This window comes from Ceratotherium simum, chromosome 17, assembly GCF_057802395.1.
Source record: "Ceratotherium simum simum isolate JZ-2026a chromosome 17, ASM5780239v1, whole genome shotgun sequence".
Classification (NCBI taxonomy): Eukaryota; Metazoa; Chordata; class Mammalia; order Perissodactyla; family Rhinocerotidae; genus Ceratotherium; species Ceratotherium simum.
This window is the reverse complement of record NC_141916.1, coordinates 47330259-47402347: the sequence shown is the minus strand read 5'-3', so window position 1 is coordinate 47402347 and position 72089 is coordinate 47330259. Positions and strand designations below refer to the sequence as shown.

Here is a 72089-nt window from a genome sequence, read left to right as displayed (position 1 = left end):
GCATTTATGCTGTAGCAATAAGGAAAGCCTTGCAGCTCTCCGAATGTGTCTTGGCTTTCCTCGCAGCTGCACCTTTACACGGGCATTTTTTCTGTCCTGCAAATATGTGTCACTCAGTTGTACAGTTTTGTGGTTGTTCTTGTTTTTGCACTATAAAGACACCTGGCTGAGACTGTTAGTGGAGTTGGAACCCAGCCTCACTCCACTTGCCACGCCTTGTGCTCTGGCATGAGGCTGCATCCTTGCGGGGGCTGAGAAGGTATTTTCTAATTCCTCCACCTAGAGGGGGCACATTTTTCTACCTTGCACAGACTCCCTATTAGTGGCTGCTCTGAGGATCCTTCCCGGCATCCTCTGCCCCATGGGTTCCTACCTACCATGTAAGACAGAGCTTAAGCTTTGAACTCCACTGTGAAGTCTTTCTTGCCCTTGGTCTCCAGCCATGGTGACTCTGTTCTAGGTTACCACTTCACCTTCTGCATGCTTTTATGATGGCAGCTATCTCAGTGAAGTGTAATTATGTGAGCAGCCATGGAGCCGCATGGCTGGCAGATCAGTCTGGCATATATCAGTCAAGGACAGGGGGGTTCGTCTTTAATCTAAGGGTGTCTTTGAAGAACACTAGAATAACAAGTGGTCAAGTCAAATATTCAGAAAAGTATCACCTTGTTTTACTTCAGGAGACCAACAGCTGGTTCAGTGGCTATGTCAGTCAGGAAAGGCTGGGTTAGCCGAGGTAACAAACAACCCCAAGTCTTGGTGGCTCAAAATAACAAAGTTTTATTTCTTGCTCATGTGGCGTGTTCATCATAGGACCCAGAAGGATGGAGCAGCCACCATTGGAAACCTTGCTTGCCACCATGGTGGAAAGAACAAAAGCTCTCGATGGTCTTGCACCAACAACTGATTGCTTCTGCCTGGAATTGCCCTTGGAAGTGACATCATTTCTGCTCCAACTTATCAGCCAGAATTAGTGTCATGGTTCCACCCAGCCTCAAAAGTGCAATCCTACCATGCGCCTGGAAGGCAGGAGCATTTGGAAACATTTGGCAGACAGCTCTTATGACTACCAGAGTTGACACTTGCCATAAAATGGACTGATTTTCTTTATTTCTTGAATAACCACTGTTACCAGTTGTTCTGGTGTTTAGAAAAATTAGTTAACAGCAGCAGGACATGGCAATAACAACTATAGCCTAAACCCCACAGCACAGTCTTTTTTGGGAATCTTTCAGTGACATCTCTGCCCACAAATAAGAATTCTCGTGGGTCTGTGTCTGTTTTATTTTACAGATGTAGTTCAGATTATACTGTAAAAAACAGCAGAGTCATAGTTGCCCAAGTGCAGTTTTAGATAAGATTCGTAGTATCCTAGATAATATATGTATATTCCACAATTGAAATAAATTGCCTAATCCATCCAATAGATCAAATGAGATAATGGATGTAAAAGCCATTTGTAAATTGTAAAGTGCTAAAATGTAAAATGCTATTTAAAAACAAATTATTATTATCCTGAAGGACCGGTTATCTCAAAGATCCTTACATTCTAAGATCTTATCCTGCTATAGGTATGTTCTCATTTCTTTTCTGGAGATTTTCATCGCTTTTAAAACAAACCCCTAATAATAACAGAGATACAGAAAACATTCTTTTAATCTGAATCAGATATATATTCAAGACAAAAATTGACATGCTCAGTTTTTCCAGAAATAAATTGCCCTGGGAATAACGCCACTGAATTAGACATTAAGGAATTTAAACATGAATTGCAGATGAAGTCTACACAAGTTTCTTCTACATACAAATAAAGTCCAGGTGGGAACTACAACAAAATGTTCCCTTTGTAGCATATGCTTGAAAAAGCTCAGCCCCCTCAGTGTATGCAGATGGAGCCTGTTTTAGGAAGACGTGCAAATCCTTAAACTCTTAAAAACAGAATAATTAAAAAGTGAATTTCACATTAAAAAGGAATTTTAAAAGCACAATGTGCTCCCTTAATGCATTTATATCATATAAAGAACATGTTGGCGAGTTACAAAATGTCAGTTCATAAATTGAAAGATATATGCAACGCTATAATTTATATCTTTTCTTTATCTGTGTTTTACATCTTTATTATGGGTAGCTTCCTCTGTATCTGCTTTACAGCAAATACTCCATCATCCTACATTTAGTGGGCAATAACAGATGCAACTGAAATTCCTACCAGTTTAGTTTATCTTGAATGCTACGATGACACAGTTATCTCAAGAACTTGTGACTGTAATTATGTGAAAGTCCTGTTAAAATGAAAAATTACGTTTGACTCCCAAATTAAAGAATTTATGTGTAAAATAAAGTGTGACTAAATCTCAAATCAAATGAAAAATTATGTTTGACTCCCAAATTAAAGAATTTATGTGTAAAATAAAGTGTGACTAAATCTCAAATCAAATGTCAAACTTTTACATGTGAATGGTTTTCTCCTAGAACATATAAAAGTCAATAAAATGCTCTTGATTTTCACGTTAAAAAAAGTCTTCCCGGAGGATTCAACACGCTGGCAGTCCTGTGTATCTTTTCTGAACCCAGACTTGATTTAATCACATACTAAATATGGTTCAAGTTCTAACAGTTCCACTATCTTTAGAAAAATCCAGAAAGATATCCAATGGTATTTCCAAAGTGCACTGGTAGTTCTTTGAGTGATGGATGAGATCAATATTAGAAATTCGTTGTTGAACTCTTCTCTCTGTGTCGACAGTTTGACCATCACAGTAATCCAATCACACTGATTTTCCTGAGATGTTCTTGAAGGCAGTTCCAGGAAAGGCATTCGAATAATGTTTTAAGCAATGGCGCATCTTTGTGTCTCCTAAGGTAACCACTTTGAAGTCCTTTGAATAAATAAGTTCTGATATATATTAAAATGCAAACCTAATTCTAACTAATCTATCTTTGAAGAGCAGCAAACATGATCTCGCACGGGAGACCAGCAGCTTAAAACTGGCCTGAGTCATTAAGACTTTTTAACAACTCCAAGAAAAAGCCTTTTTTTACTCAGACGTCAAGTATGTCTTCTTGGACGTCAAGGTCTTCATGATCACTCCCATGTAATGTTAATTGTGAAGCACCTCCCTCAAGTGCAAAATACAGAGGCTTTTGTACCAAGGAAGCAAAAATAGATTTTCCAGTTTATTTTTCATTAATTGCGGGCTTTTAAAATAGATGATTAGGCTTATTCTGAGAAAGATGCTACAGAAGTATCTTGTGTACTATCTGAGTTTGAAGAGAAAAAGAGAATCTCATTTTGCCATAAGTTTAGTTGGGCTTGGTGTGTGACAACCCTGTGTCCTGTGTCATTAGAGAAAGGGTCTGGGAAAAGGTAGATTTGGAACTAATTGTGGAAGGAGGAAAAGAATAATAAGAAGGCATGATTCTGGCTGATATGAAGTAGATATAATCTTAGGAAAAGGGAGCATTTGTTTAAAAGAAGAAAGAAGAAGGCATAATCAGTAGAAAGAATGAGGAAACTTGAGCCTGAGCAGACCACAGGTTGACATAAGGCAAGATAAGTAGAAGGCCCTTTAAGCTTATGGGGAGATCATTTTAATGTGAGAAATTTAATGTGGAGGGAAATAAATCTTATGATCTTTGAATCAGGAAAAACATCATCAGATGAAGGATATATTAAGTCTCCCTGGGCAGGTATATTACTAGCACCATGCTCTACTGGAGTGAACCAGCCATGTTACACCAGGAAGTTATTTTATAACGAAGGTTTTCATCAATACCCTTTCTTCTGGATAAATAAAATCATAAGAGTCCCATCTAAAATACTTAAGACAATAAGTGCCTTTTAAATTATGTAACCCATTATATATAAGTAAATGAGTTTAGATCTTCAAATAATACTTGTTGAATTGAGTAATTAAGCAATATACTAATCATAAATAGTTTTATTTATTCTTTTAAGCAGTTTCTCATGGATCTCAACTTATAAGACTATTGGGGTTTATAGCTTTATGTGAATTGCTGCACAAAGTCGAAAGAAATGAAATTGTATTTTCATGAAAATATTCTATAATTTCATAAAATTATATTTTCCTGGATTCATCTCTCCTGAGTTGGTCACTCATGGTGCATGCTGTGCCTTCCCCCGCTGCCCAGAAGATAATTCCCTGCCCACAGCTTCTCACTGAGGGAGCAGACGAGTGACCAAGTTGTACCATATGATCAAGCCAGGCACAGCTGAATGGACCAGTGGTGGGTACTGGACCCAAAGAATAGTCAATCCACAGGCTGATTGAAAATTAAGAGGAAGGCCAATGTAAAAGAGCTCCCAATCAGAGAAAATGATGCTCAGCTGGACCAACCAGACTCCCTCTCAGGAATCTGAATTATGACATATAAGGAGAGAAACAGTCAGCTGGTAGTGGGTAGATGTGTGAAAATAACACAAAAGGAAACAGAGACAGTGAGGAAAGTGTCAAAGTGGCTGAGGGGGATTTTGGGGCCTGGGCAGGGGACAACAAGCTCCTCTCAGCGCCTGACAGCATTCATCTCCATGAATCTGGCTGAGCGGCTGTATTGGGTTCCTGAAGAGAGGTTTGTCTCCCTGCTGCCATATGTAACCTTACAATACAGCTCCATTCCTGAGACAGCCTGAATGAGACACTTGCAACCTCCCAAGTCTAACTAATACATAGTTCAAAATTTGGAAAAATTGTGCTATAAACTTCAGAAGCAATTTGGTACAAAGAAGTTCTTTACCTTTACTAATTTTAGGAAACACATTTTTGGAAACAATATTAGCCATTGCATATGGCTTCAATGGGTTTATTAAAATTTGTAAGCTGTTTCAACAGAAACACCTCCTGCCTGCAAAACAAAACAACACAACACAAAACGAAATTATGTTGAAGGTGTCATTGTCATCATTTTTGGAATTAAAACTAGGAGGATTAGTGATGACGGTTTTCTTCCAGGGCCGAGGTAAGTTTGCATGGCTTGTTGTTCCTTCTTGTTGATGCAAATAATCGATAACTAATCTATAGATAAGAAAGATAGAGTGATATTGATTGAGCCTAATGTGAGGGCTAGCCCAGAAGCACTCTCTTCCCTAGGGAAGAAAGTCGTCCAAGGAAGTGTGGTTTACAGCATGGTTATATACCATTTCAGAACAAAGAACATACATCAATCATGACAGGAATACAGTTTCTTTTCCCCCAAAGTCACAAGGAGATGTTTTGCTGCAGTTTAGCACTCACACAGCAGGTCAACTTGACCTTAGTTCTATGGGGAGAAAAGCTTATCTTCAAAGAAGTACTGGTGTCAGTGTCAGAGAGAGGGAGACGTTCATCCCTGTCTTTAAAGAGTGCGCTCTTTGCTTTGGGAAAATGTTTGGGGCAGATGTACAATGCATGTTTGGTGGGCCGTAAATCAGGCTGCTCTGGGGAAAACAAGTTTTAGGCCAAATCAGATTTAAACCAGAATGGCTTCTCCATATACCTCAATATGTGAAAACTTATTATTATTCTTATTATTTTCATCACTTCTAAATTACATACTTTATGTGGTTTGTTAAATAGTATGCCATCTAACTGATAAGTTTGAGTCCTAATGTTTAAACATTTTCTCTTAATTTTTTTTATTACCAATAAGGGCAGAAGGTGAAACTCTTTGGTCATTTACTTAGGTACTGGTTTGTACTGAGAACATCGCTTAGAGCACAGATTTCAAAAAGGAGCAGATAATTTGAGTGTAGCAGAAAACTATATGAAAATGTCGGAACATTGTGTAGAGGGTGAGCACTTGGGGACCTGGATTCTACTTGGTTCTGCTACTAACAAACCATATTATCCTGGGCAAGTCCCTTTCCTCGTCTGTAAAAGGGAGCTGTGTGTCTGAAATTCTCTCCATTGGGTTATCTCCCCAAGAAAAACATAAGCTGCACCAAAGCGGCACCGTCTGCCTTGTCTGCCCAGGGCTGAGTCTGAGAATGGTTCCTGGTACCTCGCAGGTGCTCAGGAAATATTCATTGCTATTGAACAATCCATGCTGTACACTGGTCATTAAAAAGGCTCTCTTCCATTTGGAGGGCCTTAGCTATTTTTTAAAGTGCTTTCACTTAGCAGGAGCTCAACACTCAATGGCCTGAAATATCACATTTGGTTCTCAGGGGGTGCACACTCCACTTGTTAATTCAGAAAGACAGGCATGGAGAAGCCTCAAAGAGCGGGAAGAGGAGTGGGTGACAAGTTGGAAGACCTGGCCCCCTACTAACTGCTGTGTGACTTGGGGCAAGTCATCCCATGTCCCCAATGTTCTGTTTTCTCATCTGCAAGGTGAGAATGTTGAATTAAACCCTAAGAATGCTTCTGGTGGCACACCTCTGACTCTGGTCCTGTTATATATGACAAATGGATATTAAGGACAGATGAATCCATTGGGAAGGATGTGGGGCTGCATGAAGAATGAGGGCAAGGTGATTAGCGCAGAGGCATCAGTTCATTAGAAACATCAAGACAGGCAGACTCTGCTTTTTGTGTGCACCAGGTAAAATCCTTTATGAGCATCAACTGTGGTGGCTCCTCCTTTGCTGTTATTGGCTCATGGAAGCAGGTCACTGACGTCAGCCATGTCTGCTGCCATACCCGCTGTCATGGGGTGCTAACCATGACATGGGAGAGAGCCTGCCAGCTTGCAAGTCCATGAAATGTCCGTGTTATTTAAGTTGCTCAATTGTGGGGATCCTGATGATTCTGCTATAACTTTTATCGCAAATTCTGGGTCAATCATATTCAGGGTTCCTTTGAAAAAAAACGACTAGGGGATTCATCCAGTAGTAAGTTGCCACTGACCTCTATAATTTGTCACATTAGCATGACCCTAATTTCTTCAGACCAAGCTCTTTTGGTCCCATTAGTAAGAGGCACCAATACGTTCTAGCATTGCTAAGGAAGGGAATCTTTCAGTTACATGAATGAACAAAGAGACACACAGTCAAGGCAGGGTGGCCAGCAAGATTGTAATTATGCTTGAAAGGCGAGTCTTCTGTTAAAGGGTCCAGATGGATGGAAAGGAGTAGGAAGCAGGGAAGGAAAGATGAGCCGATACTTGGTTGGCAGCGTGACTCTGTGGCTCCTTAGTGGCCCATCAGGGCTTCATTAGGATGGTCTTCTGGGTTTTCACTGCTCGTGCTTCCTGTGGATTTTACAATCCTGCGTCTTGTCGGGGGCTTAGCTTAGCCCGTGGGATGAAATACGCTTGTGCGGTATCAATAGTCTGGAAAGGAAGAGATGCCATCATCAACTTTCTGAACCAACACAGGGGATGATACTCTCCAGAACTATGTTTGAAATATTATCATTTCACCATCATTTAATCCTTTGTTAATAAAAAAATATTGAGCCTACTCATATCACAACTTCATTACCTTCTTCCCTCTTAGCCATTAATAAGAATCTTTTTTCCATACTCTTGAACAGCTGACCACTGGAAATTGAAAGTAATCCAAGAAGTTCTTGGAGGGGATAATAAAGATTTTCTCGTTGTGTAAATGCCCTCCAGAGGGTTAATTACAGCAAATGATACAGCTATGTCCTGGTCTGTGTGTCATTCCAGGAAAAGGCCAAGTCTCAGAGAACAGACCAGAGGGATTAGCCTGGTTAGAGTTGCCAGTACAGTTCATTGAACAAACAGTATGCCTTTCTCTCTCGGATTTTGGTTACTTCTGACCCTCATAATACAAGACTTGTGTCCTAATGTGGTATTTTTGGCTGTCCGGATTTGTGTGCCTTCAAGCCATCATGGCACAAATGCAAGTTACCTCCAATTCTACTCTGTTTTTGCCTGAAAGGATTAAAATTGGTACACCCATCTGGGCATCCAGATGATGGTGACAGACCTAGTCCAGTTCTCAGGGCAGCCTGGACTGCTGGAGCTAGATGGTGACTCAGAGAGGCAGCCAGTGTGGCTCAGGGGATGGATTTAGACAACTGATACTAAAAATGGATCTGACACTCATACATATTTACAATCCTCCGTTGTCCCCAAGGCAAAAAGTGGCCCTTCAAGCTGCCTTTTCTTTCCAGGGACATTCACCTGCATCAGAATATATTATTGATGGCAGTGGCAGTGGGGATTGGCAGGGGCTTGAGTGGAGGCAAAAGGCATGACTTGCCTCTATTGCACTGCCCTGGCATGGTTTAAATCTGGATGCTTGAGCTCCACAAGCCTGTAGGGATGACCCTGCCCTGCCTCTCCTCTCTCAGGTCAGTAAAGCCATCGGAAACGAAGCCTGACAGCTCTCCTTAGGAAGAAGTGCTTGCTATGTCCCTCCTTGGTGAACGTAGACCAGCACATTTACCTGCAGCTGAATGGGGGTACCATATGAAGTTAATGCTACATCCTCCTCAGCTCCATCACTGTCTCGGGCTGAAAGCCAAAGGAGGGAAGGGCTGGGTTAGTGTCAGAGATTCACCTGGAAACAGCACATGAGGACTATGGGAAAACTCAATGGCTTGAAAGGAGGCTCCTGACCCTTTAAAAAGGAATTCTCTGCTGAGGCTGTTTTTTAAAAAACTCTATGATTTAAAAAAGAGTGTTTTTAAACCTTATGAAGAAGGTTGCTGTAAATGGACAGCGTTTGGTGTGTTCAGGAGAAGCACATCTGTGTTAAGTAACTGAAGAGACTGAAGATTCATCAGGACTTTCTAGAGAAAGAGTGCCGGTGCTGGGTCAGGGTCTTCACTCTCCTAGCATGACCTGCGTGACCTTACGCATCTCACTGTCTTCAACAAAAAAATAATGGCCTTAACTAGATCACCTCTCGAGTCTCTTTAGGCTTGATACTCTACAAGCTTTGATCCAATTTAAAAACTGGACATAATAAAAAAGATCCCCAATTTTATACTGTCGTAGAATAATCACACACATGGTTATTGCGCTAATGTCTATCTCCTCAGCAAGACTGTAAGCTCTCTGAAGACAGGAGCTGTGTCTGGCCCTAAGGCCAGGCCCTTGTTTGATGGTCACAGACATAGTTGTGTCTTTTTTTGTTCACACTTAGCGGCTGTAGTGTTGGGTACGCAGACGCTGGAGCAGGACAGCTCATCTCTCTCACTTGTTAGCTGTGTGACCTAGGACCAAGTTCCTTAATCTTTTGTTGCCTTTGTTTCCTGATGGGGGTAAAAGAGGGATTGTGATGATCATAAGAGTAAATCAATTTCATATGGATGTTTTGAAGGTTAAATCAATTAATATACAGTATAGAAGGCTCTTGGAATGAGGCATGATATATAGAAAAAACTAGTGCTATCCTTTGGATATTATTATTGGTGGTGGTGCTGATGGTGTAGTTATAGTTGATGCTCTGACATCCTCCTTTACTGGCATTTTTTAGAGAAGTTGGATCCTGTGAAACATGAAATGCTCTTCTTTCCTTCACAGCAGAATGAACGGAATCCTTGGTTTAACTTTGTTCCTTGTGGCATAACAGGACTTCAGCCCCTTGGTAACCATGTTCATCCAACATTCTCATCAGACCAGATCATAAATTAGAGAAGCCTAATTCCCCAGCTCTAGTTATTGTTCATGAATTTACCAAAAGGCTGAGTGTTTCTTTCTCTATATAAATCCTGCAAGCACCTCATGGTATGAAGTCGGAGTTGAGTAGGTAAGACCTTACATTTATACGTGGAGGAGGCAGGGACATTATAATCACCATTTAAAGACAAGGAGCCTGAGCTCCTAGACATTGAAGAGCTTAGTTTGGTCTCAAAGTTTGTTAAGAAGCAGAGCTGAGCCTCAAAGCTAGGGCACGTGAGGCCCCAACCTGCCCTCTTTCTGCTGTCCCATGCTGCCCAATTGTCTCATGCTCCCTGAATCTTTCTGAATGTCATTGCCCTTGCCTAGTCTGTCCTCAGACCAAATGAATCCTGCCCAGACTCACTGTCTTCTTCCTTACTTCATGCCAGTTCTCTCTCTGTGACCTGTAGCTCTTAAGGGTAAAAAAGAGTGGTTTTGTGGTTTGTTCCCACAAAAGAACAAACAAAAATTATACCGCCTGGGACTAGTTAATTGGGTTGCTCCTTGTAAGGTGGGTGCCTTGAAGAAAAAAATGTTGAGAATTGTCAAAAAGGGCTATGTTCAGCAAAAGCTGGTATTCGCTATAAGGAGAACAACTCGAAGGGGTTATGTTTTCAGGAACATTTTTCTCTTGGTTCACATCACATTCATCATCATTATAGTCATTGACTGATTTTTACGTTGCATAGACTCATTATTTTTGTCTTAATACCTTCAAAAAGAATCCTGGTAGGTTTGTCTGTACACATTCAATCACTGGATGGGAAAATGTCCACAATAATGTCACATTTTCAAATATACATGGGTGTTGCTTTTAGCAAACTTGAGATAATAGTATTCTAATTAATCTAAAACAGATAAAGTAGACAATAATTAGAACAGGAGTTTTCCCTTCATAAAAAAAGATTCATGGATGGTATTCTATGTTTAAGATCTCTGCAAATTATATCATATTTAAAATTCTTAGTTAAAAGAGCAACTGATTTTAAAACTTCAATCAATATACCGCTTTTTAGGAACAGATTTATAACATAGGGCAAAGAATACTTATATCCATTTGTTTGGTGTCCTGTAGTAACATGCCTGAATGCACTTTCATTCTGCATCCAGATGTTTTTAATATCTTGGAATTAAGTCCATAAGCCACTTCAGAGAGATAAAGTCTAATCTTCTTTTGAAAGACTTCCAGGGAAATGGAGTCCTTAATCCCCTTTGCTGATCTATTTCAGTATTTACCAACTCTTGTTTTCATATTTTACCTAAATCCTTCATACTTTGGTTTGACTCCATTTCTACCCACTGTCTTTTGTTGGAGACAGAAAGCAACAGGAGAACAGCCTCTTGGAGAGGTCTTCATACTTGTGAAATTCCCTGCTAATCTCCTCTTGTCTCACTCTTTTTTCAGCTGAATAATTCTGGTCCCACAACCCAGTGGTAAATCAAACAATTATGTGCCTGGAGTCACAGCTACAAACAGTATTAATCAGAAGAGTCACATGAAAAATGCATGCCTCGTGGACTCGCACAAAATGTCATGTTTTAGTACAGAATTTAGAGAGAGAGTCTTAAATAGTCTATGAGAAAGGCACATTAAGAACTACCATCTCAGTTTCATTGTCTTAACTTTTCCACAAAGGTCGGATGTTATAGCCCTTTAATCATCTTTGTGGTTTTCCACTGAGCCTCTCCAAGTTCCCCACACTTCTCATGAGTGGCTCCCAGAACTGGAATGGGTATTCTTGTGAGAGACTGACTGACGCTGAGTACAACGGCCTGATTGTTCTTGCTGGCCACACGTCTGTTTATACAGCACTGGGATTGTTTCTTGAGCAAACAAAACAAAGATAGTGGTGAGCTGCTTTCCCACTGTCAGCTCACGACCTACAATAACACTTAGGATTTTTAAACTTATTTTTATTACACAATACTTGTCTGGCTTTAATCTATTTTGTGTCTATTTGTATGTTTTTTCTAGCTAGGTGTAATCCTGTACTTTCTATTGAGTTTTAATCCTTATTCTAATTTTTGATATTTGTACTTTTTCCAGGTGACCTAAATTCTGATTCTGCTCTCCAAGCTTAAGTTTCTTGTTATTCTGCCGAATTTTGGAGAGCAATCTATATGTTCTTTACTACACTATGAATTTCTTCTCACAACGTCAAACTACATTGACAATGATTATCACTGGCAGACCACTTCCTGCTCAGAAAGGGATTTTCTAACCATCCTCGAGTAATGAGGAGAGGACCAGGAAACATTGTACTTTGCAAGCCCTTGCACTTCCACTAAGACACTTAGAACAATTTAAACATTTGCCTAATCTTTTTGGGGTATGAAATATTGATCATTACAAGTCCCAGTGTGTTTTGGATTATTATGAAACTCTAAGAACTTCTCTGTCTCTTTCTCTCTCTCTGACTTTCGTTTCCTGAAAACATACAACAGCAATAAAACAGACACGAGAAGTTTTCGCCTGTCTTCTGGTGAGAACTATGACAAGTAGTTTCAAGAAAGATTGACTCTGCAATTCTGCCACAAACCTAGCAATCTGATGATGCATCATCAACAAACAATGAAAAATTGTTATAGGAGGAATGTATGGTGTCAATTTCCGACTCTCAGTCAACTGAGCTGAAAAGAATTAATGATGGATCTATCTGAACAGGATTTAATTTGAATGTGTAATTAGTCATAGATTACAGCTCAAAAAAAGTGTATGCACTTAAAAGGAAAGCTTCTATTAATTTTTGAGCCTGGTGAACATTATGTGTGCTATACTATATATAAAATAACATCATCTTTGCACATTAAAAATAAATTGTGAGGGCCGGCCCGGTGGCTTAGCGGTTAAGTGCGCGCGCTCCGCTACTGGTGGCCCGGGTTCGGATCCCGGGCGCGCACCGACGCACCGCTTCTCCGGCCATGCTGAGGCCGCGTCCCACATACAGCAACTAGAAGGATGTGCAACTATGACATACAACTATCTACCGGGGCTTTGGCAGAAAAAAAAAAAGGAGGAGGATTGGCGATAGATGTTAGCTCAGAGCTGGTCTTCCTCAGCAAAAAAAAAAGAGGAGGATTAGTGTGGATGTTAGCTCAGGGCTGATCTTCCTCACAGAAACAGAAACAAAAACCAAAACCAAAAAAAAAAAAAAAAAGAAAGAAATTGTGAGAAATCAAATGCCTATTAAGACACAAAAATTGATGTAAAACTATGAATAGTGTTTCAGAAAAGAATTAATGAGTTTTGACATATTTCCAGGTAACTGAAATAAGCCACTATTTCCCTGTGTTGTTGGGGTCCAAGCCTCCTTGTTGTCATGGATAACATATTTTATTCTTTAACAATGTATAGGCAGGTGGCTTAGTCTTATATAAAGATAAAAATCTGACCTAGAAATTATTATGAAAATGTCACATAGGCAAGTTGCTTTATTTCTACTAATGATTATGCATCTGAGCTTTTACTCAGAATTCTGATTTAATGGCTCTTCCTGTCACTTTTTGTAAACCTTGAAGGCTTTCAAGTAGTGAATGATTTGAAAAGTAGGAATCCAGAAGTTATTGAGCTTTGTGACTTTAATGAGGTGATGAGTCCTACGAATCAGTTTATCATGATGTTTGGACAAATTAGCTTTGAGATAAATTTAAAAAATGTCAATCACTGTTGCCAGGATTGACTTTTGCACTTGACAAGCAAAACATCTGGACCGAGCATTATATGCCCCGCCATTGCGTGGTCCAAGCTTAATTGGGGGCTGGTTAACTCATTTTCTAGTGAGTGCCTTTCTTTACCCAGCATGAGCACTCAGAGCCACACCCTCTTTATTTAGGGCCTTTGATTTATTTCTGCCTTGGCCTCTCCCCATAAATCTCTATATTTCAGAAGAACTGATTTTGCATAAGAGTTTAACCTTGATTCTGGGTCTCTTTATCCCCACGCTTGAACTATTATGTCACCCACCTAAATTCTGACCATTCCCACATGGTTCATCCTATTGCCCTTTTTCTCTCCTGTTTCTCCCATAGGAGAGCTTCCCTTCTCCCTGAATCACTGGGGAAAGTACCTCTTGAGAGCTCCTGGTTCTCCACTCGGAAGCTGCGTTGGTAGGCTGGGACTGGGCCGGCATTGCCTTGTACAGGGCAATCCTGCTTACACGACCTGTAGAGAATGCAGAGCTCAGGTATGATGTACAGCAGCAGGAAGACCCAGGCATTGGTGACCAGGGCAATGCAGATGACAGCGTCGTCCCACTGGGGCTGCCGCTGGAGCTGTGGGTTGCCTCTCATGAGCATGGAGATCCACACCACCCAGATAACGATGGAGATGAGCACAGTGACGAAGATGAACCTTCCATGCTGCTTCCAGTTCTCACATGGGCCACAGAAAGTGGCTTTGGAGACAAAGAACGTGAGGGCCATCAGGAAGAGGACATAGATCAGGAGTACAACAAAGTCCACGTTGAGCTGATAGGGTGTCATACACACCCACATCGTACCTCTGGTCATCATGAGGGTCACGTACTCAATGGCAATGATCATCTGCAACAGGCTGACACCAATAGCAATGAACAGAATTGTTGTCCAAGAGAAGGAGACTCTACCTCGGACTAGCTTCACCAGGTTGGAGGCATGAGCCAAAAGGCATGAGAAACAGAGAGCAAAGAGAACCCCAAAGAGAAAGTAGCGTACGGCGGCAGTTTGCTGATTGAGTTGGATGATGAAGGCAAAAGCAAGGCTAAAGAGCCCCAGCACACCCAGGAGGAAGAGGAACTGGGTGGGGAGGACATTCCACTGGCTGCAGTCTTGAACCTTTCGCATGAGAAAGAGAAATGCCAAGAGTAGCATAATTGTAACCACTATGCCTGTTGCCGCCAGGGACTCTAGAACAATGCCCCATGTCCCCTTGGTGTCACAGAGGAGATAATAGTCCCCAGTGGACTCAACGCAGTCTTCATACATGGTAACTTGTAGGTAGACCTCCCAAGAATGGTCTTCTGTTCCCCTGTGGAAAAAAGATGAGACAAACTTATGACTTTGCATCCACCTAAGAGAACGCCTCTTGGTTAGTCCTATGCAGGCACTATAATGTTTCTCATTCCCAAATGAAGACACCGGGACATAAAGAATGAAATAGCTCAAAACTATCAAATCCTCAAAACTATCTTAGCTCCATCCTGCTGGGAAAAGCAGAACAGTCTTCACTTGGGGGCTTCAGATAATTCGTCCATCTTCATGTCACAATTTCCACCCAGGCTTTTTGAAGCCTAAGGCAGAATCTTTTTCATAAAATGGAGTGGGTGATAATGTTTGTATGACTGATGGGATTCCAGTTATATCAGGCTCCAGAACAAAAGTTGTCAACATTAATGGATCATTTGATCATTCAAGACACTGATACGCTGCTTGAAGGAGACAGGCAGAGGATTTTTCCTAGTAATTCTAATAACTGTTCCTTCTTTTCATTCAAGTCAATCCAATGCAACATGTTATTGTTAAGTACCTATTATTTGTTCATTGAAGAATTATACAAAATGGTCCCCCAAATAACTTTTTGGACAGTTTAGCATCAAAACCTATATATTAACTGAGATTACCTAGGAAAAAATTTCACATATTCATTTGGAAAAAAGTGCCTTGCAGTTGAATACCCCTAACTCCACTCCCCTTCAGTTATTCCCAAGCCAGATGGCCTGAGTGATCCAGGTTTATAGCTGAGGGCATGGTCCTTTCATTCTGACTTACCTTCTCTGTGTCCACGCTGGAGGCTGAGGCTGTAGTGGCTGCGAGGTTGTGACTGCCAGTGAGTAAGAAGGAGACAACCTCAGCTTCTTTAATCGCTCCCCAAATGGGCGGAAGGACTGGAGGCCCTTACTCAGGTTCCTGCAGCGCCTATAAAAAGAACCGGAAGGTCAGAAAGACACACCTATTCCAGTTTCTCAGCAACTTTTCTATAGAGATCTCTTTGGTGAGAATAATTATTTTTCATTCTACTGCGAACTAGGGGCACCTGGGCCTTAAGGAGATCCTGAAGAGGGTGTGAATTTAGGAAAGACTGCTTCAGCCCCATATACTCCACTGACTTCAGGGAGCGGCCAGAGGCCCTCAGTTGGCCTTCCATGAGGATGCTTCATTCTTCTGACCTACTCCCTAAAAAGCCATCTCCAGAGTCTTTCTCACATCTTGATTTTGACCATAAGCTCCCAAAAAGCATCCATTCAACAAAGGAATAGGAGTTTTACTGGGCCGTAAAAGTGACAGTGGTTGGCAAAACTGTGAATTAGGGGAAATTTGTCTTCTCTACTCTACTGCTCTCTTTTCCTCTCCTTTGGAAGTCCTCAGGCCTTGGCTGTCCATCAGATCTGGGCCTCTACTTGGACTAGTTCTTCCTGGTATTGCCGAAGGCTTTGGTATTATTTCCTTCTCTCCTTCCTCTCCTCACCCCCATCAGGATGCACTTGTTCTGGGTCTGGGCCCACTAGGGCATTCCCAGGGCCCAAGACAGAAGAACTCACAATTAAACGTTACCAGCTGATATTGGTATAACATATTCCTTTTCTCCTATGGTGACATACAATCGAGCACCCATTGCAGTGTGCAGCCTGTACTGACTGCGGGCCCCCTCCCCACCCCCTGTCCCCAATTTACTCCTTGGCTCTTTTCCTGGATATTTGCATTTTGACAGAGGACTTCTGAAGACCCCAAATCAAGCCCTGTTAGTCTGATTTCAAGTCACTCTGTGATTGTACCTTTCTCGTCCAACCATATTTCTTTCAGGTCCCCTGGCCCCGTGGTTTAGCCAGGTTGGTTTTTCCACTGCCTCACAAAGAACCAAGCTCCCTGCTCACCTTCGCTTAGATGTTGTCGCTGACCTGAATCGCCTTTAGCTCTATTCCCATTGATTCTGTTTCCTACCCAAACACTTTCCCTCCCTCTAAGATCTAGCTCATCTTACCTCCTCTATGAGCTTTCCTGCCTTTCCTGATCTCTCTAGCCCTCATGGATCATCTCCCACCACGAACTCTACAACACATAGGGTCTTTGCTGTTCAAAATTATGGAAACCATATTTTCTGCCTATTTAATGTGCATTAATTTATTAATAAATATAATAATAAATTTATTACTTTATTTTATTTTATTTGTATTAGTCTCATCCCCTTGATTAGATTTATAGCTGCTTAGGGGTCAGGTTCCACAGTTTACGCCCCCAAAGCACCTGGCCTCGAGGAGAGCACCTCCTAGATGATGCATGGATCTTTGAATTGAAGGATTCCAACAATAGAATTCCAGGACTTGTGAAGGTATTTTTTAGCACTGTGGTTTTCCAACAGATGATTTTTAAAGGAAACCACCTACAAATAAGTCAGGACCTTAACAAACCCCAGACAAATTCTTTTTGAAGTGGTATTTTATCTTGAGAGGCTCCTTAACTGTAAAACACTATTTTTTTTTTTTCTTTGAGAGAAGAATATTCTAGGGAAGAGAGTCCTCCCCTTTACTTGCTTTAGGCATAATTGTGGTCTGAAGCTGTCGAAGCTAAGGGTAAAGGGATTTTCCAGATGATGAAATGTGACATCCGTGAGAATTCACTCAGAGAGCCTAGTGAGTGGTTAAATTGGTGCCGTAGAACAACAAAGGGTTTCCCACTTAATTCTTCCAAGGGGGCTGTTTTGGTGACCCCATCCCTCGTCCCACCCCCTTCCAGCTAGTTAGTCACGGTCATTCCTCACTATTGTGAAATTGAGGTTTCTGGAGTGCTTGTCTTCTAAGGAGATTCCTCCTGACCTTCTGATGGCTTGGGGCAGGTGAATTAATGGGTTAATGACCACAAAGCCCTTTGAGCACCTTAGATAAAAGAACTTGTTTCAGGTACTAATTATTGTTATTTTAAAATCTGGGGTTATAGAATTAACCCATCTACTGCTAGGCCCTAAGGAAATGAGGGCCCTCTTTGCCTACACACATCTGCATTACTCACACCTCATTTCTCTGGGCTTTTATGTGGCAACATCACGCCAAAGAGCTCAGATATGGCTTTGATGAATCAAAGTGTATTGGTTACAAGTCCATTAAAAATGGAGCTGAAACAGTCAAGAGGCCAAATGCCTTTTGCCCAACACCTGCTTGCATTGTTTTCTTCTCCCAGAAACAGAGCTGGAGGGAATATTAGAGGACACATGGTCTAACCCTTTCATTAATAATTAATATTAAGGAAGCCAGCATTATCACATGAGGAATTTAATAATGAGGAAGCAGAGGCCCAAAGACATGAAGGGGTGTACCCAAGGGGTGGAATTTTAGAGGAGACTGCCAGGTTGTCTGAGCCCTGGTCATTCTTGCTGCCATCCCAGGCTGCCTTTCCTGACACTTCCCACCTCAGGAGAACAGGCCTGAAAGAGACAAGCCCTTAGACATGACATGTGGGTCATAACCAGAAAGAAAAAGAAGATAGATTATGACAGTGCATCAGACATTCTTCATCCTGCAACTAATCCTGCAGCTGTCACGACTGGCTGTGTGAGGCCTGGCTGTGTGGGGGGGATGTGTCGGCCACCGATGAATCATTTGCACTTTTTGCTCACTGGCGTCTCCAGCGCTGGTTTCATAGGGGTGTAACCAGTGCGGTTGTTCAGGGCACTCCACTCAGAAGGGTCCTGTGCTTGGAGTTTAATGCTCTGTGGTTACCATCTTGAAATTCTTAATAATTTTATCTTTGAATATGCGTTTTGTGAGTGAAGTCAGATGGGACAATGGGGCATGTGCCTTGGCTCATGTGCCATTCTGCCTTTCATTGCCTCCCTGCCTCCCTGAGACAGGTTCTCAGCTGCCCATTTCATGCCACTCCTTGGTGCCCTGGGTTGCCTGGCTTCCCCATTTCTGCTTCTGGCCCGTGACTGCTGTCACACTTTACTTGGGGTCACCTGTCCACCATGGGTTGGGGTGGTCGGCCCTTGGAAGGGGGGGATTGAGTTAACCACGTCCACATTTTCATTTTGCACCAGGCCCTGCAAATTATCTCGCTGGCCCTGGTCATCTCATTGATTTTCTTGTATGTGATGGTTAATTTGTCAGTATTATATCAGGATGTTAACACTGTACAGTTTAACTGTATATTAATATAATGTGCAGTTAGTTGTGAAGAATCGCAGTGTTTAATCTGGGTCAGCATGTTGTCAACACTCTCAACCGAGTATTATTAAGGAATGTTCAGGGTATTTTTTGGAAAGGAAGTTATCTGACATTTTTTTCCATTTTGTGGCTATTATAACATTTTAATTGAACTAGTATATATTGCTCTTATTTTGGGTTGCTTTATTATTATTATAAGAGAGCAGAGGATGTGAAAAATATAGAGGTATGTCCTGGTTCAACTGCTGGATCTGGAAGTATAAATATGATACTATTGAGAAAAATGTTGACTAATAAAAATTTTGATTTTATTTGAACTGCATTATAGAAAGGAAAAAGTAGATGCAGGATCTTATAATGAAGATTATTTAAATGTGATTTAATAAAATATACAAGCTTAACAAAAATGATAGACTTGACGTATAATTGGTAATAAATTTTTTTGTGTGTGTGAGGAAGATCAGCCCTGAGCTAACATCCATGCTAATCCTCCTCTTTTTTTTGTTGCTGAGCTAACATCTATTGCCAATCCTCCTCCTTTTTTTTTTGCCCCAAAGACCCAGTAGATAGTTGTACGTCATAGTTGCACATCCTTCTAGTTGCTGTATGTGGGACGCCGCCTCAGCATGGCCGGAGAAGCGGTGCGTCAGTGCGTGCCCGGGATCCGAACCCGGGCTGCCAGTAGCGGAGCGCGGGCACTTAACCGCCAAGCCACGGGGCCGGCCCTGTAATAAAGTTTTTATAGATGAAAACTTAAAATCTTTAAAATTAAAAATGCACCTGGGAAAACAACATGATATCCTGTCAATAAATCTCTCAGATATTTCCAAAGAAGAATACATAAATTTACCAATAATTTCTAAGTTGTCAGCTACTACTATTAATGAAAGAGCCTTTCAATCATCTGTTTAGTAATATATCAGGTGGCAAAAAAGAAAATGGATCACAAAGCTACTAAAAATTACTTTTTCCGGATGTATGGAATGGTACATATTATTTTTGATGATACATATTATTTAAAATGATAAATCAGCTTATAAATTTAAAATTATACCTCTTAGTATACCATAATATCTCATCAAATCTGTACTATTTCAGAACAGAGAGAAGTAATGTTTTAACAGAATTATAGTCTGATATATATTTTGTGATTCAACTTGATAAAAGCACTGATATTGGAAGTTGCCAACACTTTTAGTTAGATCAGATATGAGTGACAAGACAATTTTTATAGAGGATTTTTTGTGTTGTTTAAATTTAATTTCACTCATAACTGGATTAAATATAATCTCTGAGTTGGAGATTTAATAGAGCTGTAGTTTGTTGGAGATTGTTGTCTCCAATTCTGAGTTGGAGATTGTTGATTCAATGTTATTTAAACTGGAAAAATCATAAAGGAATTACAAGCTTGAACAACAAATATGACCAGAAAATATGGCAGAGTTATTGGAAATTGTTCAAAATGACTAGCAACCATTGTTTATTCATCATAAAGCTTTGGCACCTAAAGAAATTTTTCTTGAATCTCATGGATTCTTTTGAAATCAAATGAGATTCCAGTGAGCAAAACATTTAGAAATATTTTGCTCAAATGTTGGAGCTGACCATATCCGCCTACTATACATGGTGGGATTTCTGGTTGCTAAAGGTAAAATACTAAGCTAAGTACGATATATAAACTCAGAAATAAGATTTAGATTTCTTGAACTGAGAAACTATCTCATTTGGCAAATGTTTTTGGACATGATATTTGGATAGTAAAAGTGCATATTTCACTGATTTTGGGGCATTCCTAACTATAATTTTGGGAGAAAATTATGATATGTGTTAACATGTCAAACACTTGAATCTCGGCTGGCCGTAGTGACTCTGCTGTAACCAATGAGACGTGGTGGAAGCGATCCGTGTGAATCCTGAGGCGAGGTCAAAATAAGCCTTGCAGCTTCTGCTGTGGTCCCTTGGGATACTTGGTTTCCAGATGCTTTCTCCTGAGACACGGCTGCTGTGCTCTGAGAATTCCAAGCTACAAAAGAGGCCACATATAGGTTCTCTGGTCAACAGCACCAACTGAGCCCAGCCTTCCAGCCATTCTTGCTAAAGCACCAGACATGGGAACGGAAAAGCCATCTGGGAAATGGATCCTCCTGTTCCAGCTGTTCAACTGAATCTTCACTGAACAGAATTTATGTACATGTCTATATGCAAGAATTATTTGCATTGCTACGAGTTTTCTAGAAGTTAGTTTATTTCTACAGAGTTCTAAAATAGCCTAGTGAAAGCCAAATGCGCACATTCCTATAGATCAGGTAACCCCAGAGGCACTGGCATTTCGTTGAAAGGATGTTTATTCCAAAGGCTTTACATTTTCCTTATAAATGAAATAACTCTAGCTGCTGTATGTTCCCAACATTATTGCAACACATAGAAGAGAACATCATAAAATCAGTTTGAATGAAATAAAATTAGAGGTATTGTTACATATCACTTTTCTCTCAAAGTCACAATCATTACTTTTTAGAGGAAAATCTTAAGCTGGAAAGAAAAACATTTGAATAAAAGATCTATTTGCTTTTCAAAATTCTGAACCGATAATCGAATTAAACTTGGTGAACAAAGAAGAGAATAAGTGATTCCATTTAATTCTCACGCTGAAGAATGATTACAGGACATGATGTTTGTTCTTTGCATTAAGATTAAAGAAAAATTTCCAGTGCTAAATAGAGAGTATTACTATATTACCAACCACAACAACCTATTTGGGTGAACTTTTAGGGTTTTCAAGTTTGATTGGATTTAGAAAGGGAAAGACCAGGTTCAGCAGAGCACCAGAGGTGCATGTTGCTCTGTCCTCATGTCACGTCCACTGGAACGAATTTACCAACAGGTAAGCACATCTGTTCATTAAATAAAAATCATGGGTAAATTTTTGTTTCTGTATTTTTTATTTTGGATTTTTATATTCTATATAAATATCAATAAAATAATATGCAATGTTAACTCTGCTTTGCTTTCACTTTATCTTTGGAAGTAATGGGAAATATCATTTCATAAAACATTTGTCTAAAGTATGTATGTGTGTGGTTGATACGTAAAATGTATTTCTGACCGTGGGTTGGGGTAAAAAAAAAAGTTTGAAAACTACTAGTCTCGTCAGTTGGGCACTGGACTCCACTCTGACTTGCGTCTGGATATCAGCTATGAACCAGCTCTCTGACCTTGGGCAAGTTTCTTGATCTCTCTGAGCTTAAATAAATGTTTCCTCTTCCCTGTGGGTGTATTTACATAAAGGAAAAACATCAATAATTTTTGTGATAATTTGGTCTGGGCTGAATTAAAGAGTTTTGAAAGCAAAGTGATGATATAAACCATATCAAAGGTTAAAGAAGACTGTTTAACCTAGGAATACCACTAATTTTAAAGGGCTTTTATACCCCAATTATCAACATGCAAACTATTATGTCAAAATCAAATGTTAGGTCTACGTATCAAAGTAGTCCATTTGTTTACTTCTAGAACTTCTCTCTAGAAATATATATTGGCATTAATTCATTCATTTGCTTGTTTATTCTTCTCATGACTTTTTTTTGAGCATCTATTTTGTGCCACTACTGTGCTTGTGCTTGAGGTGTCACAGCTAAGGAGACTTAGGGCCCGTTACCTGTGTTCAAGTTGCTTACAGACCAGCGTGGGTGGAGGGGAAACAGGAAATGAAAACACCAGGAGGTATTCAGTAGATGATCTGTGGGTACACCAGAGACGGGGTCAGAGAAGACCCGTCAGAGGAAGAGATGTCTAAGCTGAGTTAAGCTTTGTGGAACGAGGGGTAAGAGTGGCCCAGACAGAGGAAAGGGCCCGCACAACGGCCGAGGTGAGGAATGGCAAGTAGGTGGGTGTGGCGGGGGCACGAATGGGTGAGAGAGGAGGAGGAGGGTCCCAGGCTCTTGCGTTTTAAGGAGTATGGATGTCATTTTATTTATTGTATTTAACCTTTATACTGCATCGCATTTAATATAATTCATTTATTCACTTATCCAGCACTTCGTTATGGAGCATCTATAGCTGTTTCTTGTACCAAATGCTAGGGATATAGTGGCAAACAAAACAGACATGTTTCTCGCCCTCCATGAGCTTACAGTTTAGTGTGAGAGCAGCCATTACAACAGCAAATAAAAAATATATATTTTTACTGATTGTGGACGGTACTATAAAAGATGCTGTGATAAAGAATAAAGGAGTGAGTTTGCCTCTGTTAGGGTGGGTTAGGAGGGATGCTCCGAGAAGACAACATTTAAGCAGAGCCCCAGAGGGTGGGAAAGAGCGAGCCACACCGGTGCAGCTCGGGAGGAAGAGCATTCCAGGCAGAAAGGTCAAAATGAGCAGGAGCCTGAAAGTGCCAGCGAGTGTGGTGTGTGTGAGATATTGAAAGAGGGCCACTGTGTCTGCAGCAAGGAGGGGAGTAGCAAAGGATGAGAGTGGAGGAGGAGGCGGGCATCAGAGGGTACAGGCACTTGAGACCCAGGGAGTGGAGTCTGATGCAACAGGAAACCACTGCACGGATCGATTGTGTTGTGAACAGATCAGTCTGGCTGCAGAGTGTCTAACCTACTAAGGAAGACGAGCATTTGAGAACGGATTAGAGAGGATCAGGATAGAAAGCAGGAGGCCATCTCAAGAGTCCAGGGTGAGACGTGACGGCGGCTATTAGTTTCATAGGGTCGGGTGGGGGTGATGGAGAGAGCCAGTAAGATTCAAGAGACACTTTGGAAGTGGAATCTCTGTCCTGCTGGTAGTTGGGAGACAGAGATGACGGGAAACTGGGCTCCTGATACTCCCAAACCTGCTCCATCGCAGCCTTCCACATCTCAGTTTATAGTTAATCCATCCTTCTAGTGGCTCAAATGAAAAATCTTGGAGTCATCTTGACTTTTCTCTTTCTCCCACGCCCCATATTAGGTCTAACAGGAAATCCTGCTGGTTCTACCTTGAAAAGATATACAGACTGCTCACTTCTCACGGCTTCAATGCCCCATTTGTCATGTCTCGTCTGCGTTGCTGCAGCAGACTCCTAACTGGCCATCTGCTTCTGCTCTTGTCCCCCAACCCCAACCCTGTGCCTCTTACAGTATATAACCAATACAGCAGCCAGACGGATCCTTTTATTTATTTTTATTTATTTATTTTTTTGTGAGGAAGATCGGCCCTGAGCTAACATCTGCCAATCCTCCTCTTTTTTGCTGAGGAAGACTGGCCCTGGACTAACATCCATGCCCATCTTCCTCCACTTTATATGGGACGCCGCCACAGCATGGCCCGAAAAGTGGTGCATCGGTGCACGCCCAGGATCCGAACCGGCGAACCCCGGGCCGCCGCAGCGGAGCGTGCACACTTAACTGCTTGCGCCACCGGGCCAGCCCAAGAGGGATCCTTTTAAAAGTTGAGTTTGATTATGTCACTCTTCTGCTTAAAATCCTGCAATGACCTTCTCCATTCTATACAGAGGAAAAGCCAAAGTCTTTAAAGTGGCCTCTGAGGATTTAAATGACCTTGCCCTTCCCATTACCTCTCTGACCTCATCCTTTGCTCACACTGTTTCAGCCTCTCTGACCTGTTCCTCAGTCACACAGGCTCACCTTGTCTTAGGGACTTTGCACCGGCCATTTCCTCTGCCTAGAATGTACTTCCCCAGATATTCACATGGCTAACTCACTCACTGCTTTCAAGTCTGTGTTCTCTAGGAGGCCTTCCCTGACCACACTAGTACAAACTTCACACCACCCTCCCCACCCTGTACTCCCTAACACTGCCCATTTTCTTGTCCTGCTCTACTTTTTAATTTTGCGATAGCATTTATTACTTTCTAAAATATAATGTAATAAGTGATTTATGATGTCTTTTTTTTCTTATCTCTATCCCCTACTCTACAAGGGCAAGGTCTTTGTTTTGTTCACTGATAAATCTCATTACCCAGAACAGCTCTTGGCAAATGGTAGGGGCTCGGTAAATATTTGTGAAATGAATGAGTGATGAGAAGGAATCGAGAACATGTTAAGCCAGAAAGTGGAGCCAAATACCACAAACAACAAGCAGAGGCTAACGCATGGTTAACAGGGAAGACTTAGAGGCAGAGGGTCAGCACAGTGCATGTGGTCGCCCAAACTCTCACTCTGGGCTGGCCAGGGCTGGAGGCACTGTGGGTTTGTGCTCCAGGAGAGGGGCCCCACTCTTCCCCACCCACCCCTCCATTTTCTGTAAGAGAAGTTGTGAGGAGACAAGAAACACCTGGCCAACTGATCAAGTTAAAATGGGGACTTCGCAAGAGGAATGGCCTTGTTGGCAAGAGGAACGGCCTTGTTGGCAAGAGGAACATTCAGATCTCAGATGATAGCTGCCCATATAGGGGGCCTGAGTATCATCTAGCAAATAAGGGAGATTCGTCTCTTCACAGGATGATTTCCAGTGTTTTGACTTGACCAAGTAGGTGAATGGTGGTGCTATTTGGAGAGATGAGGAAGATTGAGGGAGGAAAAGGTTTTGGGAAATGGAAGAGTCTGAACCAAGAGTTCAGTCTGGACATGCCAAGTCTGAGATATCTGTGAATTACTTGTGTGAATATACCAAGTAGGTCGTTGGATATATGCATCTGGAACTTATAGATTTATTTCTGCCTTTTTGTACTTTTTATTATGTGCCAAGTTCCTGTTGGCATCATAGACATGTACCAAGCTGGATGGCATACAGGGAGACAGGCTACCCTCTCCATCCTCATTTCCTAGCTTTCTTTCAGCAGATGAGTGAATCGGGAAACACATTCACTCATTTATTCATCTCACAATCACACACTGAGCTTTTGCTATTGTACTGGTATTCTGCTGGGTGCTGAGAGTACAAAAATGAAAAATACTAAATATCAGCACTCAAGAAAATCATTTCTAATGGGTGAGATATGCTGACAAATACTTGAGATTTATGCATTCCGAGGTATGTGTAACTTGAAGAATAAATTAATATTTCCACCACCCTTCCTACCAGAAAGAGATCTGCCAAAGAGGGTGGATCTTATCAATTCCTTATGACTCTGTACAAGTGATTATTTCAAAGCTTTTTTTATGCCTTTGTGTCACTAAGAGAGGGACTATTCAGTGCATGTCTCTGCAATGGACCCATTTCTTACTTCCACATGCCTGAGGGTCACATTTTGAAAGGAGATGGGATGCATTAAAAAATCAAGTCAGGAAGAGAGATGGGATGGAAATGAATACTTGGGAGTCACCAGGAGACAAATGGTCACAGAACCCATGGGCGGGATCTGCATCGTCACGGATGGGCTCATCTTGGGAGAGTGTGAAGAGGGACGTGATACGGCAATACGAGGATAGAGTATATCCCCCTGGAGAACACCAACATGTAAGGGCTGGGCGTGGAGAGAGAAGCCTATGAAGGAAGTAGGAGAGTAGTCTGAGGTAGGTGCACCTGGAGAATGACAGGTCACAGATGCCAAAGGGGTAACGAAAGGGAGGAGGAGAGGTCTCAGTGTCAAATGGTACAGAGGAGCCGTCTGACCTGAAAAAGACCGAAATGCACGTGCTGGACTTTGCAAATGAAGATCGATTTCAGAGCAAGTAAATGCCTATGAGTGGAGTGAACGAGAGGAAAGGAAACGAACACTTTGTGTATAAAGTCATTTGTAAGGCAATTTGTGGAGGAAATGAGAGAACTGAGATGGTACCTGGAAAGCAGGATAGGATTGAAGGAAGTTTTTTGTTGTTGTTTTAATTGGAGAGCGCAAGCATGATTATATGTCAAGAGGAAAGAGCCAGGGAAGAGGGAGAGATTGAAATCTCAAGGACGGAGTAAAATAGACTAGAAATCCTAAGCAAGTGAGAGAGATGGCCCCCAGCACACGTGACAGGATTAACCTTGGATGGAAGGCGGGACACCTTATCCTCAGAGAGATGGAAGGATTCAAGGATGGTGTTCTCTAATGACCATGAAGCCTCTTCTCTTAGGAATTAAAATCGACTTCCACAACTCCCCTAGCCCCCCCTCCCTTTCATAAAACACACTCTGCTCACACGGCAAGCACCCTGCATGAACCCACAACCTGGTAGCCCGTAAGGAAGAACTCTAAAATGAGAGTGGAGAGAACGCGATTACAGACATGCCTTACATACTCAGAAGTATGTCACAGACATTATTTAAGGAGGGGTAAGAGTCCTGTGTTTATATTGGTGGCATAAGAACTTCTTTTAGCTGAATTTTAATCTACAGAGGGAGAGGGAGAGAAGGCAGACAGGGCTGCTGATTTGACAGGTGGCAGATAGGTTGCTGCTGGCTATCTGGGTTGTTTCTGGAGTTTTAAGTTCATCGCGTTTGTTCATCTAAATTCCAGGCAGTGGCATATACCCTAGGGACACAGGGATTATATCATTGCCACTCTGGCTGAGCTGCGAAATACATTATACAGGAGGAGGGAGCATCCACCCAGTGTCCTCACTTGTAGAGTCACATTCTGCCTCATTTCCTTTCTTGCCAGACAAGGAAACCAGACACTGAACTGAGTGTTTAGTAGAACTTGGTCCTGGAGCTAAACTGCCTGAGTTCCAATTCCGGCTCTGTCAGGTACTGTCTGTGTAGCCTGGAACATGTTAATGAACTTCTCTGAGCTGTCCTAGTTTGTCTGTAAATGGGGTAGAGATGACAGTGCCTGTGGCTAACTCATAGGGTGGTTGTGTCCAAGAAATAAGGTCATTCCTGTAACGAGTCTGTGTAGTGCCTGGGACTTGGGGAATGCTCAATAAATGTTAGCTATCAATAGCATTTATTTTTAAAAATTCAAACTAATCTACATTAACAAGACTGAGCATCTATTGTGCACATATCCTTATGCTATGGGTGACATGGGGACCATAAATCACAAAGGAGGAGGGGTGTAACTGGAGGGATCAGGGAGGAATTCAAAGACTCTTGAGGGGGACTGGAAGGATGGGTAGAGGACGGATAGAGAGGTTCTAGGTGTGGGGGCAGTGTGGGCAAGGCATGGATGGGGGGAAGTGGGGAGCACCTTAGGGGAACTAGCATTTATCCTGTGCTACTAGAGGATAAGGAACCCAGGAGAGAGGAAGAGGCGTGATATGAGAAGAGGCTGGCTCATTTATTAAAATATAAAAATGACTTTTTGATGAGCATCTAATTAATTCATTGCCAAGGAAAACTTAATTGAAGTTTTACCTGAAGTTTGTTTATGAGCTACCTTTACACGGCCCACACCAATTTTTGCCATACTTTCAGTCATTTCCACCTTACACGGATTGATTCTTGATTCTGCATTTGTGGATATTGCTTGGGTCTGTCTCCAAATTTCTATGGAATGATGGTTGCTATAGAAACAAAAATATGTCTAAAGAAAAATCTTACAGCTGATCAAGAAGATAAATTCAAAGGCAAAATCCATGGCATTCAACCAAATACATACCCATCGATGTGGCATGCTATGAAGCTTTAATAACTGTGCACAAGATCAAAGTAACATTACTCAAGAGTGGAGAAGCCAAATGTAAATGAAGCAGGTCTTCCTTAAACAAGGGATGACCAACTCCCTGAGCTCAGCCCAGTATTCCACTCTATTTACATCCACAATTGCCCGGCGGCCCTGGAGCACTCACAGGAGCAGGAGAGTGTGGTGTTGTGCTGTGGTACATGCAGGACAAAGTTTCCTGGCTGGTGCTCATAAAACATACAAGGATATGAATGCCACAGAAAGACAGCTTCTGGCGGAAGGCAGAGCATCCTTATATATGCAGTTCCAGAGAGGCTGCCGCCTTAAGGCTCTGATCCTGAGCATTAAACCTAGAGCATAGTTTGGATATTTGTTACTGTCTTACTCTGCTGTTTTCCAACTTAATTATACAACATTCTAAAATATTGGCCATTGCTCTACTCCAGACCGTAGGGAAAGGCAGGGTGAGATGGGGCCAGAGGGTCTTTTCATCAACTTCTATTTTGGCAAAGATAGAGACAAGAGAGCTCGTGAGAGTCCGGAAAAAAGATTGCTTTACTAGTCCATAGATTGGCAATTAGAAACCTTGGTCTCTGGGTTCTGTTTTTCATTATTAAATCCAGAATGAGGATAAACATTTCATTTTCTTGCCTCCTATCCTTCTTCTCTCTTAATTCACTGTATCACCATCATCTAGTCACCCCTATATCCTCACTGTGGGGTAGGGGGCTGAAAACCACTGTCTCCTTCATCTTGACGATGCTCCACTGTTTTCGGTTTTGAAAGGGGGAGACAGGAGAGATGGAGGAAGCAGAAGACACTGGGAGGGGAGGCAGCAAAGTGCTCCTGGGCCATGCGCATTGCATCAGAAGTGAGAATGTAGAACTAAAACCTTTAAGAGCTCCTGCAGTCTGGCCTCAGCCCATCTCTCCAGTGTCTCCCACTTCTCACCTTCCCAACTCTTGACTCCAGGTAAATATGCCCACTCACTGTCCCCTTGCAGAAAACCCTGTAGTTTAGCTACCCCAAAGCCATTGTGAGTATCATTCTCTGGTGCTGCTCCCTACTATAGAGGCTGGAAAGCCAAACACACACACTTTCCCCATCTCTGTTGCAGGTATGGGTGACTCGGTGTGTCAGTTCTGGCCCATTAGATATAAAAGTGGAAATTTGCTGGGGAAACTTCTGGGAAAATTCTGTTTCCTCATACAATGGGACAGAGGCAACTGATACAGTCTTTTCTCCTCTATTCTTTTTCCTGCCTTGAACACGGATGAGATGGCAGGAGCTACACCAGCCATCTTGCAGCCATGAGGGAAAGAGCAAGGAAAGGGCAGAGATGTAAGCATTGAGCCACTCAACCTATCTCTAGATTTCTTGCTATGTGAGAAAATAAAACCTTTCTAGTTTAAACTACTTTGGTTCAGTTTTCTGTTACTTACAGCTTAATTCATTCCTAAATGATATATGACTCTGAACTAGGTGCTGGAGATATAATGGAGAACAAAGCAGGTATGGGCCTTCTTCTTAGCCAATGTATAATCAAGTGTGAGAGACAGAAAAGAAGGAAACGGATAAGTCCAAATATCACAAATGGTGGTATTATGAAGGAAAACAAAAATACAATGCTATGATAGAGAACTATGGGGGGGCCTACTTTACACAGAGGGGTCATTGAAGACCCTTTTGAGGAGGAGGGGATTAAGTTAGGACCCATAGGATGAGAAGACCCAGCCATTTGAAAAAGAGGTAAAAAAAAAAAAAAAAAGCGTTTCAGGCAGACATAACAGCTTGTTCAAGGGCAAAAAAGAGCTTAGCGTGTTCAAGGAAGTAAAATTCACTGTGGCTGGAGCATAGTAAGCGTCAGATTGGAAATAAACGAATTGGAGAAGTGGTCAGGGGCCAAATAACTTAAGGCCTGGCAGGTCATGAAATGGAGTTTGCGTTTTAGTCTAAGGGCAAAGCGAGAGTTTTTAAGTAAACATCCCTCTGGATGTTGTATAGAAATGGACCAAAGGGACTTAGAGTAGAGATGTGGAGACCAGTTAGGAGGCCGCTGCAGGAGTCCAGGGAAGAAGGGTGGTGACGTGTCCTAGGATGGTACCAGCGGGGATGGACTCAAGAGCATTCAGGACTTAACACTCGCTGGTCACCCTTCCTTTCTGATTTTCCTCCTATACCACTGGCCATGTCTTTTGGATCTTTGTCAGGCTCTTTTCCTCAGTTCTTCTCTAAATATTAGGGTTCTTCTGGATTCTCACCTAGGTTCTCTTCTCTCTTTACTCCACAGCCTTTTCCTGGGAGAGTTCAGAATTCATCCACCCCAACTATATATTTTTTGAGCTCTTTTTTTTTTTTTAGATTTTCTTTTCTTTTTTTTTTTTTGTGAGGAAGATCAGCCCTGAGCTAACATCTGATGCCAATCTTCCTCTTTTTGCTGAGGAAGACTGGCCCTGGGCTAACAACAACCGTGCCCATCTTCCTCTACTTTATATGGAACGCCGCCACAGCATGGCTTGACAAGCGACGCGTCGGTGCATGCTCGGGATCCGAACCTGCGAACCCCAGGCCGCTGCAGCGAAGCGCGTGCGCTTAACCGCTACGCCACCGGGCCGGCCCCCACCCCAGCTATATATTGATGACATCCACATATACATCTCCAGGTTAGGTTTCTCTTTTTAGCATCAGACTCATACTTCCAACTGTCCATGAGATAGCTTCACTTGGATGCTCCACGGGCCTAAATACACTACTCCCCAGTCACCCTGCTCCTCACCTGTTCTCTCTACTCAGATGGTGGCAGCCCCATCCACCCCTCTGCCCAAGCCAAAATCCTGGATGTTGTACTTAAGCCCTTCTTCCTTATCTTACTCACCTGTTGATCATCTCATCCTATTGATCCTATTTCTCTCCAAACTGTCCACTTCTCCCCACCCCACTGCCAGAATCACGGTTTAGGTCTCCATCATCTTTTACTTAGAGTCTTGTGACTGGTCTCCCTGCCTCCAGTCACATTCCCTTCCAATCCACTTCCCACACTGAGGACAGAATTTCCCTTCTTAAACATGATGGTATCATGTTCCTGCTCAAAGCCACTCATCATTTTTCTGAGGATAAAATTCAAACTCCTTGACGTGACCTAAGGCCCCTGTGGCTGCACAGTGTGTGAGCCTGGGGGACCCTCAGCCCCTCATCTGTGTGTGGGGATCACGACAGTACCTCCCTCGTAGAGTGTGTACATGGAGTACATGGGGGTGCATGTACGGCGCCCAGCATGGTGTCTGACAGCCGGTGTGGTTTCCCACTGATCTTCAGAAACAGGTATGGCCTGTCCCTCAGAAGAGACTGCTGTTCTGAATGGCCGCCAGGAAGGTGAGGACATAGCTCTCGTTCCTCTCTTTAGCAAACCCACTTTATGTCCAATGAGAACCTTTCATGGTGAGGATTAAAGCTCATTTTTCTGTTTCTTCCCTCATGAGCACCCCATGGAGCCCTCACTACTCACGTAGTAGTCGGTAGATGGGTGCTGAGGTGGGTTTCTCTGGACAACCTTTCCAGCTGTCGCAGGGAGGGCTGTTGACAGGGCCGGGCCCTGATGCATCCTAGGGGAATCTGCATGCCTTCCCCATGCCCTGTGACCCGCCAGGCTCTTCCACACTCGCGCGCTCACCCACCCACTCTGTTCCAGCTCAGCTGCTCTCCCCCAGCCCCCTCACAGCGTCGGGTCCCCTTTCCTTCTGCAGGCCAAGCTGCACGTTGTTTCTTTCATTTCTATCCTCCTCAGTTAATAAAACTGGATCCCAGCTTTTTCTCATCTCATCTCATCACCCTGAATAAATCCTCCAGGCAAATTTCCAGCCTCCAGGAGTATGATGATTTTTCTCCTCAGTCTCCTTCTGTGACTCCTGGAACACTTCGTGGACCACAGCTGCAAATACAATCCTCAGCTTATGATGGTGGAAACCCTACGACACAGTCACGGTCAATGTCTGTGACTTAAGAGATGTTCCAGCACGTGATCATGTCCTCCTCCAGGGATCTTTGGGTTTACATTCTGAAGGACTCTGGAACTCTAAATATAGGATTCCTGCAACAGTAAACACCACCAGTAGTACTCATAACTATATTATCTACAAGACTGTAGAAGCTTGAAATAATTATACTTAGGATCGGTCTCAGCTGTTTTAGTTGAAGATCTTTATTTTTGGTTTCTTTGTAGACAAAGTTCTTATAAGAATTACAGATGAAAGATCATGCACAAATTACATTTTCCCCTCAATACCAAAAAGACAGATTCAACAATTTTAAAAAATCAGTTTTTAGTGACCAGATAGCCGGGAAAATGCTCCTGGGGTGTTTCTGGTCTACCACAGAATTTTCTAAATCAATTAGAGAAATGCTGCCGATCTTCGCTGAACTATTTCCCACCATGAGAAAAAGAGCCTCAGTATATAGAATACGCTTATTTCAGATCATTGGCAGTAATTGGTTTTGAAGGAAAGTTGGTTAAGTGGGAGTTACAGTGGAAGCATTGCTCCCTCCTGCCCCCCGAGTAAGTGGACACAGAAGCACACACCCAGGAAGTTTCTGGCTCAGTGAACCACTCATGTCTTCACCAGCCAGATCTCATTGCGACGTCCGTAGGGCTTCATGGGAGGGTCATACCCAGCACAGAAGTAGATGTCATTCCGGTAAGTGGCTGTGCCCTCCAGGGCGGTACGCAGCTGGGCAGCATGAGCTACATAGTCAGCTTCCTTGGCGTATCCACCAAACTGCCTGAGGGTACAAGAGCAAGGGGATGGTTAAGAAAGGACATGGTGGGGCCGGCCCCGTGGCTTAGCGGTTAAGTGCGCCTGCTCTGCTACTGGTGGCCCAGGTTTGGATCCCGGGCGCGCACCGACGCACCGCTTCTCCAGCCATGCTGAGGCTGCGTCCCACATACAGCAACTAGAAGGATGTGCAGCTATGACATACAACTATCTACTGGGGCTTTGGGGAGAAAAAGGGGAAAAAAAAGGAGGAGGATTGGCAATAGATGTTAACTCAAGGCCGGTCTTCCTCAGCAAAAAGAGGAGGATTGGCATGGATGTTAGCTCAGGACTGATCTTCCTCACAGACACACAAAAATAAATAAATAAATAAAAGAAAGGACATGGTCTCCGAGAGGGAGGGGAAGTCACTCACCACTCTTATCATGACAAGCATCCTATAGTGGTAAGAGTGCGGATCTGTCACTTCCTAGATGGATGGATTTGACCTCTCTGACCCTCAGATCTTTATTTGTAAAAATGGGATATGTTTTCTTTTTCCTCCAAAGTTGTTATGAGCATTAAATACAATAATGGATGTGAAAAACGCTAATGCAGAGCCTGAAACAGTAGTCATGTACTAAATGTGAGCTTTCCTTTCCTCTCTGAAATTTCCCGTAGAGATGCCTTGACGCTTTTCTCTAGCTCCCTCTACGGGCCCAGCCGCTCCTCTTCTCTGCCCCTGTCTCCAGCTGGGGAAGGAAGGGGATAAAGGGGTGTCAGGGTGGAGCTGCAGCTAACGTTCCTCCCACAGCAGAGCAGTTTTAATAAGCGAGCACATCACAGCAGTGACAAGTAGCAGCTTTGTTAACAAACAGAGCTACCAAAGGCAGGGACCCGAGGAGGTCTTGGGAGGGCCCCTAGGCAAGCTTTTAACATGCCCCAAATAAAGAAATCACTTCTAATAAATCCCCTCTTCTGCTCAGATCATGAAAGCCGTCTTTTTCTAGTAAGTAAAGAGACTTTTCCTAAATCAGGCTTTTCTCTTGGTGGCAGAGGTGGGGACAGAGAAGCAATACAGCTTGTCTTTTTGAGATAATTATTCGCTCCTTACGTCATCTGCCTACACTCCAAAATCCATCCTGTGGCCTACCCTAAATATACCACTCCGAATCTGGGTTGCACTAAAATCTTTATTAGAGTTGAACACATCCCCATTTCTAATGAGCTTTATGACTCAAAAGTCTGTACCAGGCCAAGATTAGGCCAAATGCGTTATTTTTGGTGGGGTCCTCTGAGTCAGCCTTTGCTCTTTTATAAGTGGTTAGTCATGCTCAGCAAGCATTCAGCACATTGATTACAGGGTTATTGATGTGAAAACACCCAGGATTTCATCTCTAAGGGACTGATTACTCTAATGTCTAGACAATAGCTACAGAACACGGACAGAGCTGAGACCAATTTGGAACAGAGGGGGCTTGGTTCTTCAAGTTTACCAAAGATTATAAGGCAGATGAAGAAAGTTGAATTCTAGCTTCACTGAAGCTCAAATGAGAGGAAACTGGATTAGCAGAGAGAGAATGAACGCTAAGGAAGGATTATTCTGGCAATAAAAGCCTGCACGACACTGGAATTATTTTCAAAGAATGTCTATAGATTGAGAACCACCTGTCTGAAACAGACCAGATGCTGGATGTGGGAGCAGGTGTTGCGTGCTTTCTGCAGCCTCCTCTCCTGCTGCAACACTAAACTGTTCTCTTTGAAAATGGATGACGCTGGCTCTTTAAGCTACTGGTTTTTGGAAACATTCAAAGCAGTGGTCCTCAAATATCTTCAGTCATCAGTTGGAGGCAAATGGCTGGGTATGTGCTCAAATCCTCCCTCTGCCACTCTCTAGCTCATGGTCTTGGGTAAATGCTTTAATTTCTCTAATCTGCAGGTCCTTCATCTGTTAAATAGGGATGAGAGCACCAATCTCAGAAGGCTGCTGTAAAGACTGAAGAGAAAAGACTGTGCAAACTGCTCAGCCCAGTGCCTGTCACACAGTGAGCTCACAACCAACAGGAGCTATTATTGTTCCTTTGCAGTTTGCTCAGAACAGCCATTCAATTCCTTGAGGAACATGATAGTAATCTAAGGTATTACCATGAACCCTGGAAGAGAGCCTAATAATAAAGGACTGGCTCAATGAACAATATCACCTTCTCAATTAGGCCTACTCTCAAATCTCTATTTAACCTTGTAACCCTACACCACAGCCCTGTTCTTCTTCCTTTGTCTTACTTTTTCTTTCTTTTTTTAACAGTACTTATCACCTTCTAACAACTATATAATTTATTGATTGTGCTCACTGTTTATGGTCTGAGTCCCCTAGTAGAATATAGGCCCCATGAGGGCAGGGATCTTTGTCACTTTTGTCCACTGTTGTATCCTGTGCACCTAACACAGTGCCTGACACTTATTAGACCCTTTGGCTAAACGAACAATTCTGGGATAAACAGTTCAAGTTACTGTCTTCAGGTTGATAGATCTGCCTCCATACTCACTCATTTATATGAGATCTGAAGCACATAATAAGGGGACAGTGGTAGGAATTCAAACAGGAAAAGTGGATTGACGGGAGCCACATTGGGAAGGGCATTGAATGCCATACTAAGGACTTTGAACCTGATCCTAGACGCGAAGCTGGACTTTCAAAGGGATTTTAAGGTAAGGGCCCGACATGATCAGACTGCATTTTGGAGAGAGCCCTCTGGTGGCAGTGGAGGGATGAGGGAAATGGAGTCACTGGAGGCCAGGAACAGCCAAGTGTGAGATGACAAAGGCCTGAATAAAGGCAAATTTGAGAGGTGACTGGATGTGGAGAGGAGATCAAGGAGAGGGGAGAGTCAAAGATTTTTCAGGCTTCTAGTTAAATCTCTGGATGGAAACTGATGCCACTAACAGAAGAGGGATTCTAGGCTGAAGAGTCACTTTGGAAAGGAGGGGTGTGGAGGGTTAATAATTTGGTTTATGGGCGTGTTGATAAGAAGGTGCCTCTATGAAATACACCCATGCAACAATTATTGTGTACCTAACTGTGTGTTGGGTACTGTGAAAATCTCCTTAGACTTGGGAAAGAACTGGAGTCAGAGATCTTGATTTGGGAAAGAGATGGGTCTAGTGACAGATATTTGGGAGTCACCAGTGATAGGTACTGGCTATAATCATGGCAGGAAGGAGACAACGCCTTGACGGCAAGTAAACAGAGGGTCAATAGGTTGCTCTTGAGAATCCTAGTCCCCAAGTGGTGGGTAGAGGCAGAGACTTGGCAGGGGCCACTGAGAAGGAGGTGTCTGAGAAGTACAAGGAGACCTGGCAGAGAGTGATACGGAGAAGGTCATCATTCGGGGATTCTTAAATTCATTACTGGAAAAAAAAAAAAAACTTTTTATATTATTCCCAGGCTGACTGAGAAGCTGGTAATGAGGATACAGATTTCCCTATGGCTTCATCATGGAAACATTCTACTAGAAAACAAGCAGAGTTGGGTGGGCTATGGAACAGACATGTGTGTCCTCTTCACTGCAAATTGAACAAACTCACCCTAACCTGGATCCGAGAACCACAGAAACAAGCCATAAAACCAAACCCTCCCAGGCCCACAGCCCTAATATATTAAGGAAGCCCAGACCTGGCTGCCTCAGTCGTGTTCACGGACAAGCTACCTCACTCCCCCTGTTGAGCTTCCAAGCCATACACGGAGGACAACCACACAGCACCCATAGCTCCCCAGATTCACAAGCACATCTGAGTGGGGGTTAAGGATGCTCGTAAAGTGCTATGAGCTCCTCAAAGGAAAGAAATATGAGGTCTATACATTATTTTTGTAAGCCTGTTAACAAGTCTCTAAGTCTCCATCTTCAAAGAAGCCCTCCTCCAGAGCACTGTATTTTATCTCACCCAACGTCAGAGCTCAGTATTCCGAACAAAGAATTTGGTTACCATGGGAATCGTGGAAGGACACACACGCTCTGGATTCCAGAAACACAAAAGGAACTGATTAAAAGGGTATGGATGAGTTGGGGGGTGGGGGTGGGAGGAGATAACACAGGCATCAGGGAGATGAGCGAGCAGATGGAGGTTTTGGTCTAAGGAGGCAAAAAATGACTATATGTTATCTTTCAGGGAGTATCAGGTGCAGGCATGCAGTGAGGAAGAAAGAGAAATGGAATAACTCTGAGCCTGACCATCCAGCTTGGTCTAGAACTCTAACAATCAACAAGTCAACCCAAATGTGCGGAGAGTCTGCACGATTCTCTGTGCTAGGCCAAACAAGTATAAGACGGAGCTGATAATTTCACATCAACAGGAAAGAAGCTTAACACCATAAGGCATTTCATTCAGTCAGACTGAACCCTGCTTATTGAGTGGAGTGTCACTGAGCACAAAACACAAGCTAGACACCACAGAGCTGCAAAGATGATAAAGACGTCTTGCTACCCTCGTGAGGTCTAACTGTAGTGGTCAGGACAGAAACACACACAAAGATTGTACAGGGCCAAGGAAGCACTAGAATGGAGGTAGAAGGCCCAAAAAGAATGCTCTGGGGATGGGGAATAGGGAATGATTGGTGCTGACTTAGAACACAAAAACAGGCATTATGGAGGATGTGATATTAAGCAATTATTTATTGAGTGTCTCTTCTGGTAATGAACAATATGACAAAAATTCCTGTCCTCTCAGAGCTTCCAATAAGCAGAGACCGGGGAGGGGGTTTGAGAGGAGCAGGGTGGGTGTGAGTGAACGTGCAGAAGTGGATGTTTATGTGTGTGTGTGTGAGGGGGGCCCCGCTGGGAGGTGTGGGTGGGACGCTCTGAGATCAGGTGGACACTTGGAGTGGGACTGTGTTGTGGAGGCCAGTAAACACCATGACAGGCCATTTTTACTTGGCTTCACTGCCTGGTTAAACATTTGGGGACCCAGCCCAAAGTTTACCCATCCCCCTTCTCATTTTATTATTGGCTTGGGTTTTGGTCCCAACCCTAGTGTGTGCCTGGGTCAGAGGAGGCCCGAGGCCCACAACCAGAGCCGAGAAGCAGGGAAAGTAGTGCAGTCGGTCCTGTGCTTTAGGGCTGGTGGTGATCAAAGGACAACTTAGAAGGGGCAGAGGTCGAAGAACTAGATACAAGTAGGAGGCCATGGCAATGTTCAGGCAAGAGCTGATGAAGACCATGGCAGTGCAGATGGAAGGGGAGGCACAGCTAGGAGGTGACTAGGGCCTGGCCAATAACTGATGTGGAAGGTAAAAGAGTCAGGATGACATTTGAATGGGATGGGTAGGGGATGGAGGGGACCAGAACACAAGGGATCAGATTTGGGGAGGAAATCTGAGTTCCATTTCAGACATGTTGATTTGGGAGATACCTGAGGAGGTGTATGGGGAGCTGGAAATGTAAGGCTGGTGCTTGGGAGCAAAGGTAGCAGTAGTCATGCTGACTTGGGGCCATTCACCCAAAAATGGTGACCGAAGCCCCTTCAAGTATCAGTTTGTAAAAGACTGATGCGGGGAAATGAATGGTGATTAATTAGGGTATAGATACAGAATCTTATCATTGGCAGGGCTCTTAGAGGTGAGGTGGCTTAAAATAAACACTTGTCAAATGGAACCGAACTTCCTACTTAGTACTAACATTACATAACACGATTGTCCCCTATCTGTCCAGATAGCACTTGAATTCCTCCAGGGCAAGGACTTCATCATCTCGTCATCTGTCCATTCTACTGGTAGACACTTTATGCCAGAATGTTTTTATTTTTGAGTATAAATACGCTTCCCTATAATTTCAATCCACAGATATCACTCCTTATCTCTGGAACAACACAATCCTGAAATATCAGGAATAAGTGAATAATGAATATGTGAGTTTTTGAATGAATGATGAATGTGTAAAGGGCCTCGCCTTAGTCTCCACAGTGAGTCTGATGAATGAAAAGACATTCAAGGGAGCTGGACAGAGGTCAGGTTGGAGAATGACTAATGAAAAGCTGACAGTTGAAGCTATGAGAGAGGACCAAGGTCTTTAGGGAGGAGAGCAAAAAACGAGAAGTGCAGGAAAGGCATGGACGAAGACTTTCATTCATTTATTTATTCACCGACTTTTAACTGAGCACTTATTAGAGAAGAGCCAGAGGCCCTGTCTTCAAGAACATTCTAGTGAGGGAAAGGACAATAAATGAATGAACAAATAGGTATATAACGCGGGTGATGATAAGAGATGTGAAAAAAAATAAAGCAGGGTAAGGGAGTAGAGAAGGTCGGGGTGATATTTTTGACAGAATGGTCAGGTGAGGCCCCTTGGAATTGAAGTGAGAGAGCCTGGGTGTTGAGCAGGCCAAGGAGGCAAAGCTGTATATGTCACCCTTGGCCCAAACCTCCTGGGATTACAAGTGGGTGTTGGAATTATCTAGGAACTGGGCCAACGTTGGTCTGTAGCTCTCCTAAGCGGTAATATGGGAACACCCTAGAGGATTAGCAGCTGGACCCTTTCTTCCAAACTTCTCTTCCTCTAGGTCGAACTTCCCAAGCTGCTAGTGGCCTCAGTCAGGGCCTGGTCATTTAGAGAAAGAAACAACATCGGCAACCTTAGGTGCCTCATAGCTGACAAAGTTCTGTTATATGCATAAATTCACTGAACCCTCACGACAATGCATCATAAGTGCTATTCTATAGATGAGAAAACTGAAGCTCAGAAAACCCAGAGTTATAAAACTCATAATTATTAGAGTTGAGGTGTGATCTCAAGGGTATCTGTAGTCGCTTGACTTTTCTGTTGTTAATTCTAGTAAAACTTTATTTAAATCTCAGACGGAGGTGAAGTCAAGAAGAGAAGAATAGGCTAACATTTACTGAGTGTCCAGCTAATGTCTAGCATCGTGCAGGCATTTACAGATATCATATTTCATCCTCATAGCAATACTTTGGGTTAGGTACTCTCTCTCCCATCTTAGAGATGAGGAAACTGAGGCCTGGAGAGGCTGGGTAACATGCCACAGGTCCTGTGGCCCTTAAGCAGTAGAGCTGGGATGGGAGCACAGGTCACCATGACTATGAACTCCTCATTTCCAACTCTTTCCTTTATACCCAGACCTTTCATTAAACAGTTTTTATTTATTTATTTATTTATTTATTTATTTATTTATTTAGTGTGAGGGAGATCAGCCCTGAGCTAACATCCGTGCTAATCCTCCTCTTTTTGCTGAGGAAGACTGGCTCTGAGCTAACATCTATTGCCAATCCTCCTCCTTTTTTTTTTTTTCCCCCAAAGCCCCAGTAGATAGTTGTATGTAATAGTTGCACATCCTTCTAGTTGCTGTATGTGGGACGTGGCCTCAGCATGGCTGGAGAAGCAGTGCGTTGGTGCATGCCCGGGATCCAAACCCGGGCCGTCAGTAGCGGAGCGCGTGCACTTAACCGCTAAACCACGGGGCTGGCCCCCAGACCTTTCATTAAAACCATGCAAGTTTCATTAAAACCTTCCAACTTCTCCTGCTGTTGGTCTCTGTTGAACCCAGCGGTGACCTGCGCTAAGGGGGCCGAGGTCTAACCTGGGGGCCTTTACAGAACACAGAGGGAGGACAGTGGTCTGGAATGTGGGCACTCATTTAAGTGTGAGGAAAATTCTATTGCCTCTTGTGAATACTAAAAGGATTTCTGACAGTGTAATTTTTTCATAGCCTTCTATTCATTTAAAAAGCACTTATATACTGTTAATAAAGGTATAACCCTTTTGTGGACATCCTTTCACAAGGGCATAAAAAAGGAAGACTGAATTAAGGATCCGAGGTTTTCATTTTAGAATTAATTTTGTCATCTAATGCACTCACTGCGTATTTGAAATAGTACTTTTGCCGTCTACTACCTCATTAACTCGGCCTTCCACTGTAAGGTACTTTTAAATAACATTCGGCTGTGTAGTGACACCAAGTGGCTAGCTGAGGAATGACCATATGCTAACTTAGGACCATATGTTAGGTAAAAAAAAAATTCACTGAGCCAGGCTAGACACCATATTTGTCACTTTCATCTGTTTAGGTTTCAGAGAATTAAAAGGAACCTTCCATAGACCTGGCTTTAACAGTACTTTTTAAAGAGATACCCTTTCCCATCATAAGGAACCAGGGTTCCTGGGAGAAATGGCTAATTCCAGCTCTAAAGCAAGAAATGTCAAGATGTGCTTGAAACATCTTGTCTACCAGAAAGCAAGGAGGCTATCGTGGACTACTAGAGTCATGTCAAAAGGACTAAGAAACCAGCTTGAGGAGTTTCCCACTGGCCAAAGATGGGGCAATTTGAGCACCAATAAGAATAATAACTGCAAAGAACTGAAACACATCCATTATGTTTAAATTCCTATGTTTATATTGTTACTCAAAAAACAGAGATCAATACTACTTCCCTTTTGGAGGATGTTACGGAATGAGATCATTATTCTGAAAACTGATAAATAAAAAGAAGGTATCAAGTTAAAGAGACGGTATCTTGATTTTTCTCTATGACTCTATCTCAGGGAAACCAAATAGTAGACGAGGGGAAGTTTCTCTTTATCGAAGTATTCCAGCTAATAAATGAAGAAGAAAAAGTAGGGAACATTATTATTTTACAGCCTCTAAAGAAATAAGGCATCTAGGTAATGGTGATCTACAGTCACTAACATCATGAAAACAGAGGCAAGCAAATGTTATGAGCCCCTGATTGAGGTACCCAACACCAGCTACGAAATATCCTTTCCCAAAACTCAAACTTGAATCTGATCATGCTTCTAGTTCCAACTATTAATTTACAGGCAATACAGGGGGCAGAGGAACCTGTTAAAATGCCACAGAAAGGCAATCAGCAAAATTCAGACTGTGGGGAAAAATAGGACAAATGATCCATAAATGGCAAGGAAAAATGAAAAGGTGTGGTTGTGAGAAAAGCTCAGATTAATAAAAGCTTAGAAGATGTACCAACCAATTGCAATGGATCGATCTTATTTGGATCTAGAGTCAAACAAACTGTAAACACACATTATGAGATAATGGGAGAAATCTGAACACTGGATATTTTATATCATTATAACATTAACGAATTGCTGTTAAAATTTTAGGAGTAATAAGATATTATGACCATATTTTTAAGGTCTTCAGTAGTCATACTAAAATATTTATGAATGAAATAATACAATGTTTTGAATTCATCTAAAAATAATCCAGGGTAGGGTACACAGGACACAAAATTGGCCTTGAGTTAATTATCATTGAAAGTGAGTGATGCATACATAGGGTTTCAATATCTTATTCTATTTTTTTATAAGTGAAAATTACCATACTAAAAAGTTAAAGACAAAAGAACAAAATTGGATGGTACCATTGGTACATACCAAATTGTACCAACTTATTCTCCTGGGTCTGGTAAAACAAATGCTAGAAACTAGTCCCTCTGCTTGAAATCTTATGTGAACTGATTTAATCATGTCAACCTCATTCTTTTTTTTTTTTTTTTCTTGAGGAAGATCAGCCCTGAGCTAACATCCATGCTAATCCTCCTCTTTTTGCTGAGGAAGACAGGCTCTGAGCTAACATCTGTTGCCAATCCTCCTCCTTTCTTTTTTTCCCCAAAGCCCCAGTAGATAGTTGTGTGTCATAGTTGCACATCTTTCTAGTTGCTGTATGTGGGACGTGGCCTCAGCATGGCTGGAGAAGTGGTGCGTCGGTGCGCGCCCGGGATCCGAACCCGGGCCGCCAGTAGCGGAGCGCACACACTTAACCGCTAAGCCATGGGGCCGGCCCTGTCAACCTCATTCTTTATGAAATAAGAAGAGGCAGAGAGAAAGAATAATTACTGAAACCTACTACAGGACATAAACATTAAGTAATTTATAAAGAGTATCTTAGTAAACACTGAAGATACTCTTTAACAATAATCCTATGAGGTAGGTTACAATACCTGCACTTAACAGATGGGGAAACTAAGTCTTAAAGAGGCTAACTTCCCAAGCATCATCCTGGGATGCAAACTGAAACATGTGTGTTCATTATATTATACCAGGCTGCCTCCCAAGACACAGGAAAGAGGATGGAAAAGACGGAGCAGGAACCAGCGTGAGCCAGCAGAGACACCTACGGCACAAGATTTAAGGAGACGCTCACTCTCAGTGCCAATCCAGCAACTGGACAACTGTGAGAGTGAGTGCCTCCTTAAATTTTGCACCACAGGCGCCTCGCTTCCCCACCCTAGTCCCTGTACTAGGAAAAGATATTCTTTAATTAGAGTGTGCTTTCTCTGCAGCCTCTGCAGTGAAGGCTGGAAAGTCTGAAGGAGGACTGGAGTAGAAGAGTTGGAGGCTCCAGGGCTAGCTGCCCAGCTGCAGTACACTCACTGTCCTCTGGGAGGCCCTGTGTCACCTGGCCTAGGACGGCCCAGAGCAGCCAAGCTCACGTCAGCATTAGTATTAGCTCCAGTGACAGCTGCACCCTCAGGTGCAGAGTCGGAGCAGGCAGCCAAATACCTAAGTCTGAAGGCCTCTGAAAGTGGACAAAACTGTCCAGTCCAAGATTATCTGTATATTTATTTTCCTGAAGTTGTTCTAGAGCAGAATCGCTCCCCCACCTATGGTTACTACTGGCAAAGCTCCTGGTCTCTGTCTGCACATGGTTCAGTGCCTGTCACCCAGCAGGATTCTAACAAATGGGGAGTCAGTGATGATCTAGAAGAGACCTGGTTTCTGAGGGATGGTTGAGGCCCAAAGAATAAAAACACGCAACCATCTGCACCTGTTCTTCTCTGCAGTCAAGGGAACATGGCCCCAGGTGAGGCCCTGGACACAGGACTAGAGTAATAATGGGATGCATGTGTGCTTTGCTCAAAGGACCACAGACTGAGAATAACTATGGGGTGGCCATCCAGCTCTGGCAAACACTCTTTGCCCTTCGGGCATTCAAGAGGAGTTTGGGGTAAAAATGGGGTACGCCCAGCCCTTATGCCACCTACATATTCATGGCTTCAAACTACAGCCTGATTTAGATATTCTCCGAGGCTCCCAGAACCCTGCGGTGGCTAGTATAGGTGCTCAGCTCAAGCTGAGGGGAAAGTCGCTGTATCCAAGTCAATCTAGCAACCGGCAAAGGCATTTATTCAGATACAATGCAAATGTCTGTGTGCTGTAGGCTGAAGAAATCGAAGCGAGAAATTGTCAGGACTTACTTAATTTCTTACTTAATTCATCAATAATATACACTTAGAAAGAGAAATTAAGACTACAATCCCATTTACAATTGCATCAAAAAGAATAAAATACCTAGGAATAAATTTAACCAAGGAGGTGAAAGACCTGTACACTGAAAACTAAAGGACATTAATGAAAGAAAGTGAAGACAGAAATAAATGGAAAGACAGTCCATGCTCATGGATTGGAAAAATCAATATTGTTAAAATGTCCATACTACTCAAAGCAATCTACAGATTCAGTGCAATCTCTATCAAAATTACAATGACATTTTTTGCAGAAACAGAAAAATAATTCTAAAATTTGTATGGGACCACAAAAGACCCTGCATAGCCAAAGCAATCTTGAGAAGAAGAACAAAGCTGGAGGCATCTCATTTCTTGATTTCAAAGTATATTACAAAGCTATCATAATCAAAAACAGCATGATACTGGCATAAAAACGGACACATAGCTCAATGGAACAGAATAGAGAGCCCAGAAACAAACCCATGTATATACGGTCAACTAATTAACAACAAAGCAGCCAAGAATATACAATCAGGAAAGGACAGTCTCTTCAGTAAATGATGTTGGGCAAACTGGACAGCCACGTGCAAAAGATTGAAACTGGACCACTATCTTACTTACACCATACACAAAAATCAATACAAAATGGATTAAAGATTTGAACATAAGTGAAACCGTAAAATTCCTAGAAGAAAACATAGGGCATAAGCTCCTTGACATGGGTGTTGGCAATGATTTGTTGGATTTGACACCAAAAAAAGGCAACGAAAGCAAAAATAAACAAGTGGGATGACACCAAACTAAAAAGCTTCTGCACAGCAAAGGAAACCATCAACAAAATGAAAACGCAACCTAGTGAATGGGAGAAAATGTTTGTAAATCATATATCTGAAAGGGGTTAATATCCAAAATATACAAAGAACTTATACAACTCAATAGCAAAAAAGCCAAACAATCCAATTAAAAAATGGGCAGAGGATCTGAATAAAAATTTTTCCAAAGAAGATACACAACTGCCCAACAAGTACATGAAAAGGTGCTCCACACCCCTAATCATCAGGTAAATGCAAATCAAAACCACAAAGAGATAGCACCTCATGCCTGTTAAAATGGTTATCATCAAAAAGATAAGAAATAACAAGTGTTGGAGAGGATGTGGGGAAAAGGGAACCCTTGTGCACTGTTGGTGGGAAAGCAAATTGGTGTAGCCACTGTGGAAAACATTATGGAGATTCCTCAAAAAAATAAAAACAGAACTACCATATGATCCAGCAATTCCACATCTGGGTATACATCTGAAGGAAATGAGAGCACTATCTTGAAGAGACATCTGCACCCCCATGTTCATGGCAGCATTATTTACAATAGCCAAGACATGGAAACAAACTAAGTGTCTACTGACAGAGGAATGATAAAGAAAATGTGGTACATATATACAATGGAGTATTATTCAGCCATAAAAAGAAGGAAATCTTGCCACTTGCAACAACTCGGATAGACCTTGAAGGCATTATGCTAAGTGAAATAAGTCAGACAGAGAAAGACAAATACTGCATGGTCTCACTTATATGTGGAATTAAAAAAAAACTGAACTCATAGATACAGAGAACAGACTGGTGGTTGCCAGAGGCAGGGTGGTGGGGTCAGTGGGAGGTGGGAGAAATGGATGAAGGGGGTCAAAAGGTACAAACTTCCAGCTATAAAATAAATTAGTTCTAGGGATGTACTGTACAGCAAGGTGACTATAGTTAACAGTACTGTAGTATAGATTTGAAAGGTACTAAGAGAATAGATCTTAAAAGTTCTCATCTCAAGAAAAAAAAGTTTGTAATATGTCAGGTGACAGATGTTAACTAAACTTACTGTGGTCATCATTTCATAATATATACATATATCAAAGCATTATATTTTATACCTTAAACTAATACAATGTTATATGTCAATTATATCTCAACGAAACTGGAAAAATATAAATTTAATGCAAATGCTCACTGCAGATGATCAAGGAGTGGTTATGGAAATCAAGTGCTACCCTTGGATGCTTGAAGAATTGTCTCCTTACGTGGAAAAGACAGTGATGCTTTCTCTCTCTTCAATCTTAATGCTGTCATCACCAGGAACTGGTGGGTTGCTCTGAAACTGGTTTGGAATCCGGAACCAGACTTTTAATTTCTTCTGTAAAGAGCCATCTTCACTGGGGAACACGGCAAAGGAAATAGGTACTGTCATCCCCATCCCGATTCCTGAAAACGTAAAAACCCATAGAGTGAGATGGGTATTGGAGACAGAATTTTAAGGAAATAATCCAAAATATGGAAAAGGCTATAGGTAATAGGATATTCATAGCAGCAGAATTTATAATTGTGAAAAACTGGGAGCCATTTAATGCTCCAAACAGGAATATATCCAAGTAAATTATAGGCACAGGATATAACATAATGTAGCTATTAATAATTATGCTTAAGAAGATTATCTAGCAACAGTGGAAAATAATTATGAAATATGTAACAGAAGCAGGATATATAATTGCACAAGCACTGTGATTACATTTAAAAAGCCTATTAAAAAGCCCTAAAGAAATACATTCACAAGACAACAATGATTATATCAGAAAAGATGGATTGGGGTGCTGTTTTGTTATTTTAAGATTTTCTTTAATGAGTTTTATAGTTTTTATACATATTTTCTTCGGAAAAAATGTTATGACAGTGTTAAGAAGGAAAAGATTTCTTCTTGACCACCTACTGGTTGATTTATTGTCCAAAGTCTGGTTACTCTGGTCCTAGTAAATGCTACTGAATATCAGTTTCTAACTTTCTAAATTATCAGCTTGAGAAATATCCTACAAATTAAACATGACATCTTTTTCACTTTGCTTTCTGACCCATTTTGGGTTTGCAGTGATTCCAAAGTATAGTCCAAATTAGAGACCTTACGAGTTAAATTTATATTTAAATATGGTTTACATGCTACAGGTACATTGAAACTTCAGGCCTACCATTTTAAAAATAGAGAGGCAGTGGCCGGCTCCGTGGCGTAGTGGTTAAGTGCGCGCGCTCCGCTGCTGGCGGCCCGGGTTCGGATCCCGGGCGCGCACCGACAACGCACTGCTTGTCAGGCCATGCTTTGGTGGCGTCCCATATAAAGTGGAGGAAGATGGGCACGGAGGTTAGCCCAGGGCCAGTCTTCCTCAGCAAAAAGAGGAGGATTGGCATGGATGTTAGCTCAGGGCTGATCTTCCTCACAAAAAAACAAACAACAACAACAAAAAAAAGAGAGGCAGCTATCAAGGATGGCAAAGTCTACCAGAGTGGAACAGCCTAAGAATTCTCAGATCCTTCATTTGCCAGAACAGAGCTAGAGACCTGCCATATTCATTGCTCACTGAGCCTTAGTACCCTGCAGAATCTGAGCTACCAGGGGGCTGACTCTCGAGATTTCCAGCCTGGGGGCGGAGGTCTCAAGTCAGAAGCTGGCCTATCTCTGTGGCTTGGCTTACTGTGAGCACACTTCACCCAGTCAACCAATCCAAAGACACCATAAGCACTGTAGAGTTAAAAAAAAACAGAGCCTACGTCTCCACCTGGGAGAGAAGCATGAACTCAGAGATACTGAGCAGGGATACCACAAAGTGAGGGGTAGGCTGGGATGACGTTAGTGTGGTCCCCAGAGTTCTTTGCTCACGCAGCACAGCAAGCTCACGTACCACTGAAACAGGTAGGGACAGGTGCCTTGTGGCCCCTCTCTTGTGTTTTCCACTGATGAAGTGAGACCACGCAAGGCTCCCCTCTGAGACCAGAGCCACATCCTGCAGGGATACTCACCCTTGTCATTGGTGCCACCCACATACTTCATGACTTTGGGCATTGCTTCCCTTAGAGCCTCATCCACAGGCTTATCCGTCACTTCCACTGTAGCAAACTTCCCGCCCTCACAGGCCCTTTCCTCAAAGGAGACTTCTTCCTAGAGACAGAGAATACACAGAAATATAAAGTAGCAACCTGTGATGACTCTAGAAGCAGTAAGAATCCAGTTACAGGAGGCATAAACTGCTAAGGAACTTTCCATAATGAGCCTGGATACGGTGACAGCGTGGAAGAGACAGGCCTGAGAATAAGGGGCCATGAGAAGTAGATTCTCGGATTTCTTACCAAGGTAGAGACAGCAGAAAAAACTTCATATAATCAATATTCTCAGAGACATAAGAGGAGATATTGCATCCCAAACCACCCAGAACATCCCCAGAATGCTACAAAAATAGAATGTTCAGAGATCAAAGAGCTCTTGGAAATTAAAAATATAATAGAAATGAAAAATTCAGTAGAAAGGCTGAAAGGTAAAGTTGAAGGAAATCTTCCAGAAAGTCAAATAAAAAGGCAAAGAAGTAGAAAACAGAAGAGAAAAGAAAATCAGAGGATTAAGCCAGGAAATCCAACATCTGAATATCAGGAGATTCGGAAAAAGAGAAGAAGTAAAAATGGGAAAGGAGGAAACAAAGAAATACAACAACAATCCCACAAAAGTTTAAGGCCCCAAGATTAGTCTCATTCTAGTAGTAGGGCTGCAATTCAAGAAGGATCAGAGTAGTTCGGTTCACGCTGTACTCCCAGACGTGATTCTTCTTCCCAAGTCACATCACTAAACCATACCCCTGACTCCCTGAAGGCCCTGGTGGTCTAGTGGTTAAGATCTGGTGCTGTCACCGCCGCAGACCGAGTTCACATCCCGGTCAGGGAACCACACCACCTGTCTGTCGGTTGTCCTCATGTGGAGGCTGAGTGTTGCTCTGATACTGAAAGCTCTGCCACCAGTATTTCAAATAGGAGCAGGGTCACCCATGATGGACAGGTTTCAGTGGAGCTTCCAGACTAGACAGACTAGGAAGAAGGACCTGGCTACCCACTTCTGAAAAAATTGGCCATGAAAACCCTGTGATAGCGGGGGAGCACTGTCTGATGCAGCACCAGGAAGGTGAGAGGAGGGTGCAAAAAGACCCGGCAGGGCGCTGCTCTGCTGGGTTGCTAGGAATCAGAACTGACTCAACTTGACAGCACTAACAACAAACAACAACTCCCCTGAATGCTCACCTCCACTGTCACATCCGCACACATCCCTCCTCCCTGGCAGTGATCCCCTGCCCCCTCACAACTCTCTGCGCTGAGTCCCTGTCCTAAGGGCATAATCCTTTCCCACAGAGACCCACACACCTCTCCTTCCACCTCTTCCTCCTCCTTGCTGTTTGATGTCTCACGATATAATTTTGTATTCCTGAATGTGCTGAAAGGCAGTGTTTTTCATACTTTTTGAAAATTGCAATTCACAACAAGAAATACATTTTTACATCATGCCCTATCATGAACAGACACGTGATTGAAAGAAAGTTTCACAAAACAACACTTCACCCTTCTGGACGGGATGCATTCTGATACTTGCCTTTTCTTTCTGTCCTGTTTACTTCTATTCCGCTCCACTCGAGTGAATTTTATTCTATTCCACTAGAAGAAGAAAAACTTGCTGTATATTGATTTTACCATCTGGGAATGGAACCCTAGTGCAGTTTGAAAACTCTGCTGTAAAGTGTTTGTGGACAGGAATTATACCACAGAGCTTTATATGTTAGGTGCTCAATAGATATTTATTTATTGATTAAAGAGCTGCCTCTCTTACTAACAATTAGGAAAAACAGGCACATGATGGAGGACCTGGCTGCCCCAGGCTGGTCAAATAGGCTTTCCTATGACACCCTAGACTGAAGAGTCTCAACTCCCAAGGGGACATAATGAATCTCTGGAGGAGGGAGGGCCTGTGGGGCTGTGAGTGGCCTGTATAGTCTGAAAAAGTACATTTAATATTATAATTTTATATTTATAATGCAAAAATACCTATTGTTTATGTAATACAAAATTAAAGGAGAGTCGTGAGAAAGGAGCCAGGGAAATCTGACAGGAAACCCTGAGTGCCAACTTCACAAACCTCCCTTCACATGGGGTAGGGGAAATTGCACCAGACTGAAAATCAAGAGGCTGCAAATCAGCCTTGACCTTGAGGCATTGTGCCTACTAATTCTGAGGACTGTGGTGAGGCCCTCCCCTTGGCGAGTCTGACGCTTCCAAAGAGCCTTCAGCGGCAAACTGTGTTACGTAACCTTGGGCCGTTTTGCTCTTTCTGGCTCTGTCTGTCACCGCAGGGACCAGACTCATCCTTCATTTGAGGTCCCACTCAGTCCTGCCACCTATAATGTTTTACATTCCAGAAATGCCACTCTGTGAATCACAGAATTTCAGCCTGAAAGAGGTTTTAAAGTTCACCCAATGACACTAATTTCACCAAAAAAGAAATGAAGAACCAGACAGACTGAGTTGCCCAAGACAGCTACGAAATGGTGGAACTGGGACCAGCACTCAAATCACCAAACTCTAGTCTAATGCTTATTGCAAGACTCTATGCTGCTATGGGGGTGAAGTGAGTATATTTTAACCTCTTTCTTTGCTATCGAGTTAGTTCTTTCTAACAGACATTTGTATGCCTGTGTCAAACTCAGAACAGGGGCATCAGAAGTCATTTAATGAAGCTCCTTCTCTTACGTGGAGAAATCAATGACAAGCTCTCACTGGAGAAAAAGCTGGCTGGCTCTTTGCTCTTTCTTTCCTTCTTTAATTCATTCAACTGACAACTACAGAGCATCTACCACGTGCACCGTGCCAGGTGCTATGTTACAGAGATGAAAGGCATGGTCTCCGACATTCCAAGAGGCATGGTCTAGCAGAGGTAGTCAGGAAAACAGGTTATAATCTGCTGATGTGGTTAAGGGGAGAAGAGTGCCAGGGCAGTGTGGGAACACAGAAGAGGACTACTTAGGTTAGTTGAGGGGCATGGGTGTGTGAGTTTACGTGTTTAGTCAGGTCAAGCTGACTTTGAGGTGCTTCTGGATCATCCAACTGGACATTTAGTCACGGATGCATTGATTCACTGAATAAACACTTATTGAAAATCTCTGCCAGGTGCAACAGATTTGGAGATTAATATGATATGGGCAGGCCAGTTGGGTGGTGAGAAGAATTACATAATTATTATAAGATGTAGCAAATTCTCTGATAGTGTAGTGAAGGCAATTCCAGCTGGCGGGTACCACAGGGGTAAAAGGAAGAGTTGAAGAACAGTATGATGATGGTGAAGACTACACGTGGTTCATTGTGGCTGGAGAAAAGACTGTCAAGTAGGGCATGCAAGAGGAGGCCAGAGATTCTGGCAGGGACCAGATCCCTGAAGAACTCGTAGGCTGTCATAAGGAGTTGGATTTTGTAACCATTAGTCCAAGGTTGGTGATCTGACAGCAAGTCAGTTTCATCTACTCCAAATTAGTTCAACTGACTTCTGTGATCCATATATAGGATTCAGCAAGTATGTCTGAGTCTTAAATCTGAGGGGTCCCAGAGCAGAAAAGAGTTCTGGGGAATGGTATAGGTGATCTGTACTCTCAGGCTGTTCCCCAGATAGAAAGTCCATGGCAAAGAAGGAAAGGCTGCCAAGAAAGGAATCCAGTTTGATTCAGAGATGGAAGGTCCCCATGATAAGTTTACCATCCTTTAAGGTTCAGCTCAGCTCTACCTCTTCCTCCTGAGTGGTCCCTCCTTTCTATGAACTCCAAAGGCAGGTAACTCTAGAGCTGGAAGGGCCCTTACACACCCGTCAGTTCATCTGCCTCCTGCTATAGATGAGCAAGCTGCCCATGGTGCAGTTGGACACATGGGTTTGGAGCTCAGCAGGAGACTGGCAGAGGGATGTAAACTGGGGAGTCACCACATAATGGCTAACTAAAGCTGTGAATGAGGCTGAGATTGCCCAGGGAACATACAGAGCATTTTATATAAATCTAATCATATTAATTAATCTCCTCCTAAAAGCCTTCATTCACCAAGTCCTAACCTATCCCAGATGGTCCAGGCACCACCTAGCTTTCTACCTACCTTGACAGCTATACCAAGAGCACCTCCTCACTGGCCTTCTGCTATTTCCTTCAATGCCATGGTCATTCCTGCCTCAGGGCCTCTGCACCTGCCTCTTCCTCTGCCTGGAGTATTCCTTTCCTGTCTCTGCCTGAAGAACCCCTATTTACCCATCAGGTCCCAACCTAAAAGTCACTTTCTCAGAGAGAATCCTAATTGAAAACAGATTCCCCATGAGACTTTTTATAGGCCCTTGTACTTTCACAACACAACAGTTACTGTCATTATAATTGAATAGTAATGTGTTTAACCTCCATCTGCAACCATAAGCCCCACGGGGGGAGCGACTGTCTGCATCATTTACCACCGTATCTGTTAGCGCTATCTGTTAGCGCGTCTTGCACGTAGTAGGCACTCTATAAGTATTGTGGGAAAGGAGGCTGCGGAGTAAAACCTGGTTTGGTTTTACTCTAAGGACAACGAATACAATAGCCATAGCTGGGTGGAGGGATGAGAAGCTAGTCTAATTATATCTATCCTGGAGAAAAGCTAGGTCACAATGTCTTAAGTGGTTCTACGGCAGGTACCGTCTGTTTTAACGGCATCTACGTCCATAACCTCTCATTTGAGCCACTGGATCACTGTGAAAATTTAGGTTTGAGAGATGGATATCATAAAACTATTCTAGTTCTCCAGGGAGCTGAATTTAAATAGAGCTCTCTCTATTTCTGCAGAAAATAAAGCTCCTAAGTCAACACAGTTAGCACAACACATTTGATTCCTCTAATTTAATGTCTTGAGTGCGTTTCCTTGTTACATAGAACATAACAGCCCTCCTCTGCCCCATATCCTCTGCCTCATGCTCCTAATCAGTTACTAGATGAGGATTTTGGCCTGTGGCCACAAACACCAATTTTCAGTGGGAACCCTGGTCAAGTTCAAGTCCCACACGAGATCTTGCAAGAATGCCCCTTGCTATGGGATTTGCAAGGTCCTCTAGAAGGTCAGTTCTTTTCCTTGCCACCTGACGTGGTGAGTATACCTGTTGATTTTGGAAGCCAGCTTTCTCATTATAAGAAAATATTAATAATGATAATCGACCTGAGTACTTTCCAAGTGTCAGGTATTATTTTAAACATTTTACATGGATTCATTCATTCAATCCCTCCCCCAACCCTGTGAAGAAGTTAATGTTTTCTGGGGGCCAGTTCCATGGCATAGTGGTTAAGTCTGGTGCGTTCTGCGTTGGCAGCTAGGGTTCACAGGTTCAGATCCCAGGCGCAGACCTACACCACTTGTCAGTGATGCTGTGGCAGCGACCCACATACAAAATAGAGGAAGACTGGCACAGATGTTAGCTCAGGGCTAATCTTCCGCAGCAAAAAAAAAAAGTTAGTGTTTTTATCTTCATTTTCAGATGAAACTGGAGCACAAGAGGTTAAGTAACATGCCCACGTTACAGTGAGCAAGTGGTGGAGCCAGGATTCAAACCTGGGCAGTCGGGTCCCAACCAATGTCCTCAGGCTGGAAACAAATCCCATAAAGATGTCGGTTATTAATATCAGTCCTGCTCTGAACATCCACAGGACCCGCCCAATCCAACACAGAGAGCTGTGTGTGCTCCTCCCTCCCCAAACAATGCAGAAGGCACCAGATAAGGTTCCCAGCAGCCTGGGCCTCCCCACCAGGTGCCTGGAATCAGTCCCGAACATCTGGTGAGCCGGAATCGAGCTCCTCGGGGCAGACCGTGTGCCATCCACTTGCTCAGGAAAGCAGACAACGGCTTCTGACCCAGACTCTTTCTTTGAGTCTCTCTCAAAGAGAGTCTTTGAGACTGTTGATTTTGGGGCGGGACAGTGAGGGAACCTACAGGTCAGTAAGCACCCTAGAAGAGATTATCTGTTACCTGTGCTCAGATACCTGGGTCACTGGGTGGAAGCTAGAACCATGGTGGCCTGTGTAGCAAGAACTAGAGCCACAGAGAAGCTCTTGGTACCAGAGACCTGATAGGGTGGAGAAGGAGAGGGAGAAATACCCCGGCCCCTCCCTTTCTCCCATCCTCCTATCTCCCACTGGTGCCTCCTGCTGGCAAACTTCGCTGGGAGCCAGCTGACTCTGGAGCCTGGGAAACAGATGACAGGGGTTCCCCACTCCACACTGAGACCCAGAGAGCAGAGCAGGGAATGGGTGAGGAAGGGATCTGAGGGCAACCAGGCAGCAGACCAGCCCAGATCCCCAGCCTGCATTTGCAATTGTCATTAAGACTCAGCTGGCATCCCAAATGGTCCTGAACCCCAAAAGACTAAGTGAGCCCGATTCCACTGCAGAAAGGAAAGCTCTCTGGGAGCAGTCAGAAACACACGGATTCTTCAAGTGTCAGGGCCAACAGGGATCCTAGAGGCCGCCAGGCTGAGTCCACAGACTGGCATGTGCACAGGCACAATCTGGGCACAGACAGATCCTCAATCGGCCTGCAGTGTCTACAGACATTTGTAGTCAGTTGCCAACAGTTAAAACTGACATAGTTGCCCTACTCACAGTCATAGCCTCACCCCTAACACCCCATTCCTTCCTCCCCTTCCCAGCACTGATCACCATCTGCTACATGATATATTTGACTTAATTTGTTCATTAGCCATTACAACATAAGTTCCATGAGGACAGGGATTTTTGTCAGTTTTGTTCACTGTTTATTCCTGTAGCCTATAAGTGTGTCTGGTACACAGGTGGCACTCAATAAATAGTTATTTGTTGAATGAGTTAATTTTAAATTGAGAGATTTCACATGAAGAATCTGGATTGTTGGTTTTCCTTAAAAATCTGGCAACCCTGGTTTACGTCACTGCACGGCCTCAACTGCCTGGAGTTGCCCTTTGCAGATGGGGACCCGAGCTCTCCCTGCCATGTGCCTCAGGCCCCACCTTGCCCTATAGTCTGAAACAGCCAGCTTCACTCATATCCATTACCCGCCCTGCTGATTGCAGGCATTTGAACATGTCATCCTTGATCAGGGCTAAACTGCTCGGTCTACGTACAGCTGAGGAAACTGAGATATGGAAAGATGAAGTGACAGCCCTGTGGTTATAGTTGCGTGAAGAGTCCAGACTAAAGTCTTAGTTGAGGGCTTTTCTGTGACCATCATTGTACTAAGCCCAGAACTTGGCCCCCAGAAAACACAGTCCTTTAACAGATGAGGTACTGAGCTGGGAGCTGAGAAAACAGCCACCCAATGCACAAAGTACCTGTCTGCAAGGAGATCATAATTTAGTGGCAGACTCCTTGTTTTCAGGGGCAGTCCAATTTGCCTGGATTAGCACTGCTCTAAACCCGGGGGGGGGGGGGGGGGGGGGGGATAGAGCAACTATGCGCTCCTCGTTCATCCTGTATTCTAGGCACCAGCTCTGGGAGTTCCATTGGCCACCAAGGCATTTTATAGCTCTGGGCCTTTGCACAGGCTCTTCTCTTTTCCACACACTCCTACACATCCGTGAGGCCTAGCTGAAGACACTTTTCTGCGAAGGCCCCATCCTCACCCCCTGGCAGAAGGGACTGCTTCCCCTGTGCTCCCTGCCTTGCACATTTACCTCTGTGCAGCACAGATCCTGCTCTTTTATACTCAGCTCACCACTAGTTGGGCGTTTCTTAAGGACAATACTTTTCCAGTCTGTTCTGCAACCGAGGGTCTCTCAGCAAACACGTGTTCAGAATGTTTGGAATGTTTAAATGAAGGAAGGCATTCCGCAGGCGCTGTCCATCTCGCCGAGCTGGGGTTCTCTCCTCCAATCAACCTCTCCTCTCCTCTCTGTCTCCCCTCCTCCCAGCAGAGCCCTGGGCCCGGCTGCACCGGACCGCCTACTTCCCGCCTTCCTGGTCCCAGCGCCGGGCACTGAGGGCCGTGCCCACCGAGACACCGTAACGCCCATTCCAGGCCCTCCTGCCGCTCCAGCCCCTGCGGGCCTACCTTGCCCCCTTTGCTCAGGACCTGCCAGGGCCACGTCTCTACGCTCCCGAACAGCGAGTTCTTGATCATGCCCAACATGATGTGGCCGCGGCGCTCCGGACGGACCGGCGGACGTGGAAGCAGGGACGGTGGGGCGAGCGGGCCCACAGAGAAGAGCCGGGACCGGGCGGGCGAGCTGGGGGCCGGCGGGGCGCACGGGGGGCGGGCGGGGCATCTCGGGCTCCGCCCCGCGGAACGGCGCTCGGGGGGCGGGCCCGGGGCGGGACACGCCGCGCGGCCGCGGAATCGGCGGGTAGGGCCGCGCTCCGCCTCCGCCGGGCTGCCCGCCAGGGTTCCGGGGAGGGAGCGGGCCAGCGGACCCCAGGCCGCCGGGCATCCTCCGCCGGCCCTTCCTCCTCCTGTATTGAGTCTGACTTGCTCGCGGGGGGCCTGGAAACAGATTCTCCCCCGTTTAGGATTTAGGCAGCGGTGGTGGAGAACTTCCTAATCCCCCGCCCTGTTCTGTCCACTGCCGAGTCCAAACTCAGGTACCGGGGCGCCAGATTTCGCAGCCTCCGAATTCTTCGCGTGCTTTTCCGGGCTCCAGCCTAAGGCTCTGACCCTGGCTTCGACTGCATAGTCCAGGGTCACAGTGTTTGTAGCCCCCCGCCCCTTGAGACTGCCGACTGCCGCCTCTCCACCACAGATGCCCTAGTTTGTGCCCCTCCCCCCGTCCCCGACCTCTCATCTGGGCGATTGAAAAAGCATCTTAACTAGTTTTCTACTTAACAGCTTTCCTCCAGTCCATTTTAATCACAGATTCCCCGTTCATTTTCCAAAGCGCGGCTTTGCTCATTCACTTTTTCTATTCAAAACCTTCTAAGCAGTTTTGTTACCGTTTACTGAGTGCCTGCTCTTCCTGCCAAGTATTTTACGAATATTATCTCTACTCCTCTCATCACTAAACATAAATATTTTATAGTCATTTTACAAAGGAGGAACCCGAAGCTCAAAATAATTGACTTTCCCAAGGTCAAAAACCACTGTGCGTCTTTGCCAGGATTTGAATACATGACTGTGGCGTCAGCATCCATAATGTTTTTATTGCAGCCTGTCACCCCCTTTGACAGGTCTACAGGCATCCTCTGTACGTTTCTGCTCCTGAGCCACTGATGCCTTCATGAAGACATCTTCCCCTTCTAACTCACTCCTTGAAATTTGACTTCTCTGAAAGTGCAGCTTTCACTGTATCTCCAGGAACACTGTGTGGTTCTTCTGTCTGAACTCAGGTACCACTTTGTTTATTCAAATATTCTGCCTGTATTATTCTTTATGAAAGTTTAACCCACTGGTTACTTTATCACCTGAAATTGTTAGCCTAATTTGTGCAGGCTGCTCTGAACCAAGGCTCAGGGACTTTCTGCTGTGTCTGCCTCTTGAGAGAGAGGACCTTGAACCTGAGCCAGCCAGTGGGGATCGATAAAAGTGATACTGATGACCTCTAGTTTTGCAACAGATATTAACTTTATTAACTAGGCATAAAAAGATTTACTTTCTGATAAGTAAAGATTTGTTGATTGCTATGAAATAAATGGCCATTTGATTATTTTATAGTTTCTTGACTCTAAGATGCCATTGATTATGAGGCACTGTTATTTTATGTGCCACCAAGAAAGAAAACAAATGCTACCCAATAAACTGTGACATTCAATTGGTTTGAAAGCATCCAGAGACATTAAAGTGTGAAATAGCATGCAACTTACAATTCAGAAGAGCTTGTGTGTTGCCTTGTAAGAGTCCCTGAGTATGTTTCCTGCTCACAGCCATGTCTCCTTTATTACAAACTAATCTCTTAAAGGGCAAAGATCTATTTTTCTTTAGCTTTTCCCTCATTTGCCACATCCAGAGTTTGCTCAGTAAGTGTTGAATGATTAACGAAACTGTTCCTGATATTAGTTCTAATCATCTGTTTTAGTTACTGAACTAAGTAGAGTGAAATGGGCCTATTACTCAGCATGGTCAAATAGCAAAAGGATTTGGGAGTCAGAAGACATTCGGTCAGAAGATCTGGATTCTAATCCCACTCTGTCCTGCTGATGCGACTAGTGTCTCTTCTGCAAATTTCCTAACCTCTGCAGGCCTCGGTTCCTACATCTGCAATGTTGGGGTAATAATGGCACCTCTCAGTGCTGTGGGGAGTATTAAAGGAGCTCAGGTACTTAAAAGCACTGCATCCACTGTTAAGTGTTGGGCTCTCTCCACCCCCATTTGAGTTTGTTCTGCTACCATGAACTGAACCCAGCTGCTTCAAGAGCATTGCATGGATGCATCATTTTAAAGCACAGATTATTAGGAGTTTTCCTTTATCTAAAGACTTTGACATGTTGTGAGACTTTCCTTTGCAATTTATTAGGTATTATGAATGAATAATGTTGAGTGTGTGTGTGTACTTAGACAAAAGATGTTGTATGTATTGTTTTTGCAATGGTTTTAAGAATAAAATGTTATGATGAAGCAGAATTTGGAAGGAGGGAGGTAATAGTAACTTATACTCATTGAGGGCTGGACATGAGCCAGTAAGCATCATTTGATTTATCTCATTTAACCTTGACAGTAACCCTGGGAGGAAGGTACTGTTATTTCTGCAATGTTGCTGATTAGTAAATTGGGCCATAGAGAGCCTAGGAAATCTACCTAATATCAGGCAGCTAATAATAGTGAGGGTGGGGTTCAAAGGCAGGTACTGCAGGGCCAGAGCCATGCCGCTCTTAACTCTTCTCTAAGCACCTAGGGCAGTAGGGCAGGAAGTGTGACCCCGCATTCCCAAATCACCAAGCGCTGAAGAGGGTGAGAAAGAAGACGCTAGGGGACTTGACAGTTAATCAGAGCAATTGCTGCAGTTGCTTGTAGTTGTTTCCCTGGAAATGATACCCAGGAAGAGAGATTATTTCAGGAGATTGGGGGTGGGAGCTGAGGGTTGATGTCTACAGCAGAAGAACCCACTCAAAATATGGAGCTTGATGGGAGGAACATTCAGAAGCAAAGTTTACCTAGCCTGAGAGCAAAGTAATGGAGGTAGTAATATTTCTGTGTAAAGCAAGACAAAGCAGAACTCTATGGACAAAGTTGTAAATCGTCTACTAAAAATTTACGAAGGGAAGAAAGCAAGAGCAGCAGCCATGGGAAGAGAGGCTGGTGAGGAGAGTGTTGAAGGAGAGAGAGGGGATTCAGCTGCTGAGGAGAGAGGAAGATTTTGAGGAAAGAGCTTTGAAAGGGAAGTTTTCTTTTTTTTTCTTTTTCTCTGGTGAGGAAGATTGGCCTTGAGCTAACATCTGTGGCCAGTCTTCTTCTTTTTGCTTGAGGAAGATCATTGATGAACTAACGTCTGTGCCAATCTTCCTCTGTTTTGTATGTGGGACGCTGCCACAGCATGGCTTGATGAGCAGTGTGTAGGTCTGCACCCGGGGTCTGGAACTGCGAACCCTGGGCCGCCAAAGCAGAGCACGTGAATGTAACCGCTACGCCACCAGGCTGCTCCATAGTTTTCTGATACATAAGATAGTTGCCTCCTCCATCTCTGCAGGAAATGTTCGTTAAACCATCATACGTTTTCAAGTTATATGAGAAGTCAGAGTCGAGACTGGCCTTAAGAGGAGATAAGATGAGCGAAGAAGGTTCAATTACTTTGGGGTTACATTTGGTTGACTTTGATTTTTACCTTTATTCTAACCTTGAGTTGAAGCTCAAAAATATAGTATACACTGAAGGTGTGCCGTTTTACACATTCTTTCCCCCTAAATAGGACAGAGTCATGGAACCTTGTTTCATTGTTGTGCATAATGGCAATCAGGCACGATGAGCCATTTCACTTTAGGTCTCCCCACTTTCAAAATGGGCTTTAATTTATTGTTTTAAAAATCAGTCACATTAAAAGATTGGCATTTTACTGAAATATTCGTGATGAGTATGCTAACAATACCACCAATAATATCAGTGCGGTGAAAACAACCCCTAACATCTTTGGTCTTTACTATGTGACAATTATAACTTAGTTTCCCCGAGAGAAAGTCATTCTGGAAGTGCTGGTAAACCAAATTTCTGAGCCTCAAAAGCTGAGGCTGAGAATTAGGTTCAGGACTATGGTGTCTTAGGGGAGAGATGGAGGTTGGAGAAATAGATATGAAAGTTATCAGCATCTTTGGCTAGTCACGGGCACCTTGGAAGTGATGAAGTTGCCCAGGTAGGGTATGTAGAACAAGAAAAGAGAGACTTGGACAGGACGCTGAGGAAGGCCAACATTCAAGGGGACAGGCAGTGGGGGACAATTGCACTATGGAGAATGAAGAAAAGTGGTGACATAAGGAGGGGGAAATCCATGGAGCCACTGAGCCAGGAAGCCAAGAGAAGAATGTGTTCCGAGAAGGAGTGATGGGCAGTGTCAAACGCTGCCAAGAATTCGAGTGAGAAAGGGGCTGGGAAGTGTCCATGGGATGTAGCAACGAGAATGTCTCTGACCTTGGCAAGAATGGTTACGTTGCAGTTTGGTGGGGTGCAGAAAGCCGGACTGAGTGACCCGGGGAGTGAACAGATGGTAAAGAAGTGGAGACAACACAGTTTGGTTGTTAAAAGGAAGAGGGAAATACACAGCAGCTGAATGAGGAGGTGGGGTCCTTTAGGTCTCCCCGCTTTCAGAATGGGCTTTAATTTATTTAATTTAATTAATTAATTAATTTTTGTGAGGAGACCAGCCCTGAGCTAACATCCAATGCCAATCCTCCTCTCTTTTGCTGAGGAAGGTTGGCCCTGGGCTAACATCCGTGCCCATCTTCCTCTACTTTGTATGGGACGCCGCCACAGCATGGCTTAACAAGCAGTGTGTCGGTGCGCGCCTGGGATCCGAACCTGTGAAACCCCGGGCTGCCGAAGCGGAGCGTGCGCACTCAACCGCTGCGCCACCGGGCTGGCCTGGCTTTAATTTATTTTTTAAACAATCACTCACACATTAAAAAATTGGCATTTTACTTAAATATTCATGATGAATATGCTAACAATACCACCAATAACATCTAAGGATAGAATAGGTACCATTCTTTCCCTATAGGCAAGGTGTAGGCAGCTCAAATAATGATTGGCAATAAGGTATCAGAGAACAGTTGTATGCAGTACTAACAAGGCTAGAATTTGTTGTCAAGGTAATGGGGATCCATCCCACTAAGATTTTACATAGGGTAGCTAAACAATTGGTGTTCCTGCCTCACGTTAGCAGATGGTGTCTTCTGATGCAGCCGAGACTCTTCTGAGTGCTAGCCCGAGAGAATGAGACTCGGAGAGGAGGGAGTTCCCTCCTCATTACCCTTTGTCCCCATCTGCACAAAGCCTGTCTCCCCAGTCAGCATTTCTCATCCAGGAGAGGCCTCTTACCAGCTGTTTGACTGTGGACGTGTTCCAAGCTTCAGGGGAAGCCCGCTCCCTGCGCACAGTAGTGACGATATTTTCTCTGCTTGCTCTTAGAACGTAGCGTAAAATCAGGACCACAGATATTTAATATTCACCAGGGAATTGCTTCCTTTCATTTTTGCTTCTAAATTACAAAATGAAAGGTCATTTCCTTGAATTTTCAACACTTTTTAAGGTCTGGTTTGTGTAGTCTTAACTTCATTTGGCACATGTTTAATGCCTCCTGTGGTCCCAGGTAGGCTCAGGGGTTCTAAATGAGCAGTGAGCAAAACAGACAAAAATCCTTGCTTTCTTGGAGTTTACATTTCAGTGTGGAGACAGGCAGTAAATAAATATACGCATAAATACGTAATAGGTGAAGTGGTGTGTGTTGAGGCAGAGATGTGTCAGTGTGTGCCATAGAGTGGTGACGTTTGAACAGAGACCTGAGGAAATGAGAGCATAACTGAGGAGATAGCTCGGGGAGAGGTTTTCAAGTCAGTGAGAAGAGCACGTGCAAAGGTCCTGAGGTGGGAGAGTACCTGGTATTTGAAGCAGCGAAGAGGCTGGTGTGGCTGGAGGTGACTGAGGAAGGGAGAAGGTGGTAGCCAGAGTGGCAACAGGCCTGGGCTCTAGAGCCAGACTGCCTGGGTTCAAGCCCCAGCTCCACTGCTTATAAGTTGGGTGACCTTGGACGAGTTATTTGTCCTCTCTGTGCCTCAAGGTTCTCATCTGTAAAATGAGGATAATGATAATACCTACCTTATAGGCTTAGAATTAGGATGAATAATTGTAAAGCCTTTACAACAGTGCCTGGCACACAGTAGGTGCTCTATAAGTGAATCTTAAGCTAAAAAAGAAGAAAAATGACTTGAGATGGTGTGATGGTTAATTTCATGGGTCAACTTGACTGGGCCACAGGGTACAGATATTTGGTTAAACATTATCCTGGTTGTGTCTGTGAGGATGTTTCTGGATGAGATTAACATTTGAATCAGTAGACCAGTAAACCAGACTGCCTTCCCCACTGTGGGTGGGCCTCATCCAATCTGGTGGAGGCTTGAATAGAACAAAAGGCAGGGGAAGGGCAAATTCGAGATCTCTGCTTGGTTTTGAGCTGGAACATTGGTCTTCTCCACTCAGGCTGGAGCTTACACCACCAGCTCTTCTGGGTCTCCAGCCTGCAGATGGCAGATGGTGGGACTTCTCAGCCTCCATAATCACATAAGCCAATTCCTTAGATAAATCTCTTTATATATGTACATACATACATATATATATATAAAATTAGATATATAATTATATTTAATATAGAGATATATCTAATATATAATAAGATATAGATATAATAAGATATATAAATATAATAAGCTATAATATAGATAAAATAAGATTATATAAAATCTATGTATGTATGTATCTATCTATCTTTCTATTTATCTGTCTATCTATCTATCTATCTATCTATCTATCTATCTATCTATCTATCTATCTATCTAATCTGTCTCATATTGGTTCTGTTTCTCTGGAGAACCCTGACTAATACAGATGGGGCTCTGAGCAGATCATGTAGGACCTTGTAAGTCATTCATCATAAGGACTTTGGGTTTATTCTGAGCAAGATGGGAAACCACTGGAGGGTTTAAAAGGACTTCTCTTTCTGCTATGTTGTTGATCATAGACAGTAGGGCAAGGGCAGAAGCAGGGAGACCAGTTAACAGGCCCTGGAGGTAATACGGATGAGAGATGTTGATGGCGCAGACAAGGGTGGGGCTGTAGAGATGGTGAGATGTGGTTGGGTTTGGGATGAACTTGAAGGTACCGCTAATAGGATTTTGCTGGTGAAATGGGGTGTGAGGCGTTGAGGATGACTCCGAGGTGTTTGGCCTGAGCAACTGGAAGAATGAAGAACCTTGAAAATACACTATGTGGGACAGCAGCAGTCGGTTGTCTTTACGACCTTTCCTCAGGAGGAGGTGCACATGATGAGTTTGTCTCTCCTGCACTTGTCTTTGCCTCAGATGCTCACCTCTTGGTTGCAATTGCTCAAATAAGGACAAGTATGTCTTCCCAAATACTCATTAATTTTTAGCTACAGCACAGTCTAAATTCATACTTAGAAAATGGACGTTTTTTCCCAAAAGAGGCAGTCTGCAGAGATGACCTCAGCTCACACATTGACAACCCATTTTGCCAATGCTCAGAGCCCTTTGGTTCCTGGGAGCTGCAGCTTCCCAAGCATTGCTGTTTCCCCCCATGGTTTCTGCTTCACATTTGCTAAACTAAATGGCCCATTTGATCAGTTTTACCAAACATAACAGTCTGCTCCAAAAGGGCATTCAAGCCTCTATTGAAATACACACACACACGTTTGCAGTGTTTGAAGTGAGTTTTTTGAGCTTCTACTATTCCCCATAATGGTATTGAAATATCACAGTCAAGTTGCAGCCAGGATTTAAGCTCCTCTCCACCTCAGCAGTCATAGGGAGGAGGACTTGGTTTTGGGTAGTTCAGCCCTAAGTTAATGACAGAGGAGGCCTATTTTCCCCCATTTTATACCTTTGCCTCCTGAGTTGGCGGCTCAGATATTTCCGTGCCAGAAGCAGTCTTAGCCCAGGCTTTGCTGGGACTTGGGCTATGCTCATGTTTTGGAGCCCTCCTCAAGCTTTTCTCCTTGCCCAGCGTTGAGATTTTAGAGTTTGATGAGACCACAGCACAGCTACTGCCTGCAGCAGAATGAGATGATGTGCGTGCATGTGAAGAAAGTGAGGACCCAGCAGTTCAACAAAAATTGATGAGCTCTATGTGCCGGGTGCTGGGAGTAGAATAACGACCTTGCAGTACGTGGCCCGGATGCTTCACCTCCATCATGGAATTTCATGCTTGTAAGAATTGTTGAGAATTTATGATCCCTTTTCATAGATTGGAAGAGACTTAAGAGACATAGCAACCAAATGCATTGTATGGACCTTCTTTGGACCCTGATTTAAACAAACTAAAGGTTAAACATTTTTTTTCTAAATAGCCCAGAAAATTGAACCGAGGAATTACTGTCAAATTTTTTGAGTATAAATTGATGTGTTTATGTTTAAAGAGGTCCTTTGATGAGGAGCAAGATATTTCCACGCTCTCAAAGTCTCTCTCCACAAAGAGTAACAATACAGTGGAGAAACTGGACAATACCTCCCCCAAATGATCAAAAGGACCACAATTAACATCACCAACAAGGGATGAATAGAATGAATTGATTGATACTCTGAGAACAGGAAATCGCCTCTGTGGCATTCCAGCCAAAGATTTATAACCTGAATCTAACCATAAAGACATCAGAAAAACCCAAATAGAAGAAAATTCTATAAAATTCCTGGCCTGTATTCTTTTAAAATGCCAATATCTTAAAAGACAAGAAAAGGCTGAGGAATTGATCCAGATGAAAGGAGACTAAAGAGACATGACAAGTAAATGATGTCTATGATTATGGACCGACTGTGTACTAGGAAAAAAATGCTATAAAGAACATTAGTGGGATAATTTTTTAAATTGGAATAAGGACTGTATATTAGATAAATGTATCAAATGTTAAAGTTCTCAAAATTGATAACTGTATTGTGGTTGTGTAAGAGAATATCCTTGTTCTTAGGAAATAAACACTGAAGTATTAAGTGGGTGAAGGGGCATGATATATGCAACCTACTATCAAATGGTGTAGAGATAAATTATAGCATGTATATACACACACACAGCCTACTTCTTTCGCCTAATATTTTAGAATCTTCCTCCTAGCTTACTATGCTCCAGACATGCTGGTTTTCTTTGCATTCCTAAAAATGCAAGCATGTTCTAGATCAGGGCCTTTGTACTCACTATTCCTCTCCTTGGAATATTCTTCCTCCAGAAATTCACTTAATTGGCTCCTTCTCATCATTCAGGTCTCAGATCACCTCTTCAGAGAGACTTTCCTTGACTACCCAACCTAAAGTGTTCCCTCTCTCCCAGAGCACTTATCATTATCTGAAAATATTTAGTTTATTTCTATGCTTTTTCTTTCTTTGTCTGCCTCTTTCCACTAGAATGTACATATCATAAGAGGAGGAACGTTGTTCAGGACTCTGTCCCCAGTACCTAGAATAGTGCCAGAAACATAAGCTCTTAGTGTATGTTTCTTGAATGAATGAATGGGGTGGGGTGGGGTGGGAGGGGCAGGACTCTAGGAGGAAAGTTGGCAGCATGAACACAGTTATTGGAGAGACTCTGTGTGTGTGTGTGTGTGTGCGCGTGTGTGTGTATTAGTGTCTAGTGTTCCATTCTACACCCAATACATTTTTTTAGAAGGGAGAAGGAAAAATTTGTGTAAAATGCTTATTTGAAACTTAGAGGTTGATCATAATCAGCAATTTTGGAGAAAGAGGAATTCAAAGAGAGGAACTTTATTGACGTGTCCATGACTCGATTGTAATGTCAGCTATTTCTTTTTGATGACATAGTCTATGTTAAAATTGCAACTAGAGTGGTAAAAAGATCCAGTTCCCAGTTACATCTACATGGGTGTATTGTCCTTTATTTTGGAAAATTCCCCTTCTATCTTATTCTATTTGGAACAATGTTATAATTTCCCCATTCTATTGGGATCAACACCTGGGTGTCACCTTTGGCTCTCTTCATCCTCATTTCTTTGTGCTACCTCTATTATAATACTTTTATATGTGGACCTGTACTGTGGACCCATGTTGCTCACAGTGTGCTCCTTTGTCTCCTGTATCACCTGGAGAGCCCGTTAAAGATTCCTTGGCCCTAAATCAGAATTTCTGGGAGGGGGCAACAGGGAAACTATTAAATTTCATATTTTTTGGAGTAAAATAGACATTTCAAAAATTCAAAATACACTGAAGGATATGTAGTAAAGAGTTTCCTTCTAGCCAGTTTCTCAAACACCCACTTATTTTTCTCAGAAATATGTATTGTTATATTAGTTTCAGATATATTTTTCTAGAGATTTTTTTGTGCACAGACAAGCAAATACGTGCATATATTCTTTTCCCCACTCCCTTATTACACAAATGGCAGCATATGGTACTCACGACTTTTGTACATTGTTTTTTTTTATGTGTCTATATATCTTAGAAATCATTCCATATTGATATATGAGCAATGTCCTCATTTTTCTGCAGCTGAAAGATTCCCATGTATGGATGTGCCATAATTTACTTAACAAGTAGCTAACCAGTGGACATTTACACTGTTTTCAATCTTTTGTTAATGAGAACAATGCTGCCATGAATAACCTCCTACATATATCATTTCCCATGGGCCAAAGGATATGTACATTTTAAGTTTTGATAAATATTGCTAAATTATCTTCCATATAGTTTGGTAAATTCACCAGTGAAAACATCTGGGCCTTGAGATTTCTTTTTTGGAAGGCTATTGATTATTGACTCAATTTCTTTAATAGAAATAGGGCTATTTTGGTTATTTATTTGGTAATCTGTGTCTTTCAAGGAATTGGTCCATTTCTTCTAAATTATCAAATTTGTGGGTGTACAGCTGTTCATGGTATTCCTTTTTTATCCTTTCAATGTCTATGAGATCGCTAGTGATGACCCCTCTTTCATTTCTGATATTGGTAATTTGTATCGTTTTTCTTTTTTTCTTAGCTTGGCTCGGGGGTTATCAATTTTATTGATCTTTCCAAAGAACCAGTCTTTGGTTTTGTTGATATCCTCTATTGTTTTTCTGTGTTCAATTTCATTGATTTCTGTTCTGATTTTTTTTTTTCCCTCGTGAAACTGATTTTTGACTTTTGGCCTCCAAAACTGTGAGAGAAGAAATTTTTATTGTTTTAAGCCATCAGGTTTGTGGTAGTTTGTTAAAGCAGCCACAGGAAACTGATACACCGACCTTCTCATAAAAGAGAAAAAATATATATACCATATTATGAATATGTATGTGTAAGAAAGAGATAGATGGGCAGAAATTCAATATGGACATATGCCTTTCCTTACCACCCATTAGGAAAGCTGTTAGCTGGCCACAGAGATAAAGAAGTCCTGTACACTAGCCGCTTCCCTGATTCCCAATGCCCACCACAGTGCCAGGATACACCAAAGCTTGTTTTGGAGTAAATTAATGATCAGAAACAGACTTATGCATTTCTCTGACATCTTTAGCCACATTAATCTCTAAATTGAAATTTCTAACATATTAAAAGTTTAGACATAAACTTAAAAAAAATGACCTTGCTGATCAAAGCGTGATCTGATGACCAGCAGCATTAGCATAACGTGGGAGCTTGTCAGAAATAGAGAAACTCAGGCTCCACCCTAGATCTACTGAATCAGAATCTCTACCTGTTAAGAAGATCCGCTGATGATTCCCATGCACATTAACGTTGGAGAAGCACTGATCTGTGAGACATCGAGGAAATCTGAACTGATTGTTTGATAATATTAAGGAATACTGTTAACTTTTTTAGGTGTGATAATGACATTGGGTTAAAAGAAGTCCTTTTAGACATACATACTGAAATATTTATGGAGGAAATCATAAGATGTCTAGAATTTACTTCAAATCATTCTGGGGGTTGGGGTGAGAAGTAGATGGGAGTATACAAAGAACAAGTTTGGCCATGAAGTGATATTTTGTTTCCTTTTGTAAAACTGAGATATAATTGAAATATAACGTTATATTAGTTTCAGGTTTACAACATAATGATTTGATGTTTGCATATATCACAAAATGACCACTACAATAAGTCTAGTTAATATCTGTCACCACACACGGTTATAATTGTTTTCTTGTGACGAGAACTTTTAAGATCTATTCTCTTAGCCACTTTCAAATATACAGTACAGTATTGTTAACTATAGTTACCATGCTGTACATTACATTCCCGTGATTTATTTATTTTATAAATGGAAGTTTCTACCTTTTGATCACTTTCACCTATTTCTCCCTCTTCTCCCCCCAACCTCTGGCAACCACCAATCTGTTTTCTGTACATATGAGTTTGGTTTTGTTTTTTTTTTTTAAGATTCCACATATAAGTTAGATCATATGGTATTTGTCTTTCTCTGTCTGATTTATTTCACTTAGCATAATGCCCTCAAGGTCTATCCATGTTGTCACAAATGGCAAGATTTTCTTATTTTTTGTAGCTGAATAGTATTTCATTGTATATATATACCACATATTCTTTATCCGTTCATTCATTGATGGACACTTACATTGCTTCCATGTGTTGGCTATTGTAAATAAGGCTGCAGTGAACACGGGGGTGCATATGTCTTTTTGAGTTAGCGTTTTTGTTTCTTTTAAATAATACCCAGAAGTGAGATTGCTGAATCATATGGTAGTTCTATTTTTAATTTTTTGAGGAAGCTTCGTACTGTTTTCCATAGTAGCTGTACCAATTTACATTTCCAAAAATAGTCATAAAGATTCCTTCCCTTTTCTCTACATCCTCACCAACACTTGTTGCTTGTCTTTTTGATGCTAGCTATTCTAACAGATGTGAGGTGATATCTCATTGTGTTTTTTTAAAAAAAAATTTTATTATTTTATTTTATTTTTTTCTTTATTGTGAAATTTTTGTTGTACATTATTGTTTGTCAGTCACCATGTAAATGCATCCCTTTACCCCTTGTGCCCACCCCCCACCCCCCTTGCCCCTGGTAACCACCAAACAGTTCTCTGTCAGTGTGTTGGTTTGTCTTCCACTTATGAGTGAAATAATGTGGTGTTTGTCTTTTCTTTCTGGCTTATTTCGCTTAACATAATACCCTCCGAGTCCATTCATGTTGTTGCAAATGGGACAATTTTGTCTTTTTTGTGGCTGAGTAGTATTCCATTGTATATATATATACCACATCTTCTTTATCCAGTCATCAGTCAAGGGACACTTGGATTGCTTCCATGTCTTGGCTGTAGTGAATAATGCTGCAATGAACATAGGGGTGCATAAGCCTCTTTGGATTGTTGATTTCAGGTTCGTTGGGTAGATATCCAGTAGTGGGATAGCTGGATTATAACGTAGTTCTATTTTTAATTTTTTGAGGAATCTCCATACTGTTTTCCATAGAGGCTGCATGAGTTTGCATTCCCACCAGCAGTGGATTAGGGTTCCCGTTTCTCCACAGCCTCTCCAGCATTTGTTGTTTTTTGTCTTGGTGATTATAGCCATTCTAACAGGTGTAAGATGATATCTTAGTGTAGTTTTAATTTGCATTTCCCTGATGATTAGTGATGTTGAACACTTTTTCATGTACCTGTTGGCCATTTGTATGTCTTCTTTGGAAAAATGTCGATTCAGATCCTTTGCCCATTGTTTAATTGGAGTTTTTTTTTTTTTGCTATTGAGTTATATGATTTCTTTGTATATTTTGGATATTAACCCCCTATCAGATATATGATTTGCAAATATTTTCTCCCATTCCATAGATTGCCTTTTTATTTTGTTGATGGTTCTGTTCTAATTTTTATTATTTCTTTTGTTCTTCTTGCTTTAGGGTTAGATTTCTCTTCTTTCTCTAGTTTTCTAAGGTGGAAGCTTAGGTCATTAATTTTAGATCTTTCTGCTTTTTCAACATAGGTATTATATTTCCCTATAAACACTGTGTTGGTTGCAGCAGACAAATTTTGATAAGTTGTATTTTCATTTTCATGTAGTTCAAAATATTTTAAAATTTCTCTTGAGACTTCTCTTTGACCCTATGTGTAACTTAAAAGTGTCTTGTTTAATTTCCAAATAAACAATTTCCAGCTATCATTATGGATTTTCCAGTTATCATTCTGTTGTTGATTTCTGGTTTAATTCCACTGTGGTCTGAGAAATTCCGTTGTATGATTTCTATTCTTTGAAATTTGCTAAAGTGTGTCTTATAGCCCAGAATGTGGTCTTTCTTGGTGAGTGTTCTGTGTGGGCTTGAGAAGAATGTCTATTCTGCTGTTGTTGGATGGAATAATCTATAAGTGTTAGTTAGATCAAGTGCTGTTCAGGTCAACTATATCTTTATTGATTTTCTGCCTGCTTGTTCTATCAATTACTAATAGGAAGGTGTTAAAGTCTCCAGCTATAATAGTGGATTTGTCTGTTTCTCCATTCAGCTTGGACTGGGGCACGTTTAGCATTGGTATGTCTTCTTTGAGAATTGACCCTTTATCATTGTGTAGTACCTCTCTTTGTCCCTGAAAATTTTCCTTGTTCTGAAGTCTGTTTGTCTGAAATTAATATAGCTCTTCCAGCAGTCTTTTGATTAATGTTAGCATTATCTATATCTATATCTATATCTATATCTATATCTATATCTATATCTATATCTAATCTATATCTGTCTATATCCATCTATCTTTCCATATATATATTTCTCTATCCCTTTACTTTTAATCTATCTATGTCTTTATAATTAAACTGGGTTTCTTGTCTTGTAGACAATATGTAATTGGCTCTTGTTTTTCTATCCACTCTGACAGTCTCTGTCTTTTAAGTGGCGTATTTATTTATATTTGGATGAATATGAACTATGTTCGTAACTGTTTTCTATTTGTTCCCGGAGGCCTCTTTTTCTGCCTTCTCTGGCTTTAACTGAGCATTTTATATGATTTCATTTTATCTACTCTCTTAGTTGATCAATTATACTTCTTTAAAAAAATTTTTTTTAGTGGTTGCCCTAGAATTTACAATATACGTTTTTGACTAATCTAAGTCTACTTTCAAGTAACGCTGTACTGTTTCATGTGTAGTGCAGGTACTCTCCTTAAATTGTAATAATTCAGCAACCCTGGGGGAGTTTTAGAGATAAAGAAGTGGAAAAGAAAATGATCTACTTGCTCTTTCATGGGTGGAAAGAGGTTAAAGATTCCCACTACTATTGTGTTTCTGCCTATTTCTTCCTGTATCACCAACAGGTTTGTTTTATGACTGTTGGTGCAATGTGATTTGGTGCATAGATATTCATAATTGTTACATTTTCACTGTGAGTTACATCCTTTATCATTATAAAGTGCTTTTACAGTCTTTTTAATGTTTTTTGCTCTGAACTCAACTTTGGTATTAAGATTGTAGCCTTAGCTTTCTTTTCAGTTGGATTTTCCTGATAGGCCTTTGCCATCTTTTAGTTTTAACTTTTCTGAATTTTGGGCACATGTATTTGAACTGTGGGCAAAGAACCCTACCCCTGTCTGTATGTTCTTTAATGCACTCTATATCTGAAATCACACTCTTCATATGCAGAGATGCACTCATAAACATATGATCAGTACCAGAGAAGTTTCCAAATTTATTTAAGACAGGTGAGGTTACATGTTCAAAAGTAGTATAGGGGTATCATACTCCTCTTGACCCCACTTCTACCTAGCAACTCAAGATTCATTTTCGAATGGACAAAGCAATAGACAGTAGAATATCTCTTTGAGGTGTGCCCCTATGCAGAGCAGAGTTTTACTTTGTGATCCAATCTGAAAACTTTTTTTTAAAGGTGAATTTAGTCATTTCACATTAATTACAAGATTAATATTTGATCTTGTTTTTGTCATAAAAATTTAAGTTATATTTTCTGTTTTCACAATTT

General features: G+C 42.5%; 2 protein-coding genes across 2 annotated transcripts; both read right to left on the bottom strand.

The window, feature by feature from the left end:
* Positions 1–8314: 8314 nt before the first annotated feature.
* On the bottom strand, positions 8315–15459 carry GPRC5D (G protein-coupled receptor class C group 5 member D). Its single transcript, XM_004435390.3, has 3 exons — positions 15319–15459; positions 13641–14578; positions 8315–8421 (listed from the first exon to the last, which is right to left on the bottom strand). The coding sequence occupies exons 2-3, from the start codon at positions 14533–14535 to the stop codon at positions 8315–8317; spliced, it is 1002 nt and encodes a 333-aa protein (XP_004435447.2). The 5' UTR covers positions 14536–14578; positions 15319–15459.
* Positions 15460–32378: 16919 nt separating this feature from the next.
* On the bottom strand, positions 32379–56302 carry HEBP1 (heme binding protein 1). The gene is made up of 4 exons (XM_004435391.3): positions 56110–56302; positions 48027–48165; positions 46265–46445; positions 32379–32976 (listed from the first exon to the last, which is right to left on the bottom strand). Exons 1-4 carry the CDS (start codon positions 56185–56187, stop codon positions 32805–32807), a joined length of 570 nt encoding a protein of 189 aa, XP_004435448.1. The 5' UTR covers positions 56188–56302; the 3' UTR covers positions 32379–32804.
* Between the last annotated feature and the right edge of the window lie 15787 nt (positions 56303–72089).

Bases quoted from the DNA above. Each gene is read 5' to 3' on its own strand.
- GPRC5D (XM_004435390.3), bottom strand. From the start codon at position 14,535: ATGTATGAAGACTGCGTTGAGTCCACTGGGGACTATTATCTCCTCTGT. The intron at 8,422-13,640 runs GTACTTTCCCCA...TTTGGCTTTCAG, and splicing joins GAACCAGGAGCTCTCAAGAG to CCCGAGACAGTGATGGAGCT.
- HEBP1 (XM_004435391.3), bottom strand. From the start codon at position 56,187: ATGTTGGGCATGATCAAGAACTCGCTGTTCGGGAGCGTAGAGACGTGG. The intron at 48,166-56,109 runs GTAGGCCCGCAG...CTCTGTCTCTAG, and splicing joins TCCTGAGCAAAGGGGGCAAG to GAAGAAGTCTCCTTTGAGGA. The intron at 32,977-46,264 runs GTAAGGAGACAA...TTGTACCCTCAG, and splicing joins AGCATCACTGTCTTTTCCAC to GCAGTTTGGTGGATACGCCA.